The sequence below is a fragment of the Camellia sinensis genome, chromosome 9 (genome assembly GCF_055761805.1).
Source record: "Camellia sinensis isolate YWXY chromosome 9, ASM5576180v1, whole genome shotgun sequence".
Taxonomy (NCBI): Eukaryota; Viridiplantae; Streptophyta; class Magnoliopsida; order Ericales; family Theaceae; genus Camellia; species Camellia sinensis.
In genome coordinates this window covers 70,034,398-70,106,486 of record NC_138969.1, presented here as the reverse complement: position 1 = coordinate 70,106,486, position 72,089 = coordinate 70,034,398, and the positions used below count along the sequence as shown (strand labels likewise).

At 35.4% G+C, this 72,089-nt stretch overlaps 2 protein-coding genes and 1 pseudogene across 14 annotated transcripts; all 3 read right to left on the bottom strand.

The window, feature by feature from the left end:
* Positions 1-27,764: 27,764 nt before the first annotated feature.
* Positions 27,765-32,090, bottom strand: LOC114263980 (O-Glycosyl hydrolases family 17 protein). Of its 2 annotated transcripts, none has more exons than XM_028204569.2 (5): positions 31,678-32,090; positions 30,244-31,524; positions 29,002-29,029; positions 28,106-28,295; positions 27,765-28,025 (listed from the first exon to the last, which is right to left on the bottom strand). In XM_028204569.2, the coding sequence occupies exons 1-4, from the start codon at positions 31,772-31,774 to the stop codon at positions 28,118-28,120; spliced, it is 1,584 nt and encodes a 527-aa protein (XP_028060370.2). In that variant the 5' UTR covers positions 31,775-32,090; the 3' UTR covers positions 27,765-28,025; positions 28,106-28,117. The 2 variants fall into 2 exon arrangements, with proteins under 2 accessions (XP_028060370.2, XP_028060369.2); XM_028204568.2 differs by having other exon boundaries at positions 27,765-27,995.
* An 18,826-nt stretch (positions 32,091-50,916) lies between these two features.
* Positions 50,917-70,379, bottom strand: LOC114322341 (uncharacterized). 12 transcript variants are annotated; one of them, XM_082887050.1, is made up of 11 exons: positions 70,232-70,379; positions 69,270-69,814; positions 60,755-61,308; positions 55,859-55,905; positions 54,255-55,760; positions 53,618-53,647; positions 53,296-53,369; positions 53,146-53,217; positions 52,427-52,498; positions 52,062-52,133; positions 50,917-51,404 (listed from the first exon to the last, which is right to left on the bottom strand). In XM_082887050.1, exons 5-11 carry the CDS (start codon positions 54,277-54,279, stop codon positions 51,081-51,083), a joined length of 669 nt encoding a protein of 222 aa, XP_082743176.1. In that variant the 5' UTR covers positions 54,280-55,760; positions 55,859-55,905; positions 60,755-61,308; positions 69,270-69,814; positions 70,232-70,379; the 3' UTR covers positions 50,917-51,080. The 12 variants fall into 12 exon arrangements, 11 of the variants coding, with proteins under 11 accessions (XP_082743176.1, XP_082743174.1, XP_082743167.1 ...); XM_082887048.1 differs by having other exon boundaries at positions 53,296-53,647; positions 54,255-54,456; positions 54,547-55,760; XM_082887041.1 differs by having other exon boundaries at positions 53,296-53,647; positions 69,270-69,398; positions 69,616-69,814.
* On the bottom strand, positions 57,180-57,366 carry LOC145800096 (small nucleolar RNA U3; annotated as a pseudogene).
* Positions 70,380-72,089: the final 1,710 nt, after the last annotated feature.

The window sequence follows — 72,089 nt, the reverse complement described above, 5'->3', positions numbered from 1 at the left end:
GCATGCTAGATCCTTCACCCGAAAAAGCCACTGCTTTACTGTTGCAAGCCTCTATTTGCACATATGATCATTGAAAATTGTGCCAACTTCCAAAACACCTCTGCTCCACCTCAGGAACACATTGTACAAAAATCACTGATGGCCGACAAGGGGGACAAGGGGCCGGTCGGCTACCATTGGTGGCTAGTGTTTTCTAGCCTAACTTAGCTTGAGTCCAACATGTTTTACACTCTGTTTGACCTGTTTTGCAACTGTTTTGGCTGTTTGGTACTTTTTGAGTCTTGTTTTGCATGCCTCTAGTGTAATAATTGGTGTTTTAAGGCTTTAAGCACCATTTACTTGAGTTGATTGCATGTTTTAGTACTTTTTCTACTTCATTTCAACACTTACAATCTCTACAATCTCCTTTATTTCTTCACTTTTTCATTTACTTTGAGGGTTGTTTCAACCTTAGGGTTGTTTAAGCTTGAGGTTGAGGCTAATGCTTAATGGTTTAATTCTCATTTGAGGTTCATTACCAACGGCATGAAGCTTCTCTGATGCCTTAAAATACCCCTTGGTTGACACTTCTTTCACTTTAAAAGACACTCACCAATGGACTAATTGATTAAGGAATGATTTGGTAATTAAAATGAGTAAACAAAATTGACAAGTGAAAGTGTGCATGATAAGTATTCTTTATGTTGGATTGCGTGTGTTCAAATCGGACGTTAATTTGAACACAAGAAATATGGGACATTTCATACTCAAAGTGATTAAATGTGTCATTTTCCTAGGCCACCATCGCCCTTGATCATGCATGATAGGGTGGTGGTCATTTTGGTCTTATTTGTGCATTTATTGAACTTGTACAAACTTGGTCCCTTAGCCATCATGCATGGAAATTGCTTGATTGATGATTTGAGGGCCAAGAGTTTCTCTCCTTTGAGCTTGTGTAATGATAAGGAGGGTAAACAGTACAGACAACCTGTGAGAATACACTGTTTTGCTCTCTGTTGCAGCATGAAGGTGTGAACCAACAGTGGCCGACAGCCACCATCAATGGCCGACCGGCCACCATTGGTATCCAACCAGCCCCTTGTCCCCCTTGTCAACCATCAGTGATTTTTGTACAATGTGTTCCTGAGGTGGAGCAGAGGTGTTCCGAAAGTTGGCATAATTTTCAGTGATCATATGTGCAAACAGAGGCTTACAACAGCAAATCAGTGGCTTTTTCGGGTGAAGGATCTAGCATGCTTGCATTCCTCATTTTCCGAGATTAGCTAGTTAGTTTAATTAGCGTTAGATCAAGCATATGTTGTATTTAATTAGTTGTAGCTAATTAAGTGTTGTAAATAATTAGTTAGTTTAGCTAGTTATTCGTTTTCGATTTGTAATAATTAATTAGCTAGAAGTAGTTAATTAATTCGGTTTGTAATAATTAGTTAGCTTAATTAGCGTAGCTAGTTGGTTAGCTTATTCATTCGGACCCTCCTTCGTGAGGGCGTAATGTTGTAATAACTGTGCATGCGTGTGTGTATGTCTTCACACCCCACGTCTTTCTCCCTTTTATTTATCCGCTTTTGGTGGTTAAATTCGGGACATATTTCAAGTAGCATATCGCATGCTTGCATCCATTAATTTGTATTGCATGCACTGAGGTTCGGTGCATCATTCAAACTGCATCGTCATTTCAATATCTTCTTTGAATACGTATTTAATCGCATGTTGTTCAAATTGATTCATATGCCATATTAGTAGCCGAGCCTATTAATTGCATTATTGCATGTGTTACATTAGGCATTTTGTATAGTTAGGATCATGCATCTTTCTAACTAATTTCTGTTTTGTCTTAGAGTACTCTGTAAGTTTTTATGCTTTAGCATACTTGCATGAGTGTGATTCCCCTATTGCCATGATCAGTATGCTTGCCATGAGGCTATGTGCTTAAGTTCTAAATTACTTGAATGCCTGTGGATGAAGGCTTGATTGTTTGAATTAGAACGATTCAACGAATGTATGTTTTAAGCCCACTTTGTTGAGTAATAAATCATGTTTTAAGCCCACTTTGTTTAGTAGCAAATCCGCATCTTTAAGCCCACTTGAGATGGCAAATTCAAACCATTTTCACAAACAAACATGAGTTGAATTGTTCCAAATTGAGCAAATTAGTCTATACTTGCTTGCGCACATCACATAGTAAAGCTAGTTTAATAACTAGAATAAGAACACATAATATTTATAAAAGCTCATATCATGATTAGTAGAGGCCGATCTTTTGATCGGGCGAGCGGAGGTGCTCAATTCATGACCTTCCCCTCTCGTACCTTAAGTTCCCGAGCTGAGGCAACTTTGGTGATGACGGACACGTGGCCTTTGGCACAAGCCAGGGTTTCCTAAATTTCTCCAAAAATAAAATATTTAGGTGGCGACTCTGTATTTGGCAAAGCAGTCCAATTTTGGCGTTATTTGATTTAAAATCGATTTTTCAAAAGGTTTACCGGATTTGGACTCTTTGGTGTTTATCAGTTTCACATTGCACATGTGTGACTAGATTCAGAACCGTGGGAGTCCGAACTGTGAGGCCTTTTCTTTTCAAACCTTTTTGAAAGGCGGGGCGTGGGAAAAATCGAGTCCACAGTTTCTAGCGACTCTGCTGGGGATTCAGAGAACTTGACTCGAACTCATGATATGTCATTTTATCTACACTTATGTGTTTCTTTGCATTTGTATTTGCATTGGTGCACCTAAGTCATAGTGTTTGCCATCTGCTATTCCTGAACGGTTTGCCGATGGCTCGCTTGGAAAAGTTTGCCAAAAGGCTGACCGGTTGTGGGCTTTACTACGAAGGGAGCACAATCCTTAGATCTGGACTACCGTTGTACTGTTTGATCCTCCTTTCACTTCTCGGTGTTAGGTGTGAGAGGTATATTAGGTGTTCTTGCTAAGGTACCCTTTTTGACCAATCGACCTAGTTGCATATCAGAAACCATAGAGACTGTTCCAAACTAGGACAGGTTGCTTACCCAAATGCGGGATTGTGTGAAACCATTTGTTGTGCATAATGAAACCCTAGCTCCTGACGAAACTAGGACAGGATAACCTTATCCCACCATAGGGGCATTTTGGCTCTCACTTAACTGGTATGTGCTTTACAGTGAAACTGTACAGGGATATGCATATCAGTTGCCAAGTTGGTATCTGTTTTGGGGCAGAATTTAGTAGAGAGCACAGTCACTCAGCTATGCTCATATCTGTTCTAGCGAAACCAAGTTGAGGTGCTGTCTGTTTTCTCTTTTGCTAGGTAGTCCTGGAACTATAGCTTCAAAAGGCTCTGATATCCCCCAGGTACTCTGGACTAGTGTAAATAGACTTTGTCAAATCAAGAGCAACTAGTGTTTCCTTCATCGGTGGCAAGGCAAAAAAAGGGCCAAACATGGCTCACTAGTTCCGTAGGTCCAACATTCACTAGTTAGATCACCTTTGTTCAAACTCAGCAGATTTGTGATGGCACAGATTCCGAAAAAAGTTATGGCCATGATAACGGCATTAAACTAGGGAATCGCCATGCAGGATGAGACCAATGCTGAAATACAATGCCCATCTGGGGCACCTACTACACATCCAGTCTCGAAACCCCAGCCGAACTTTGACCCACTTCTGCCAGCTAAAGATTCGTATGGTCCGGATCCCCAAGAAGGGTTGGCCCAAGCTCGATTTTTTAAATCCCTGGTGCAGCCTAATGAGAGGCTTTATTCCCTTGATATTAATGATCTCGATCCGACCTCGGTGAAAATTGCAAACCTTGAGAAGCAATTCAAAAAGGCACAGGGAATTAACTCCATTCCCGACATTGAGGATGGATACACCGAGGCTGCCGTAAAACTCTCAGACAGATTCAAAATGCCACACATTGACCGTTTCAACAGGTCTGGAGATCCTATGGTACATATCCGGCTGTTCTTGGACGTCCTAAAACCGATGGGTCTGACTAAGCCTTAGAAACTCTCTCTGTATGGAAGAACCTTGTCAGGCATAGCAGCTACTTGGTACGCCAAGTTGGAGGATACAGTGAAGCAGAACTGAGAAGAATTGGCTGAGGCGTTTGTCAATCAGTACCCTTACAATACCCAACTTGAAATAACCACTCAAGACCTTGAAGCAACCCACTAGAATCCTCCAGAATCTTTTGTGGAATTTGTTGCAAGGTGGAGAGCAAAGGCAGCATAGATGACAAATCACCCTTCTGAGAGGGACCAAATCCGAATAATGGTGCAGAATCTTAAGCCTGATATGTTGCAAAAGTTGATAGTCGCTCCACTATTCACTTTCAAAAGTTTGCATGACTTGGGGGTACAAATTGAGAGTGCGTTCAACAGAGGGATTATTTCCAAAACAAGCGAACTAACAAGAAGGGTGTTTTCAGGGGGCATCAATGCTAGTAATAGCCCTATCCCCAAACCCATTGAAATCAATGTCGTTGCCACTCCCAAAACTACCAACCCTTTTGTTAATACCAACTCACAAACAGCCGGCCCAACCCATGCTCAAGGCAGAACTATCACCCCCTTCTATATGAGCGTAACTAGCGCACTAAAAATCCTGATGGAAAAAAGATATCTCAAAGCCCTTGATCCCCAACCTCTTCCTGACCCACTCCCTGCCAGACATAACCCCACCAAATACTGTGTGTACCATCAACAATGTGGTCATGGACCGATCGTTGCTACCGCATTCGTCATAAGGTCCAGAATCTCATCGACAACCTGACGATAGCTCCACCTCAAGACACCAATGACCAAGTACCTCATCCACACCTTAACCTCATCCATACACTACTTCCTACTTACAACCCTAGCATATACATCACCCCAGCTCATTTACCCAAGCCTGAGGTGTTCATTCCAGAAAGCACGAGCTTGTGCATGATGGATGCACTCGAAACCCAATCATCTCAAACTCATGAACCCATTACTTCTGAGCTGATGAGCATGATTGAAGATCTTCATAGAACAATGGCAGATTTAGCCTTTGGGGTTTTGGCTCCATCATCAACCACATCACATGTCAGAAATTTCACGCCAAAAGGCTTCCCAATCTTGGGGCGAGCTACAATTGAAAATGGCCAACCTAAAGCTATCTCAGGTCTGGGCAATGACATGTCAACAACAACTGGGCTCCGCTCTGATATAGCGACCCAATCCCTTGGCAAAGTGGAGGCAAGTGGTAAGAACAAGGTCAGGGCAAGTATTAGTCCCTATGGGCTGTTGAGGCTTAGATAGCCAAAGGGCTGAACAAATAACAAGTGCTAGCAATTGTTGCAAAGATTGTGGATGACACTTTTGCCACTCAGGATGAGAGCACTCTGAATCAAGGGGCAAGCCGGGAAAAGGGATGTCATACCAAAAACGCCCCTTTCAGCTTCAATCTTATATCCGTAAGAGATCATCAAACCCAGTTAACACCTGCCAAGCCCTCTGTCAAGCCTGTCAGAACTGGTAACCGCATCTTCAATCCCCTTTACATAACCTTGTCCAAAGCTTTCCAAATCTTTATAGGACAAGGCCATCTCAAACCCCTTGACCCTCGGCCTCTCCCGGATCCCCTTCCAGCCAGGCATAATGCTGCCAAGTACTGTGCTTTCCATCAATAAACCGATCATGACATTGACAGTTATTTTTGTCTTCTCCATGAAATACAAGATCTGATTGACAACGAGGTCATCACCACACCAGGTCCTACAAAGTCTATCGGCACCGGATCAATGAACTAAAGGGGATAATGTGACTATGTGTGTCATGACCCGAACCCGCCCCTATGGGTTAAGGACACAACCGGCCAGTAATCTTGAGATTACCTACGGCCTCAACTAAAACAAACGTAACTCAACAGAGTAAAGGGGCCAAACGGAAGCACAAATTTAAAACTTTGTCCACAGAGCCGTGCTTATATGCACATCAAAACAGACCACTTACATATACGTTAATAACCCACATCAAAAGTACAATACCATAAAATTCTTTACAGACAGGATCACTCAAACTGAGTCAACCCATAACAAAATATATACAAATATACCCAAGCCCTCGCCAACATGACAAAATACAATATATACAACAAAATGGCACGGATGGGTCTCATGCATGAGACACAAGGGCTGACTCTCCAAAAACCTTTGTTGTTCCTGACAGACTTCACTGGGGCTGGGTTTGGGCCTCCCTTGGCTCACCTACAAACACATGAATGAGCGTGAGCGATAGCCCAGTGAATAATATCAAATACAGAAGTTACATAACAATATGTAGAACAACATGCTCCAAACGGCCTTGGGCCCAATTCATCTTCTATTTAACAGATATATATAACTATGTGAAATTCAATCAAGTAACTGCGGTTCTAAACATTCTGGCCTTTGGCCCATTCAGGTTTCCATTCATGTCAAAATGGCCTTCGGCCCATTCACTTATGTCGAAACGGCCTTCGGCCCATTCATTTCTATCAAAATGGCCTTCGGCCCATTCGTTTGTGTCAAACGGCCTTCGGCCCACTCGTTCATGTCAAAACAGCCTTTGGCCTACTCATTCATGTCAAAACGGCCTTCGGCCCACTCATTCATGTCAAAACGGCCTTCGGCCCACTCATTCATGTCACAACGACCTTCAGTCCATTCATATATGTCAGAACGACCTTCGGTCCGTTCATTTCTATCAAAACGACCTCTGGTCCATTTATCATTTTCAGAACGACCTTTGGTCCATTTATCATTATCAAAACGACCTTTGGTCCATTTATCATTATCAAAACGACCTTTGGTCCAATTATCGATTCATGTCAGACTTTTGTCCATAATCCCAATTAGCAACTCATAAAGCTTATAAGGGAATACACAATTGGACATTGATAAGCTTTAAAATATCGATATTACTCACAGTGATCGGCTTGTGGATTTGCCTTGGAGCTTGACCCTACACATTCCATGAACACAAAAGGGTCATTAACAATTCAACCCGTTCCTTAATTCACATATTCCTCTTTAGGCTTTATTCTTATCTCATTAACTCATTTACAATGCTTAACACATGCCTAAGAATGCTTACAAGTGAAAGAGAACGGAAAACAAAGCACAGAACGAGCATACAAAATTTCAGAGAACAGGGTCCCCGCTCAAGCGTCTGCTCGAGCGTCAACTTACCTGCTCGAGCGGACCCTTAAGGCCTGCAAAAGTACTGGTTGCATGAAAAATATGCTCGGGCGTGGAATAGAGCACTCGAGCGGAAGACCTGTCTATAAAAACTCCCCGCTCGAGCGTGAGATAGCCCGCTCGAGCGGACATCCAACTCTGCAAAAAGTGCTGGGAGCACGATTTATCCACTCGAGCGGCCCTTCCCCTGCTCAAGCGGAAGTCAAAATTCTGGAAATTCCAAGTTGTGTTCTTGAGCTCCAAATCGATTTTCCAGCTACATTACTTGCATGCAATGGCTCAAATCTCAAATATAATCATACTAACATGGCACCAATGCAAGATTATAACATTATGAAGCTCAATCTCTTGATTTATCTACATACATGTCCCAAAATATGTCAAACCCAACACCAACATAGCAAACTCATGCATTCAAGCTCATTCAAGCTCATATCTTCTCAAATTGTACATGCATGTGATGAATTAGCCACATTCTCAACTTAGATAACACAAATGGTGATCAAAACATGAGTTTCCTTTAACATTTCACATGGATTAGACACATTTGTGTTCAAACATGCAATTTCAAAGTAAGTCTTTACATGCATGCACATATTAAGCTTCAATTCAACAAATCCAACGCAATTTCATTTCAATCTCACTCTTGATCACCAAATTAGCTTGAACACACAAAATTACAAATTATAATTCAAGAATTACTCACCTAAAAGCTTTGATCTGCTAAGCTCTAGTCAATTCTTGAGCTAAATCTTCAAATTCCAAAGATTGGGCCAACAATTACACAATTCTCTCCTCCCCCGTCTCTACAGCCGGCTCTCTCTATGTTTTTGAGTCCCAAGTTCAGTCAAATAAGGTGAATAAGAGAGAGTAGGGAGTATAGAGACTTACAACAAAACCCACTAAGGCCAAATAATATTAATAAAGTAATTGGGCTCTAATTTATCAATTAAATCGACTTAATCTGACCCGAATCAATTTTTCAATTAAATTTCACCGTAGGCTCTAAAAATTACGCTAATCACAATGGCGTAATTAATTTCGGGTTCTGTGGCCGATAAGGCCTTCAATTTAATTTCCAAAGCAGATTATGCAAACAGATATTCCTACGGTGAACAGATAAAACTTCAAAATCACATATATTCATATAATGGCACATAAAATCATGCTAAACACATAATCATACTCAAATTAAGGACCAATTAGCATACTACGGAACAGGGGTATCACAGTCTTCCCTCCTTTAGGAAGTTTGGTCCTCCAAACTTAATTTACCTTCGTCGGGAAACAAATTTAGATAGCGTAGACGCATTTTCTCCTTTTTTTCCCATGTAACATCTGTCCCATAGTGTTCCTTCCATTCCACTTTTACCATCGAGATGGATTTGTTTCTCAATTCTTTCACTTGTCGGTCAACAATTCTTTCCGGCCATTCAACATATTCCATATTTTCATCAATAGCAACCCGGTGATAATCAATCACATGTAACGAGTCTCGGAGGTAACCCCTCAACATTGACACATGAAACACATTATGGATTTGCTTGAATCCCGGTGGCAAAGCAACTCTATAAGCAACTGGACCGAGTCTCTCCAAAATCTGGAACGACCCAATGTAACGGGGCGACAACTTGCCCTTTTTCCTGAATCTGACTTGGCCTTTCATCGGAGAAACACGAATGAACACATGGTCAGCAACCTCATACTCAAGAGGTCTTCTCCGAACGTCTGCATAATTCTTTTGTCGGTCCTGAGCTGTTTTGAACCTTTGACGAATAGTCTTGATTTTTTCAGAAGTGTCTTGTACAATTTCTGGCCCAAGCAAAGCTCTATCCCCGACCTCTGTCCAATAGATAAGTGATCTACACCTCCTACCATACAAAGCCTCGTATGGTGCCATACCGATGCTGGAGTGGAAGCTGTTATTATAAGCAAATTTCGCAAGTGGCAAATAATCTTCCCAACTCCCCTGAAAATCCAAAGCACACATGCGAAGCATATCTTCTAATGTCTGTATCGTTCGTTCTGACTGCCCATCTGTCTGTGGGTGGAATGCAGTAATGAACCTTCGTTCTGTTCTCATAGCTTCCTGCAAACTCTTCCACAATCTAGATACAAATTTCGGATCTCTATCCGACACAATAGACACCGGAACTCCATGTAAACGGACAATTTCATCAACATAAATAATAGCCAATCTATAAGTAGTAAATGTAGTTTTGACAGGCAGAAAGTGTGCAGATTTAGTTAGTCTATCAACTATAACCCAAACAGAATCCATACCTCGAGAAGGCCGAGATAGGCCAACAACGAAATCCATAGTCACATGTTCCCACTTCCATTCAGGAATAGGGAGAGGTTGAAGTAGACCGCCTGGTTTCTGATGTTCAGCCTTAACTTGCTGACACTGAAGGCACTTGGACACATATTTTGCAATCTCTTTCTTTATTTTAGGCCACCAATAGGTTTGTTTCAAATCCCGATACATTTTATTGTTACCCGGATGCATAGCAAATACGAACCTGTGGGCTTCATCTAAAACCCTCTTCTTTAGTTCCAGGATATCTGGGACACATATTCGATTTCGAAATTTTAACATTTCATTCTCAATACTGAATTCTGCTTTCGGGCTTGCCTCGAATTCGTCAATCACTTTCTTGAGGTACTCATCATCTTTCTGTTTCTGTTTGATTTCATCAATGATCGCCGGCTAGGCTGTAATAGCGGCTATCAATCCGCCCTGTTTACACATTACCACTTCAATTTCAGACTTCTCAAAATCTTGTAAGATCTCTCTCTGTTCAGTAAGCAAACAGGCCATACTCCCCGTTTATTTTCTGCTCAAGGCATCAGCAACTGTATTAGCTTTCCCGGGGTGGTACTGAATTTCTAAGTCGTAATCTTTTATCAGTTCCAACCATCTTCTCTGACGCATATTCAACTCTTTCTGCGTGAAGAAGTATTTCAGGCTCTTATGATCCATATAGACTTCACATTTTGCTCCATAGAGGTAATGCCTCCAATTTTCAAGGCAAAAACGACTGCGGCCAATTCTAGGTCATGTGTTGGATAGTTCTTCTCATGTGGCCTCAACTGCCTGCAGGCATAAGCAATAACTTTTCCGTTCTGCATTAACACACAACCCAAACCTTTATAAGATGCATCACTGAAAATCACAAAATTTTCCGTACCTGAAGGTAGTGTCAAAATTGGTGTCGTGGTCAATCTTGTTTTCGATTCATGAAAGGCTGATTCTCTTTCACTATTCCACTCAAATGGTTGCCCTTTACGTGTCAATTGGGTAAGAGGTACTGCTAATTTCAAAAAGTCCTTCACAAACCTCCTATAGTACCTAGCTAAGCCCATGAAACTGCAAACTTCTGTCACATTTGTCGGTGTAGGCCAATTCACAATTGCCTCTATTTTCTGCGGGTCCACTGAAATTCCTTCCTTGTTGATCACATGCCCTAAGAAAACAACTTCATCCAACCAAAACTCATATTTCTTTAATTTAGCAAATAATTTTCTTTCCCGAAGTATTTGTAAAACAGTCCTCAAATGATGTTCATGTTCAAGTCTATCTTTAGAGTATATCAAAATATCATCGATGAAGACTACAACAAACTCATCAAGGTAGGTTTTAAAAATTCTATTCATTAAGTCCATAAATGCTACCGGGGCATTAGTCACTCCAAACGGCATAACAAGAAACTTAAAATGACCATACCTCGTTCTGAATGCGGTTTTCTCAACATCCTCTGCCTTAACTTTCAGCTGATGATACTCGGATCTCAAATCAATCTTAGAAAACACCTGTGATCCCTGCAACTGGTCAAATAAGTCATCAATACGGAGTAAGGGATATTTGTTCTTTATCGTTACCTTGTTCAATTCCCGATAATCAATGCATAGGCGCAAAGTACCATCCTTCTTCTTTACAAATAACACTGGTGCACCCCAAGGCGAAGTGCTAGGCCGGATAAACCCTTTATCAAGAAGGTCTTGCAACTGTTCCTTTAATTCTTTCATTTCGGCAGTAGCCATTCTGTAGGGAGTTTTAGAAATAGGCTGGGTGCCTGGCACAGTTTCAATGGTAAACTCGATCTCCCTGTCTACCAATTCCCCTGGTAATTCATTCGGAAACACATCCGGAAATTCTCTAACAATAGGAATATTATTCAATTCAACATTCTCAGATTGTTCAGACAACACATAGCACAAATAACCTTGGCACCCTTTCCTGATCAGTTTACATGCTTTCATTGCAGATATCAAATAAGGTGGAGGCACTAACCCATTACCCACAAACACAATCTTTTTCTGTTCTGGTGGGTTAAATACAACCCTTTTTGTCACACAGTCTATGGTGGCACAATACTTGGTCAACCAATCTATGCCCAAAATTACATTGAAATGTCTAAAGTTCAAGGGCAACAAATCTACATATAGGGTAGCATCCTTGATATGCATGTCACAAAATCGATATATATAATCACATAACACAGATTCCCCCGATGGAGTAGACACACATAACAAATATGGCAATAACTCTAGGGGTCTATTCAGTCTAGATGCAAATGTATATGTCAGAAATGAGTGCGTTGATCCAGAATCAATTAATACAAAGGCATCCTGATTACATATTGAAATAGTACCTGAGACAACGGCATTGGCATTCCGTGTATCGCCCGGAACAAGTGCAAAAACTCTCTCCTGTCTCACTGTATCCCTAGTAGTAGCAGATTTCAAAGTATTTCCCGGCTTCGGGATCGATGCAGTGGAACTAGCAACTATTTTTCCACCATTCTGATTACAATCTCGGGCTATATGCCCTTGTTTCCCACACTTAAAACAGGCTCCCGATGCACGGTAACAGACTCCACGGTGCCTTTTGCTACAAATGTTGCACATGGGAGCTGTGTCTCGGGAAGAACTCGAAGTAGTTGAGGAGCCCGTGTTTTGCCTTTTCAGAATTTCTTCTTTGAAAAGAAGCCTTGCCTTTTGTTTCCTTTCCATTCTGTTGTTGGCTTGGCTTGTCTAACTATGTTAGTCTCTGATATGATGGCCCTGTCAAGCACCCCAATGTAGGTCTCCAACTTCAGAACATTCACTCTCTCTAGGATGTCACTTCGGAGCCCACCGTCAAAATGTCTTGCCTTCTTATAATCAGTTTCAATTACGTGTGGTGCAAACCTGGCCAACTCAGTAAATTTGGCCTCATACTCAGCTATAGTCATGCTGTTTTGCTTGAGTTCCATGAACTCTGCCACTTTCCTATCCCGGACACATTGCGAAAAGTACTTGTCATAGAAGATTTCTAAAAATTTCACCCAGTCAACATCTTTGTGATTTTCTCGCATCAACATCCACCATCTTCTCGCTTCGTCTTCTAGCATAAAAGTGGCTAGAAGCACTTTCTATGTATCCGAGCACGGAAACACTTCAAACAGTTTTTCGATCCCAAGAATCCAACCTTCAGCTTTCAAAGGATCTAGTCCGCCATGGAACTGTGGTGGTTTCATTTTCTTGAATTCCTTGGTGAGAGCTATAATCTGGTCATCATTCTGATTATCTGGCACGGGTGGTGCCGGAGGTGGAGGTGGTGGGTGTGGTTGCTGCCACTGTTGTTACCACTCCTGTTGCTGTTTCAAAGCCTCTGCCATTTCCTGAATCAGTCTTTCCATTATGTCCAGTCTGGCAGTGGAAGATTCCTCTATCTCATCACCTCTAGTTCTCACCATTTGGTTAAACTTGCATTATATTTCATATAAAAGGTACACAAGTATGCGTATACTAAGAAGCACATATATTCAGATGATTTGCAATGCAAGTAGTTCACAACTTACAACATACAATTGTTCATATCAAAACATTTAAGTATATAATCAATGCTTCCAAATTCGTATCTATCACATGAATGCATCCTAGATCTTATCTAGACACTTATTGCTCTTTTTGGACAAGTGTGTGAGTTATTAACTCGTGTTCTGATACCACTCTGTCATGACCTGAACCCGCCCCTATGGGTTAAGGACACAACCGGCCAGTAATCCTGAGATTACCTACGGCCTCAACTAAAACAAACGTAACTCAACAGAGTAAAGGGGCCAAACGGAAGCACAAATTTAAAACTTTGTCCACAGAACCGTGCTTATATGCACATCAAAACAGACCACTTATATATACGTTAATAACCCACATCAAAAGTACAATACCATAAAATTCTTTACAGACAGGATAACTCAAACTGAGTCAACCCATAACAAAATATATACAAATATACCCAAGCCCTCGCCAACATGACAAAATACAATATATACAGCAAAATGGCAAGGATTGGTCTCATGCGTGAGACACAAGGGCTGACTCTCCAAAAACCTTTGTTGTTCCTGACAGACTTCACTAGGGCTGGGTTTGGTCCTCCCTTGGCTCACCTACAAACACATGAATGAGCATGAGCGATAGCCCAGTAAATAATATCAAATACAGAAGTTACATAACAATATGTAGAACAACATGCTCCAAACAGCCTTGGGCCCAATTCATACTTCTATTTAACAGATATATATAACTATGCGAAATTCAATTAAGTAACTGTGGTTCTAAACATTCTGGCCTTTGGCCCATTCAGGTTTCCATTCATGGCAAAACGGCCTTCGGCCCATTCACTTATGTTGAAACGGCCTTCGGCCCATTCATTTCTGTCAAAATGGCCTTCGGCCCATTCGTTTGTGTCAAACGGCCTTCGGCCTACTCATTCATGTCAAAATGGCCTTCGGCCCACTCATTCATGTCAAAACGACCTTCGGTCCATTCATATATGTCAAAACGACCTTCGGTTCGTTCATTTCTATCAAAACAACCTCTGGTCCATTTATCATTTTCAGAACAACCTTTGGTCCATTTATCATTATCAAAATGACCTTTGGTCCAATTATCCATTCATGTCAGACTTTTGTCCACAATCCCAATTAGCAACTCATAAAGCTTATAAGAGAATACAAAATTGGACATTGATAAGCTTTCAAATATCAATATTACTCATAGTGATCGGCTTGTGGATTCGCCCTGGAGCTTGACCCTACACATTCCATGAACACAAAAGGGTCATTAACAATTCAACCCGGTCCATAATTCACATATTCCTCTTTAGGCTTTATTCTTATCTCATTAACTCATTTACAATGCTTAACACATGCCTAAGAGTGCTTACAAGTGAAAGAGAACGGAAAACAAAACACAGAACGAGCATACAAAATTTAAGAGAGCAGGGTCCCCGCTCGAGCGTCAACTTACCTGCTCGAGCGGACCCTTAAGGCCTGCAAAAGTACTGGTTGCATGAAAAATATGCTCGGGCGTGTAATAGAGTGCTCGAGCGGAAGGCCTGTCTATAAAAATTCCCCGCTCGAGCGGACATCCAACTCTGCAAAAAGTGCTGGGAGCACGATTTATCCGCTCGAGCGGCCCTTTCCCTGCTCGAGCGGAAGTCAAAATTCTGGAAATTCCAAGTTGTGTTCTTGAGCTCCAAATCGATTTTCCAGCTACATTACTTGCATGCAATGGCTCAAATCTCAAATATAATCATACTAACATGGCACCAATGCAAGATTATAACATTATGAAGCTCAATCTCTTGATTTATCTACATGCATGTCCCAAAATATGTCAAACCCAACACCAACATAGCAAACTCATGCATTCAAGCTCATATCTTCTCAAATTATACATGCATGTGATGAATTAGCCACATTCTCAACTTAGATAACACAAATGGTGATCAAAACATGAGTTTCCTTTAACATTTCACATGGATTATACCCATTTGTGTTCAAACATGCAATTTCAAAGTAAGTCTTTACATGCATGCACATATTAAGCTTCAATTCAACAAATCCAATACAATTTCATTTCAATCTCACTCTTGATCACCAAATTAGCTTGAACACACAAAATTACAAACTATAATTCAAGAATTACTCACCTAAAAGCTTTGATCTGCTAAGCTCTAGTCAATTCTTGAGCTAAATCTTCAAATTCCAAAGATTGGGCCAACAATTACACAATTCTCTCCTCCCCCATCTCTACAGCCGGCTCTCTCTATGTTTTTGAGTCCCAAGTTCAGTCAAATGAGGTGAATAAGAGAGAGTATGGAGTATAGAGACTTACAACAAAACCCACTAAGGCCAAATAATATTAATAAAGTAATTGGGCTCTAATTTATCAATTAAATCGACTTAATCTGACCCGAATCAATTTTTCAATTAAATTTCACCGTAGGCTCTAAAAATTACGCTAATCACAATGGCATAATTAATTTCGGGTTCTGTGGCCGATAAGGCCTTCAATTTAATTTCCAAAGCAGATTATTCAAACAGATATTCCTACGGTGAACAGATAAAACTTCAAAATCACATATATTTATATAATGGCACATAAAATCATGCTAAATACATAATCATACTCAAATTAAGGACCAATTAGCATACTATGGAACAGGGGTATCACAATGTGGTCGAGGGATGAACCACTTGCTGACAGAACTCATTTTACTCCAGATGTAGTGGATGGCACGCACTGTTTTGAGCAATTTGAAAATGCTGTTTATTGTACTTTCTGACTTGGGTATTGAGTCAGTTCTGTTGTGTTGTATTGAGTATGTCTTGTTATATCGAGTCAGTCCTGTTGTGTTAGAGTCGGGTGATTTCGAGGGTGTTAACTCGAACATCATGTTCTTGTTTTGTGTTTGTCTTTTACATTCTTTCTTTTGCATCTATTTCAGCCATTGAGCCAGTTGTGCCAGAAGATCTGAATGAAACAACAGAGATTTTCACCTACTTTTTTGTGCTTTGAAATCATTGCATTGGCCTAAGTTTTTCAAAACTTTTCTAGCACTATGATGAAAGCAAAGATAAAGGAATTCCTCGGGATTTGTAAAAATTTGATTAACTGAGAGAAAGAGAGGCATGCTAACCCTTAATGAATGAGATCATGTTTGTTAATGTAAGTACTAAGAAGGATCCTGGCTTAGTCCAGATTGGTTCTACATTGTCTTCAGGAGAACGCGAGCGACTAGTCGCTTTCTTAAAAGATTTCAAAAAATATTTTGTATGGTCCTACGAAGACATGCGTGGAATTGATCTTGAGATTGTGCAACATAGGATCGCTCTCAGCCTCAAGACTCGACCCCTTTGCTTTCAAACCTTGAACCTTGACTTAGAATGTTCAAATGATCAATCACAATATAAGGCTTGTATGGTTAGATTGGAAGCAGCTTTTGAACTAGGGGCAATAAGGTCGAATGTGATCAAAGGAAGCTTGCAAAGTTAGATCATAAGTAGCCCTTGAACTAGGGGCAAAAATATCAGATGTGCTTGAAGATTCAAACATGGGTCATTCCGCAAACCAATGAAGACTGGCGAGAAAGCCAAATCCCATAATCTAAGAGAAGAGAAATTATTACTGAAGGACAATCGAGTTCCTATCTACAACACTAGGGGCAAATTCAAACCCTAATTGGATGAGCTCTTACATCATCAAGGCTATTTAGTCAGAAACAGCAGCCATTCTCCTAGATTCAAATGGCTTAGAGATCCTATGGTCAATCAACATGAACAAGTTAAACTTTTCTATCCTTGAGAGGCTCGTTGGGCTAAAAACCTGGAAGGGCGACCTAGGCAAAAGTTAGAGCAAATGAAAAAGAAAAAAGAAGAAGAAAAGAACAAAAATGAAAAAAATGGAAATGGAGAAAAATGAAAAAGAAGAAAAGAGAAAAAGAAGAACAAAGGAAAATGAAAAAAAAAAAAGAGCTCGTAAGGTTGAAAATCCGGAAGGGCGACCTTGGCAAAAGTTAGAACACAAAAGGAGAGTGGCAACACCCAAGTGAACCTTATACTTGGAACTACGTACGGCTTGATTCCCATCTCTGCGATACGTAGGCAACTTCATCCCGAAGTTCGGCCCCAATCATTTTCAACCTGTTAGTCTCATCCATGTTGATTGGCTTATCCTTGTTCAAATCAGCTATCCTATCCATGTCCAATTGGCTCATCTTCATTCAAAATCGGTTGTCCTATTCCGTTAGAAGATCTAGCTGCAAGACAATTCAAGTTCAAATCTGAGTTACATATCTCAGGAGTCAATTCCCCATTGGTCGGGCAATGGCCATTTGCAAAAACAGTTTTGAAGATTTTTAGTGAGGTTGACTAGTTTTCTAAAAAATATTCCATTTTTCCAAAACTGGACCATTTCTTGGACCCAAAAAAGGAAAATTTTATGTGCTCACAACCTGACTTGCATGATTTCAAATCAGAAAATCGAATAAGCATGTTAATCTAACTCTCATATTGGTCAAATTTTGTTTTAGTAGAAAGCCAAAAAATAAAAAAACAAAAACAAAAAATGGTCTAAGTGATGAACTAGGAGCACAGTTGAGTCAGGTTTTCTGTTTTTTCTCCATTATCAATGTACTAGCCAGAAAGGGCGCAATTGAAGCTAACAGTAGAGGCCAAAAGACTCTATCAGCGAGGTATCAAGCCAAGTGCGAAGCACGAATTGAAAATGGAACTAGATATTCGATTCCCTTATCTGGATGATTACACCCAAATTGGCGTCTAACTCAGAATGGGGACGTAGAAAATGCAATGTGTGGAACTAATCAATTGTATACCTGGCCGGTGGGACATGCTGTAACTCACCTCGGTCAAGTGAAACTAGTGGCGTCGTCAACCGATGTTAGTTGCAAATCCGTTGTACATCCAGTCGCACCACAACCCCTCTGTGGGAAAGTTCACTAGTTGTGAGCCAAAGAAGGAGAATCTAGTAGAATACTAGGGGCAAGAGCCCACAACTTCCTGCTTATCCATCAACCACCCAGGGGAGGGATAAAAAATAAGAGAGATTGAAGAATAGAGAGATATGCACTGAAAGAAAAAGTGAGGAAAGGGCTTTTAAGAGAAAAAGAGATTGAGTGCCAGAGTGATGTGAGAATCACATATGAGAAAGGGTGGGAAGCAATACCTGGAGAAATAGGCTCTTCGTGAACTAAGAGATCTCTCGCCATTGGAACACATTCGAGTGTTAGGTTTGTTGTTTTTGTTGGTCTCGATTCTTGTTTTGAGTCGTTTCGAGTGTCAATAGATATGTTTAGGTTGTTTTACCTTCATTTTCTCTTTGTTGAGTCGTGGTGTATTGTAGTCAGTCGTAAGCTCAATACTTGGTTAAGAACTCATTTCTCAATTTCAATTTCAAAAATAAATCGTTTTGTACTTAGAGTGCTGTGCCATTCTCAACATATGTGCAAAACAGGATTCTTTATTTCATAAAGTGCAGGGTTTAACCCCGATCAAGAGAGCAATAGAACTAGGACTTATTTGAAGCTACATGGGTTCCGAACTGCAAAGCAAAAAGAAAAGAAGGAAAATCGGAGCATCTTAGTGTGTTTCAACTTCGGCAAATTCCGAGACTGCATTCCAGGTGCACCTTCTCAAGCTTCGCCATTTCTCTGGAGTATGAGTGTCCTTCGACCCCGAGTTCAAGCCTGCTTTAAGTTAGAATGGCAATTAAAGCAGCATGCAAATGTTACCCCTCGCCAATATGAACAGGGTGTATTCTTTTTGAGTTGAGCATGTTGTAAAGTCCTCCGAGAGGTAAATCGGAGGCACCAAAGCACATATTCGATTATCTTCTATTGCATAGAATGTGCATTTTTACATATACTTATGTTGCACACGTGCCTTGCATCGTTTATGATTCATGCATAGAATATGCTTTCAATGTTGCATAGAACATGCCTCTAATCATGCATAGAATATGCTCTTGTTTCTTGCATAGAACACACTTTCAGTTAACATCATACATCGGTTGTCAATCTTGCATGGAACATGCGTTGTCCCTGTATTGATTTGTAATCTTGTTCATTTGCTCATTCTATGCATCCACCGCACAATAATCTCACTTTTGTGCATCTATCGCACAATAATCTCACTTCATGCATCGATCGCAGAATCAATCATTCTATGCATCATCGCACAAATCACTGCGCATACCACACCATTTCAACTTATATCGCACTATTTTGTGCATTTCAAATCACTCGCACTATATTGTACATTTCAACTCACTCGCACTATCTTATGCATTTCACTTTGTATCACTCGCACTATTTTGTGCATTTCAAAACACTCGCATTATTTTGTGCATTTCAACCTACATCGCACTGTCTTGTGCACCTGCATCGCATTGTTTTGTGCACTTTGTATCACACTATCCTATTCACTTCGTATCGCACTATATTGTGCACCCTGCATCGCACTATCTTGTGCACCCTGTATCGCACTATCTTATGTACCTACATCGCACTATCTTGTGCATTTCATAGCACTGTCTTGTGCATTTCATTTTACATCGCACTATCTTGTGCATTGCATAGCACTGTCTTGTGCATTTCACCTTTCATCGCACTATCTTGTGCATTTCATTTTGCATAGCACTGTCTTGTGCATTTCATCTTACATCGCACTATCTTGTGCATTGCATTGCACTGTCTTGTGCATTTCACCTTACATCGCACTATTTTGTGTATTGCGTCGCACTATTTTGTGCATTGCATTTTGTATAGCACAATTTTGTGTATTCATTCACCCTCACTCGCACTGTCTTGTGCACATTGTATTTTTGTATCACTCTCATTGTCTTGTGCATTGCAATTCAATTGCGCTGTCTGGCGCATCACACTATCTTGTGCACCTTCTTCGCACTGTCTTGTGCACTCCCTGGTCTAGGAGACCTTAAATCCTCTAAAGGCGCAATTCCTTTGGTGTTTGTCGTGCCCGAACGATTTCTAGTAGTCTGGTATAGCCACCTGCCTGTGCTTGCAATGAGTTCCTAGAAGATCAACTGAGACGGTGAAAACTAGAGTTCGAATGGCCGATGCCTAGAATGCAAAGGTTCGAAATTTCCGAGACTAAAGTCTGGTTTAAATACCTAAGGGTGTATCTTCAGCTTGAAATCTGTATGGCAACCCCATAGGTTGAGGTAGCTTGTATGCGCCTCAATTCTAGATACTGAACCAACCTAGTCTGTCACCCTGTTGCAGAATAAGGAAAGTTACGAACATAGCCAGGGAGGAAAGTAGTACATGTGGTTCAACCAAAAAGAGCGAAAGGTCCCTAACAGCATAAGGTAAGTCATTGCCGATTGCCCTTGTAAGGTACTTTCACTTCTTAGCTACTATATCATATTTAGTATCAACTGCATCACATTTCATTATCTATTACGTCTATTGCATTGCATATGGAATTTATTTCATGCATTTACTACATTGTCCATTTTATCGTCTACATCCTTTCCATGTTAAGCTTAGTTTGGCATGTGCCCATACTTTTCACGTTAAAACATAGCTCTGCATGTGTACATGTCTATTCCGCAGGAATTGTGGTCTGAGGGTTTCGGCAACTTTTCTGTGTTAGACGTGGTCTGTTTTGTGCCCATACTTTTCTAGGTAAAATGTGGTTCGGCTTACGCCTTATTCACTGCATCTATTGCATCATGCTTTGTCTTGTTGCATTCAGCATTTAGGATCACGATCTTTCCGCAACAGATCATTTCTCACTTATATCATCCCAACCAATTACTTATATTCTTTCTGCGAAACACATAGTTCTATATGTGCACACGCCTATTCCGCAAGAATTGTGGTTTGAGGGTTCAGACACCTTTTCTGTGTTAAATGTAGTTTGACTTGCATCGCCAATCCTTTATGATATTTGTGTGTTTTGCATTGCTTATGGTTTGATGATTTTGTCACATTGTATATCATTTGCATGATTTCATTACAATTATGTATCATTTTGCATTATGCCCCTGAACTACGCTGATTTGATTCCTTACAACGGGATACGTAGGCAACCCTCGGGTTCAACCAATTGCATCTACATTTTGTTTGTTTGCCGAAGTCTTACGGCCTTATCAAAATGGATCGTCTTGGGGCTTTGACATTCACTCACGTCATTTCATGACTCTGAGCTCTATCAAAAAAGGGCAGCTATAGACACCCTATTTTTGACCGCCCTTAAGACTAAGGCGCCTCTGATTGATCATTCGATGGTGAAGGCTATGTTGTGCAAAGGCTCAATTTCTTCAGCAAGGAGAGCTCCAAATCCCAACCTTATAACCCCCTTTTGGACCAAAACCTTTTGACCAAAATGATTTTTATACCTTAAAACCCTCTCTTTCAAAATATTTTTGAAAAAGTTTCTACGATGTTCCAAGGCTCATATTTCGTTAAATGCTGCGCTTTTCGATAAACCGAGCAAGAACAAAGTGGAAATAAATGGAAGAGGTGTGAACTCTTTGAAAAATCTTTCAAAACATCTTATTTAGAGGTTTGGATTTGAAAAAAATTAGAGGGGAAATAAGAAAACTAGTTGAGGAGAAGTTAGGCATGAATCCGGTTAGAATCGAAACTGAGCAGCCTTCACTAAAATAGGCATATCTTTTTTCACACCTAAAATTTTGATGTGAGGCTGCCACCATTGGAAAAAAAACTTCTAGGGCTTCAATTTAGACTCAAGAATGACCTGCAAAGGAGTCTGGATAAAAGAGATATGCCCATTTGAAGTTGGACCTAGAGAGTAGATTTTTCTGGCCAGCCACTAGTGGAGTTTGCTAGCCGTAGATGGGCTTTGACGGCCATATGTCCGCCATGAATGGATTTTTTCGGCCATGTGTCGTCCAAGGATGACTTTTGTCGGCCACTGATGTCAAAAGACAGTTTTTGTGCAGATGTTTTCCTCCAGCTGTTTTCACAATGTTCCAGCTGTCCTATATGGATATTTTCGACCTGAGCTCACATATTTCTATATATAGAGGACCTTCTCTACTGTTTTGAAGGTTGGAAAAATTTTGGGAGTCTCTCTCTCTACAATTCTCTCTCTTTAGAATTCTCTCTCTCTCTTAAACTTTTGTGCATACAAGTGTTGATACACTTCAAGTTTGCCTATCAACCCTTAACCAAAGTTGCTTATCTTTGGGCTGAGATTACTTGGGACCCTTTTTAAGCTCTAGAAGGTGGCCTTGGCTTTCTTTGTTGCCTAAATTATGTCTTGCCTTCAAGAGGTATAACTCTTGCTTAGATAGCGTGTTTTACTTACTTGTTTCACCATCTTTTTCTATTGTTTTTGGACTGTTTTTGGCCTGGTTTTGAATTGTAAAAAGCTCTGTTTTTATGACCTAAAAATGGTGGTTTGAAGCCATTTTCAGTTAAGGGGTGGTTCACATTTCTTGTCTCTTTGTTTGTATAGCTTTTGAGTCTTTGTTTATCATCTTTCCAACCAACTTGTCTGGGCCTTTTAACCACTGAATTTCAAAGGTTTTTAAGTGACAAAAAACTTATTTTGAAGTCTAAATTTGGAGGGGTTAACCTCCCCTCATTGTGTCTTGTTTGCATGCCTAGTTAGCTTCACATGTTAGACAAAAGTTCAAAAGCTACACAAGCAAAGAGACAAGAAGGGTGAACCACCCCTTAGCTAAAAATGACCTCAAACCGCCATTTTTAAGTCATAAAAACAGAGCTTTTTACAGTTCAAAACCATGCCAAAAACAGTCCAAAAACAATAGAAAAAGATGATGAAGCAAGTAAGTAAAACAAACTATCTAAGCAAGAGTTATACCTCTTGAAGGCAAGGCACAATTTAGGCAACAAAGGAAGTCAATACCACCTTCTAGAGCTCAAAAAGGGTCCCAAGTAACTTCAGTCCAAAGATAAGCAACTTTGGTTAAGGGTTGATAGGCAATCTTGAAGTGTATCAACATTTGTATGCACAAAAGTTCAAGAGAGAGAGAAAATTCTAGAGAGAGAGACTCCCAAAATTTTTCCAACCTTCAAAACAATAAAGAAGGTCCGCTATATATAGAAATATGTGAGCTCAGGTCAAAAATATCCATATAGGACAGCTAGAACATTGTGAAAACAGCTGAGGGAAAATAGGTACAAAAAAACAGCCATTTGACACCAGTGGCCGATTGGCCACCACTGGTGGTTGACAAAAGTCACCCTTGGACGTCACATGGACGAAAAAAGCCATTCATGGCCGACACATGGCCGTCAAAGCCCATCCATGGCCAGCAAACTCCACCAGTGGTCGGCCAGAAAAATCTACTCTCTAGGTCCAATTTCAAATGGGCATATCTCTTTCATCCGGACTCCTTTGCAAGTCATTCTTGAGTCTAAATTGAAGCCCCGAAAGTATTATTTCCAATGATGGCAGCTTCACATCAAAATTCCAGGTGTGCAAAAAGATATGCCTATTTTAGTGAAGGCAGCTCAGTTTCGATCCTAACCGGATTCATACCTAACTTCTCCTCAACTAGTTTTCTTCTTTCCCCCCTAATTTTCTTCAACTCCAAACCTCTAAATAAGATGTTTTGAAAGATTTTTCGAAGAGTTCACCTCTCTTCCATTTATTTCCACTTTGTCCTTGCTCGATTTACCGAAAAGTGCAACATTTTAACGAAATGTGAGCCTCGAAACATCGTAGAAACTTTTTCAAAAATATTTTGAAAGAGAGGGTTTTAAGGTCTAAAAATCATTTTGGTCAAAAGGTTTTGGTCCAAAAGGGGGTTGTAAGGTTGGGATTTGGAGCTCTCCCTGCTGAAGAAATTGAACATTTGCACAACATAGCCTTCACCGTCGAATGATCAATCAGAGGCGCCCAAGTTTTAAGGACGGTCAAAAATAGGGTGTCTACAGAGGGCATACTAAACAATAGAATAAGATGGGTGAAAGAATTGGAGAAGACAAGGGAGAGATGTATTCTTACCTTGACTCAAGAAAGCACTATTTCTTTCTTTTTCTTTTTTTTTCCCTCTTCTTTTCTACTTCTCTCTAGTCATACCCTCCTTCTCTCACTCTCCCTTGGCTGCTGAAACGTGAGCAAGGAATTGAGGCAATGCTCTCAATTTATCGGCAATGAGTTTGGGTTGAAAAGATCATTTTACCCTCTAGCTTAATGGCCAAGGGAAGTTGTAAATATCTAGATATTTTTTCTCAACCAATTTTCCACAAAATAATATTTATAATACCTAAGTAAATATTCATGTTCAGATAAATAATAAATGAAAGAACAAAAAAAATAAAATGTATGAATTAATTTAGAAACTAGGTGGTAAAATAAATAAAAATCAAGTTTTAGGGTATTCCCAATTATAAAGTGGTGTTCTGGAATTTAATTACGATAATCTACGAAAAAATTTATTTTTTATTGAGCTATTTTACAAACTTTTACGAAATTAGAGATTAAAATACTATTAATCTAAGACTCCAGGTATCAGATGTAATTACTAAAAATTAGAGTCACTACAATTCTCTCTCTCATCAGTCTATCAAGTCTCATCAATTTTTCCAACTCCAAGAGATATGATTGAGCCTACTCCCTATAATAATAATAACATACATGTATACAAGTGTTGGGTGATTGATCACCCACACTGCCACCGAGTTCTGATATTTTATTTATTTATTTATTTATTTTTATTATTATTATTATTATTTGTGTGAATTTTTTAAAATTAATTAATTAAGATTTTTAACTGAGATATTTAGTAAGAATAATTATTATATTGAATCCTTATTAAAATAAATTATAAACAATAAATATTGAATACTCACAAAATTATTATTATTGAATTAATTTAAAATTAACTTATACACTAATATATATTTTAGATGATTCTCAATAAAATCAATTTATTTATTTATTTATTTTCTTCTACGAATAATTAAATGCAGATTCTCACAATAATAGTATATAAATTTTGTGTGAGGTTTTAAAACTCTCATAATATTTCTTCTTAAAAACATTCTTTTGTAAAATATATAAATAATCTCAATGCCACTCTTATTGCTCCTAAATACATAAATTATGAGCTAATTATGATAATTTTAAATTTGTATTTAAAATTTATAAATCATGGGATAGATCATTATACTTTTAAATTTATATATTGCCAATTTTAAATTTAAATTAATAAATTACTTTCCATATTTAGGGACCCTTAGATTTGAATTTTAAAATGGATTAGCAAACTTTTTTTTTTTTTAGATTTGATATACTTTCTATTTGAGAATCATAAATCAAGAGATATTATTTTATTTTTTTTCTGAAATAAGAGTTAGCCAATAGAAAAAAAAAATTAATTTTAAAAATCTAAAAATTATGAAATTTAAATTAAAAACTTAAAACTCCCACAACGGATTAAAAATTTTATTCCCCTTACATAATATATATATATATATATATATATATATTGATAGATGCAGCAAACCTACACATTCCTCTCGTAATTAACAACATTAACTTTTTTGTAGTACAAATACCAAAGAAAAAAGAAAATTGAAAGGATAAATTATATTGAATTCCTCTTGTTAATGAAAATAATCAATTAGTTCAATCTCGCCTTATAATAAGGCAATTGTAATGGCATCCAATAAAATTATTATAGTATCTTTACCTGTTTTATACTCTTCTCTATCTTAAAATATTAGTCTCTTATTTTATTTTTTATTATCTCAAAATATTAATTCCTTTTCAAAAATCAAGCATAAAAATAATAAAAATTTTCCATTTTTCCCTTCTTTTAAATTCATAAGTACAATTATGGTATTGATATTTCCCAAAAAAATATACTATCAAAGGTTAATTTTGAAAATTTAATTTTTTTTAAAATGCAATAATTATACTACTAAAAAAAGTTAGATTCTCCCAAAAAAAAGACCATTATTTAAATATGTATGGATATCAAATAAAATTATTACCCACTCTCTTACCTAATAAATTTATTTAATTACGCTTATTCTCCCAATACTATATATAATTCAAGAAAAATAATTTACAAACTTGATTCTTATATGGAATTTATCATAAGACTAATATGACGATGACATTTTTTAATTTAGAGGTCATTCTAATAGGCCAGTAATTTTAAAATAAGAGGACCTAAATCTGTTACATTATTCTAATTTAAAATTTTGTAAGCATTTTTTTTATTATTCTGAATTAATTTTTTTTATTATTTATTTATTTATTTGGAGTTTGCATAACACCACTCATTTTTCAAACAAGAAACATGAGTGCTTGAATGGAGGTAAACAAATATTTTTTAGTCTAATAAATTATAGTATTATCATTTTTTGTGTATTTGATTAACAGTATAAAGTGAAAAAGTACATTATAGCTTATTTTGAAAAGTTTGTTAAAAATTGACTTCTTAATTTTTTTTAAAATTTTTGGAAAAAAAAAATGTAAAAAAATAAAAATAATAATAATAATATGACTCAAAATAAATTAAAAATTAAAAATTAACTTTTAATCAAGTTTTCAAATTAGGCCTATGTCTTCGTTTGGAATGTAGATTAATTTTTTGACTTTTTAGTTATTTTAACCTAAAACTAAAAAGTCTCATTTGAGAGAAATTTTTTGACATTTTTAACTTTTGTAAAAAAAAAAAAATTAAAATAATTATAATTTAAATGTGATGCGATGTGATGTGATATTTTATTTTCTTGAATTAAAAAAATTATTTTATTTTTTTATAACTATTTTAGTCCAAACCTATGTGCCAAACAAAGCCTGTGTAATTTATCAAGAGTTAAAGAGTATCTCTGGTGTCATCAGAACATTTACCACCAAACATGAGAAGACAAAATAGGGTTGGGTTTCGTTTGGAAAGATGGGTTGGGTTGGGGAGGTGGGTTGGGTCGGATTTGGAATTATTTTAATTACAAAAAAATAATAAATTTTTTTATTTAATAAAACAAAATATCATATCTAACCTATAATAATTACATTTTCTCTCACAAAAAATCAAAAAAATTAAAAAATTCATTTTCAAACTAGACTTTTTAACTCCAAACTAATAATCAAAAAATCAAAAAATCAACTCACTTCCCAAACGAACATAAAATAAGTTATTTTAATTAAATAAAATAAAATATCACATCCAATTCATAATTATTTTATTTTTTCTTCCACAAAAATTAAAAAAAAAAATGTCAAACAAAATTTTTTAATCCCAAATAAAAATAGTCAAAAAAAAAAATGAAAAAGCTAATTCACATTCCAGACGTTTCATATCATAATGACAACGGTCAGATTTTCTCAAATTTTATGCATAAATTCTTAAATTTAAATAAAATTATTTGCACAGTATAATTTCATACTTTACAACCATCCTTATATTTTACCAATACTCTGCCAAACTTTCTTGTTTTTTTTTAACCGAGTTAGGACAAACACAATTGAGTATGGTAATTTTACCATCCCTTCAAACATATCATTAAACCAACTTTTCTCTTTCCAATGGCCCCACAAAGCAATCGAGATTTTACTCTTAAAATGTGGATACTTTATTGTTGGATCCATACCCCATCCCCCACAATAAAACCTATGGAGAAAGATAAAGAAAGGGGAAAAAAATATAAAAAAGTGCATATAAAGATCTAAACATTTGAAAACAAAAGTTCAGTTCTACATCATTGAATCCTACTGAGTCATGACCTTTGAAAAGAAAGAAAGAAAAAAAAAGTAAATAAAGCAAAACTTTGAAAATGATTCAATTCAAATTGCTCCTCTGTTCACATTATTAAAGGTAAAGAATCACCCATTTTCACCTCAATGCTGCAAACTATACCACCAATCAACCCCCATTCCAGAAATGATATATGTATGTTTAATTACAACAATTGTACAAAAAAAGAGCGGGCCTACTGAAGGATCAATCATGTGCTAAAAAATGAAGCATTGCACCGCATCATTTGCCTCTGCATAACACAGAATCATCACCAGGGTCACTATGAAAACAAAAACAATTTCAAAACTTGGTTTCATAAAAAACAAGAAAGTACAAGAAAGTTTAAATTCATTAGTGTACCTTGAGAATGGGTTATGAAATGAATGAATAAAATAGCAGAGAAAAGGTAAATCCAAAGAAAACACGTAAACCCTTGTCCAGTGCACTTGTTTGGGTGCTGGGGAAGCTGATGAAGAATCTTATTGAGTCAGCAGCACTTGCTACAGTTGTTGAGTTCACTACCTCCCTTGTTCTATTGCTTACTTGCTTACTGCAATCGCAAGTATATGTTTCATAAGATAACATTACAAATATGAAAAATGCTATGTTAAATTTCTCTATATCGCTCCAATTTTATGGGATGTAAGTCACCAGTATCAATCCCAAGAAGCACTTTACTTCCCTGGGTATCAGGGCTGTGCCCTGTAATTAACCAATGTGTGAGGGAAGGTGAACTATATGCATCTGAGGACCAGTTAGGCCAAAAGCCTGAATACCCTCGTTACAAAATAAAAAGTTGAATTACCCTGACCTCCCTTGAAATTTAAAGAAAAAACAACCCCATAGTTTTAACCTAATTATACAGACAACCCTTTAGTAAGATTAAATGGACCAAAATTAAGGTATATGGTGTGAAAACAGAATGATAAAAAAGGTAAAGTATAAATTTCAACGTAAAAGATATGACAACATTATTTGTGTATTCATATATGACTAATGAATTACTCATAAAAAGGGAGATAAGTGTTATATGTAAATTAAAACTTTAAAGGGATCCAATATAATTTATACTAAACTTGTGGAACTTATTGTGTATTTTATTCAACCTGCGGAGAGTTTGGTGTAATTTACCCCAAAATAAAACTATTTTTTATGGAGATGCTCCCATTCATGCCATTGCTCACAAAACTTATTGAGAAATGAGAAGGATAAGAAACAAAATAAGGGTAGTAACAAAAGCACAGAAATTTGCTGACCTTCCAGGAAATATACAACTCCCGTGACCTGCAAATATTCCCCCACAGAAAACCACAATCAGATCATATTCCATCTCTATCTATTATTGTATGGTGCACAAAAGACGCAGAAATTGTGGAACCCATTTGGATTAACTACATATCTTTGGCACTACTATATTTTTTTTGCTCAACCACTACACATTGTATGCATTTATAGTATGTGCATGAAAATTGACATGGTTGCGGGGGAAATCTCAAATTTTCAAAATAATACTAAAACATGGCATTTACATTTGAGGCAAAGAAAATGGATTCAACTTTGACAATTTTGAAGAGAAAAGTTGTTCAAAATTCACTATCAACCAGGCTGGATGTCCTGATGCAATGACCTTTTTTCCACCTTCCATTGGAACAAGAACCAATGAGCTACTACTGTCCAAAAAATGGGCAACCATACAACACATGTTGTGTCTGAAAATACAACTCATGAGGGATTGACTACTTTGTGACAACAGTCTACAGTGGCATAGCATTAGCCAAACTCGTTAAGACCCATTAGACCTAAAATGGAATACTACATTCTGTTAAGGTTTTTATGAACGAAACATTTAAATATAAAATTTACTTTATTAAAACATATCAACGTGAAAAACAATGAAATCAGAAAACTAATAATAATAATAATATAGAGAAAACATAACATGTCCCGCAACAAGTTGCTTAAAGTCATATTCACCACTTTTCATGCTAAAATTTTCATGCATATTTTAGCAGACGAAATTTGATTTCAAGATACAATCCAAAATCTCACAGTATTGGAATAATCAAAATATATACGAAAATAAAAAGAAAAAAACTTTTAACGTTTTTCATGTGTTAGATTGTGAAGGGTGATCCTTTACTTGTTGGACTTTTTAAGTGCAGCCAAACAAAGGACATGTCTCTAGCCTTGTGTGTCTTTATATTAAAAGACATAAGCTTTAATTCAAATTTTAAAACTTTTTATTATGTTCCAACATTCTGAACCAAAGGCAGAGGGGTTGAACAAACACTACCCTCTTCCCCTCAAGTCCCTCATAATACCCATCAACCAAATTTAATTTTTAACCAGAAAATTCTAAATTTATATTCATCCAGAAATCCATTATAATCACTGCAATAAGAACTAATTAATGACTAACTACATAGATTTCCCTCAACTTTCTTCAAATCCAAACAGTTTTTTGAGACTAATTTAAGCCATAGTAATTTGGCACTTACTTGGGTCAGTGGTGGTGATCATGGCCACACCCTTGAAGTCACAAGACCCAGCATCCTTCCTTTCCTTCTGATAGTAGCTATCAAAAGCATAAGAAGCATGGTTTTCCACATTATTAGGCTGATAACAATTCTCCCCAGGTTGAATCTCAGTACAATTCGCTCTCCCCGGTCCACAAGCCCAATCCAATGCCGCCTGCAATGTCTTCGCATCCACCCCATCAGCGGCAATACAATACGTCTGGTTCGTCGTGTCATTCGCCAAAAAAGTCCCACTCCCAGAAACATGTAACAAGTACACCGGCGTCGAATTCCCATAAAACAACCCCCAATTCGCCTCCGACACGGGTGGTGCCCTCAAATCCTCATTAAACAACTCATATAAATACACACTTGATGTGATTTCAGGGTGCAAAGGAGTTCCACTCCTGTCAAGAACATGTTTGATCAAATTGGAATTATATGTATCGGCATTGTCAATCGTAGCATATGGTTCTTTTGAATCACCCTTTGAAGGCCACCCAGTTTCAGTAACAAGCACTACAACATCAGTAATATTCAAATTCTTCATAGAAAAGTAAACAGAGTCAATCATAGCATCCAAAACATTCGTGTAGTGAAGCAGAGTATTCGGGTCGACCATTTCTTTCGATGGAGTTAACGGTTTAAAAAGCGAATTATCAAGGGGAACAACCCCTTTGTTCTGCATAAAAACATAGTAAGGGTATAAATTGATCATAAATGGCGATTTAGTTCGGGACAAGAATTGAAGCAATGGTAATACAAACTGGGTCAGGGATTGATTGAAAAAGGCCTGAGAAGGCGGAAAAGGGTCGAGAACTATCGAGGCGGCATGAGGGGAAGAAATTTTGATCTGGGTGTGTAAATTGGCGGCGACGAGGGCTGTGTAGAGGGATTCGATGGCGGTTACGAGGAGGGGGGAGGAGGAGGGGACGGTGGTGAGGACCTCGTCGCCGACGGAGATGGCGGTGATTAGGGTTTCGGGGAAGAAGGCGGCGACGTTGCGGCCGACCCAGGTGGCGGCGGTGGCGTTGGAGGAGCCGATTGCGAGGAGCTGGTTGTTGGGGACGCTGATGATGACCCGGATCTTGGTTTTGGCCAGAGCTTTGAGAATGTCAGGGTCGGCATCGTAGAGTCGGACATGAGTGATCTTCTGCACCTGTAAAAACGCAACGAGGTCCGATGGAGAGAGAAAGTTCGAGATGTCGGTGCCGATGTTGACACCCACATAGGGTTCTTCTTGGTTCTGTTGCTGCTTAATCTCTGCAAAGAAATTGAATTCAAATTAGACGTACAAAGAAAGATATAGTTGAAGTGGGTTTTTAATTATTTTGCTTAATCTCTGCAAAATTTTGAAATACAAAGATAGTTGAAGTAAGTAGATATTATTGTGAAGTGGGTTTTTGATTGTTTTACCTGATATGAGCGTGGAGTTTGTGAAGAAGGGGTTGAAGATGAGAAAGAAGAAGAGGAGGAGGAGAGAGAAGAGGGGGGTGAGATTAGAATTCGCCATTAACGAGAAGGTTGAGGTGTGATTGTTTCATCTTCTGGTTCTGGTTCTGGTTCGGTTAATCCACGCATTGTGTATGGAAATCTTTTGGTGGGTACGGAGGGTTTTGACTCCAGGGATGTAGTACTGTGCTGGTTCGAGTGGTTGAAGAAGAAAGAAGGAAGAAGAAAGGAGAGAGAAACATTGATGGTGAGTATACAAACCCGCGTGTTGTGGAAGTTTTCAGTAGATCTTACTCTCTGTTGTGTGGCTTAATGATGATGCACAGAGAAGGGCCTATTATTACACCAATATTAGGTAGTCCAAAAAAAAAAAAAAAGGGTTCGAGACTTGAAATACTTAAAACGATGTTATTTTGAGTATAAAATGATATTATTTTGATAGGGAAGGATTTTGGTCCAATCCAAGATCGGATTGGATCGTATTATTAGGTCCTTAGAAGCTCATCATGACTCCCGTTTTGATAATTCAAACCGTTCAATATGTAGAACTCATCGAGTATTATATGCCTGTAAAAAATCACGTTGATCGGATTTCGATAGTTATGTGAACAAAACAGTTTTTTATCAACCGTTAATTGTATCACTGTCCATTTTTTTATACAAAACTGATTTGATCACATAGCTATTGATATCCGATTAACGTGATTTTTTATAGGCATATAGTACTCGACGAGTTCTACACATTGAACGGTTTAAATTATCAAAACGGGCCCAAAAAATAGCCCCATGAGCCGAACTGAACAGGTCCAATCTTGATTTCAACTTGAGACATGCTAGACTCATTTTGATATATTTAAATCATTTAAGTTATAAAAATTTGGGCCATTAAATATTTTTCTTATTATTATTATTGACATAATATAAATTGTAAAATTTTAATTTTTAGTTTTATTAAATTATACTACCGACAGCAAAAATGGAAGTACCTCTTGCACTTTCTACCTTCCTTTTTTCGGGATTTAAAAAAAAAAAATTAAAATTTTACTTTTAGAGGTACATCTTTGAATCAAAAATTTTATTAAATTTAAATAAAAATTTGATAATAATTTTAATTTGATATCGTCCACATCAATATTAAAAATTAAAAAGTTCTCCAACATTGTATTATTTTTTAATATTTATTTTTTTAAACTTATTAATGTTTTATTTGACAAAAATAAATATTAAAAAATAATTTTAAAATTCAAAATTGTTTTTTGTGGCTTATAAAAAAATGCCGAGTAAAAATGACTTTCATAAATTATCGTAGTGACATTTTTGTAGCCAAACAAAATATAATTATTTTTTATTTGCTTTAAATTATTAATTTAAATTTTTTTATTAAACATGTTTAATATTAAACCTATTTTAACGGTATCATTTATATATTTTTATTGATATTAATTTTTTAAAAATATATTATAATTTTTTATTTATTTGATTTTTAATTAATTTTAAAGATGTTATTAATATTATTCAAATCATATTAATATTTCAAAAATGAAATTATATAGGAAAAATTACCAATAAATCCCAATTTAAGGAATGTTGATCCATTTAGTCATGTGTTTTTTTCTTATGAACCATTTGGTTTTATTTAATTGGTAAGGAATATTTTCCTTTGATTTGGCATGTATGGAGTTTACATATTTACCCTTTTGTGGGATTTGGTGTGACTTTTTTTTTTTTTTTTTTTTTGATGGTAATGATGTTGAGGGTAATGTTTTACATTTCCATTTGTGCATGTGGGTTGTGTAAAGTGGTCAACGGTGGATTGTTTTACAGTTGTTAATGTTATTTTTCTTGTAACGTGGTAATTATTTTTCTGGATTGTATCACGTCAAACACATTTATTAGTTATATAACCATTGCGATGATGATATGCAATTACACATAATAAGTTTGATAAAAAATGACAATCTACACGAGGTCTACACAAACCACTTGTACTCACATTTGTCAAATGATCACAAACCAGTACATGATGACAATTTCGGTCTACATCGTTACACATAAACAATTACAATCTTATTAGGCTTACTTCAGGTAATGTTATTAATTTTCCTCCAGGTGGGGCAAATTTAACTTAGAAAAAATAGCAGGGATGTACTCCACATTTCCCTAATAATGCAACAGGGGAACACCATAGTACTGTAGACACACTTCAATTTTCACACAATGTAATTCCACATTAAAACAGAATTAACAAACACGGGAAAATATTGCAGCACATGTGTCGGCGTAGCTGTGAAATTAACATGCACGAACATCTATCAACTAAATGAATATCATACCTCCAACCCGGGCATTTTTTCAGTTACAAATCGACAACATAACATCAACATACATGATTCACTCCTAAACTAATAACCATAACTCATACCAACAAAATTCCCATTACTGTGATTTTCAGTTGTTACACACGTCACTGTACCAACAAGAAACAACAGAATACCAAACATAATCTTACACATATAGTGTGACTCCAATGTAACATTGAATCTTCACAACATAATTTTACCCAAATATAGCATTGCACATTACATTAACAACATAGGGCATGTAATGACGAAAGTAACCCATACAACAACAATGTGGAATTCGATGAAACAAATTGGAACAGGCAACCAAGTTGACGATTGACCGCTAAAATATGAACACGATGTTCTCTCATAAGTCTTACGTTTGCACACTATACTACCTGCAATATTGTTACCTTTACATTATTAGGCCATTTGCCGCCATCGAAAAAAAAATAAATTAATTAAAAACAATGAACTACCCATCCTAAATATTACCACGACCATCACACAATATCATCTACTTGCTTAAGTTGTTATCAACGAAATTGTAGCATACAATACACATTACAAATGTAAAAAAAATACAATCACACCTGAAAGCTCAACCACCGGGGCATAACAACTTGAAACACCATCGACATCAGTACCAACAAATAATATACCGCATGGTGATCACTTACAAACACATGCATGCATGTCATTAATCATTAACAAAGCATTGACATATCGCACAATGCAAAACCAAAGTAATTATGGCCATCTTCACCAAAAAAATGACCCCACCATTTAAAAATTGTTCGCTTAGTCAACGTAACTGCCATTGTATTACAAGAACATGTACACCACCCACAACACATTCACAAATTCACAGATGTAATTAGCAGGTCCAAATGAACTGCAACACAACTATATTTGGATGATCCGACTTACGGAAATCATTAAGGTCACTATGAACTTAAATGTCATTCAAAACAATCAATGTATCACTACGTGTAATGTCTACTAACATGCATTCCGCGAACAGGTCACACATTATTACATTTACGTATACAATCGTAACTACAGTAAAAATAGAACCCAACCACTTACTGACACTATGAAAAAAATCCCACTATCCAAACATGGACATTATATGCACTCCACAAAATTGCAACCACATATACAATTGTAAAAATATGGGACGCATTGTGTCAATACAACAACTTAACACTACAATGACACCACCATCAAATTGACAGCAATCTATGATCACACAACACACACATCGCCACAACATCAAACAGAGGTTTTTCCCAAATGTAAAACTACCCAGAATACAACCCAAACATTCCACGACTACACCACTTCGCAAATCCAAACCCACCCAAACATTACAATCAAACAACATCAAAGACAAAGAAAACATCACTAACTACCCATCATATACACGCACATACTTTAACATTAACCACATATACTCAAACACCCTAAAGAGAATAATCCATAATAACTAGTGGAATAAGAAGTCGGATGAAACAGACCTAATACCATCATTTACCAACACAATCAAAGGCGCAGATGATGGGTGGTGGTTAACTTCACGCCGCCGGCTGTCACGACACGAATGGCAACAAAGACAGCAAACTTACACAGCCCCACTCACTTCTAACGATTCAATGTTACAACATATCAAGTGGAGTGTTGTATTTCTAGGGTTTGGGAGGGAAGCCAAATTTTATCTAGGGCAACCACGAATAGCAAGCTAACATTCCCAAATCAATGAACACTACAAGAACATTTACAGAGTAACATTTTCAACTCCAAACATTGCCATCTACATTTCTTTCTGAATGATCGGCTGGAAGGGAAATCCTAAAAACTATACAATAGGCTTTTGTACAAATTTGTAAAATTAGCATCACCAAAACCCTCATTCTACCCCTACGTTTCCGAAAACCATATGGTGGGCCAATGTACAAAAGGGTCTTTTACATTGAAATAAGACTTATTAATCCACAAGGAAAAAAGTAGGACTAAATGGTTTATAAGACATAAATTTGAAATTTATTGATACTTTACCCAATTATAGATACTGTGTTAAAAGTTAAATACATTTTAATAAAAGAAAATCAAAGTATAAAATTTATTTACGTATTTGAGAGAGAGAGAGAGAGAGAGAGAGAGTGAGGTACAGTGTGTGCAAGTGTGTCAGTAAGGGGGAGAGTGATATGAGAATTGAGAGAAGAGTGGGAGAAAAAGATAAAAAAAATTCCCTATAGTTTGGGCGAATTACACTAACAGTCCCTATAGTTTGGGTTGCGTGTCACTTTGGTCATTGACTTTTCAATTGTGACACATTTGACCTTGAATTTTGAATTTTGAATTTTGTTCCAAATAAGGATAATTAAAGACCATTGCTCAATTTCAATGGCAAAGTCGTCAATTTGATATAATATAAACTAATTTGACAAAATAAATGTTAAAAAAAAATATTTTTGAATTTTTTAAAAATTATTTTGACCCACTAAAGATAAAATTATGTAAAATTGATAAATTTTTTACGCATTTATTTATCTATTTATTTTACTAAATTAATTTTCATTATGTGTTTGGATGATGATTATGTAATGGGTGGTTGTTAGGCTTCTAATGTGTAATCAATATATTTAATATATGAAAGCACCATTGAATCCTGGTTTTGAAAATGTTAAACCATTTAGTCCTTTATGTTTTTTTAAAGACAAATAGATCCTATTTCAATGTTAAAGACTTTGCAGCCCATGTTTTTATGAGGTACGTGTCTAAAATTAAGGGTAAATACGGGTTTTTGTTGGTGTTTAATTTACCAAAGTGTCCAACATTGAAATGCATTGTTCCGATGTTGTCCCTCTACTGTGGCTGAATGTGGAAGGTTGTTTCCGAGTTGTCGATTGTGATTTCAACATTGCAGCGGTTCTGTTCGCATGATTCCTGTGATTTTGTTGGTGTTTGGTTTGGTATTGTTGATGTAAATTCAAAATTTCTCATTTGTTTGCCGCCCAAAAACCCTAGGTAGCTCAAACCCTCATTCGTAGAATTACGTTGGAACGTCATCAAGTTGGGTCTCACTGATGTTTTGTCCGTCAGTTGGCGTTGAATCGGGCAGGAAGACATTGTCGGCGTCGGCGATCGTCGTGTGAACACATGGTGTATTCTCACACACATCAACCCAAACATTAATCCCGATCGTTGATTGTTAATAATGTGTGCGAGAATACATTGGGTTGATGTGGTGTTCTGTGTTATACATTGGCGTGTTAACGGCAGGACTTCTATGTTGGGATTAATGTTTGCGGCTATTGTGCCCTTTATTATGATGTAGTTGTGCTGTAATGTAGATTTGTGTCTTTGTTTGAGTGAGCCATTGTCGTGGTTCTGTTGTTTTTGTGATGGTCGATTTGTGTGTGTTGCTTACGTGGGTGAGGAACCACTAGTTTTGGGTGATGTGTTCATGACTGGTAAAAAATGAGGGGGTAGACATTGGAAATGATTTTTTGTTGTTTCTGTGTGGGTTGTGGTCCCCTGTTTTTGTAGGGTATATGAATAAGTTAATAGTTGGAGTGGTGTTGTTAAAATTTCAATGTTCATGCTAAGTTGTGAAGTCCTTAAATTTTAGTGAGGTTTGTACTGATGATTTTGTTATGTCGATATAGTTCCTTGGCTAACGGAGGTCGTATGCATGTGTGTGCTTTTTGGAAACGTTAGTTGAACAGTGTTTTGATTACAAATGTATGAATGTGGTAGTTGCATACGTAGTTGTCGCAGAAACGTTGGGGTAAACGGTTAAATGGTGACTAAAGGATTAAGTAGTGGAAGTTTGTGGTAGGATAGTAGTGTTAGTGTGTATTGTTATTATGGTAATGTTATGTTGTGTTGAATTGTTTTTACACACCCAAAACAACTTAATCAATAAGAACACCAATTGGGAAACAACCTACGCGTTCATTTTAAAAAAATAGAAAATAATTTAATGAAAATTTAAATAATCACCCATTATATGATCATCATTCAAGTACATAATAAAAATTAATTTGGTAAAATAAATAAATGTGTAAAACATTTATCAATTTTATATAATTTTAAAAAATTTAAAAATATTTTTTTGACATTTATTTTTATCAAATTAGTTTATATTTTATCAAATTGACGACTTTGCCCTTAAAATTGAACAATGGTGTCTTCAATTGTCCTTATTTGAAACAAGATTCAAAATTTAGAGTTAAATATGTCATAATTGAAAAGTCAAGAATCAAAATAACACAAGGCCCAAATTATAAAGACCATTAGTATAAGTTGTCCTTTTGTTTTCACACTCCACTGTTAGGGAAATTCTAAAACTTTTCCCATTGATTTGTAATTCTCGGTTTGGCATGTAGATTGGGATGGACTGGGCTAAAATAATTACAAAAATATAAAATAGACTTTTTAGTTTTTGGTTAAAATTATCATATTTAAATTATAATCATTTTATTTTTTCTCTTAAAAAAGTTAAAAAAATCAATCCTAAGCGAAACTTTTGGGTCCCAAATTAAAATAGCAAAAAAAAAAAAACAACTCATATCTCAAACAAAACTTGAGGAATTTTCCTCTGCTTCACGAGACAAGTTTAAGTGGTGCTCCAAATTAATAGTTATTGGTCTAAATAATAAAATCCATCATTTATGTGAATTTTAAGTGACAAAATGTCAATCTATAAATAGAATAGAACAATGTTTGTAGAGTATTGAATAATTTCTCCAGCTCCAATGCCCAACAATTCTCCCTAAAAAATAAATGAATCTAATCATTAAAATATGACAATGAATTGCAGACAATCTAACCCCAATGCAAAAGTTTTCGTTTGGTAAAGAACGTTTTAGCATATTTTTTATTTTTATTTTTATTTTTATTTTTTCACTATTTTAATTTAGTTAAAAAAAATTCCGTTTGCAAAGAATTTTAAATTTTTTTTATAGTTTTATAAGAGAAAAAATAAAATGATTATAATTTAGATATGACGTTTATTTTATTAATTTTTTAATTTATTTTATCTTTTAATGAGTTAAATTAGTCTTAAAGGGTTGTTTGGAATGACCTAAATAAGTGCACTTTTTGTCTTTTTACGAAAAGATGTGCAGAAAAGTAGAGAGGTGATGTGATGAAAAAAAGATAAAAAGATAAAAAGTGCGTACTTATTTTGAGTAGCCAAACTTGGCCTTAATTTACTTTCCAAATGAGGCTTTGGTCTCTTAATCAATACCATAATAGATAAATTATAAATACATCCTCTTGAGATTTACTTAAAATATAAATTGCCCTTGTTATTTGAAAAATTACAAAAATACCTATTTATCAGAACTTTTTTATTTAACAAAATTAATTAAAAAAATAAAAATTTTAACTTTTCTCTTATACAATAATAAAATTATTTGAATTATTAATTTAAATATATTTTTGACATCATTAAAAATTATTAACTAATTTGATGATTTATTAACAAAATAATCTATTTATTATAAAAATTAAAAATCACATAAAGCGATTTATATTTTAAACCAACCTCAAGTTATAAATTACCCATACAAAAAAATAAATAAATAAATAAAAATCGGACCTTACTGTAATTTTGTTGTCTAGTCTAGTTTGGACTGGAGTGGCTTGTAATCAATGAAGAAAATGGTTTTAGATTTTCCACGCTTATTATAACCTAGTTTTAGAGATTAAATATTTTAAACATATAAGAGTTTTAGAGATTAAATATTTTGATATTTAAAAGTAATTTTTTTTTTTGTAAAACATATTTAGAGATCAATTTCTATCGTCATGAGAATAGTCGCTAAAAAATTGTCTCAAAAAATAAAAAACAAGGTTTTTTAGCGACAAAATTTTGAAAATGTTACTAATAAATAGATTTTTAAAGACAAAATAATTTGGTCTCAAAATGATTTATTTTTTGAGACAAAATTTGATCTCAAAAGGATAATAATTCATCACTAATGTCTAATTTTCGTTGCTAAAAATATAATAACGACACTTTTCGCAACAAAAATATTTGGTCATTAAAAAATAATTTTGTCCCTAAATTTTGGTCTATAAAACCTTAATTTTTTTTGTAGTGGCTAAACAATTTGCCTTGTGTAAAGGAATTTACAGATCAGTTTCCTTTTCAAAATAATTACTAACTCATGAAAATATATTATCTTAAATATTAAAATTTATAATTTTTTTTATTAATTTAATTTTTTTTATTATAAATATACACTCAACTGTTAATTCTCCTAAAATAATAGAGCACTCCACTTCAAAAGAATTCTCCGGTGTTGGTTGAGTGTAGTTCCGACTATGAGTAATTGAAGTTGAAAAAATTGCAAAAAGAAAAAGAAATGTGCATGGTTGGAAAACACTGCCAACCGTAAAGGTTCAAAAGAAAGAAAAAAAAAATCAACAATGATTCATCCCCTCTTTTCCCCCACCCCCTTTGACCCCCCCTCTCTCTCATTGGTTATATTTTCCTTTTCTTTTTCTTTTTTTTCCTGCTCCTCCAATCACCACCCGTCACGTGGCAAAGGGGGGTGAGGGGGTGACCCCCAAAAGGGGGTCTCAAGCATTATTCAAAAAAAATTATTCATACAAAAAATTTATAAAAATAATATAATAATGTTATTTTTATAAATAATTTCATTTTTATATGTGTTTTATTTTATAGTAATGCTATGTAACTCGAATCTGCCTTCCCCGAAATCAAAACGACGTCGTTTCGTCGTTTTGATTTTTTTTTTTTTTCTCAGAAGAAGAAAATCAAAAAAGAAGAAGGAAGAAGAAGAAGAAGAAGAAGAAGAAGAAGAGAATGAAGAAGAAGAACTGGAGGGGCCAACATCAACCAGGCTGGGCTGCGACGGCCTCGACCCTCGATCGGCGGAGGTGGAGGCACGGCGATCGGCGATCGACGACGGCCTCGACCCTGTCTTCTCTTTCTCTCTTTCTCTTTCTCTCCCTCTCTCTCTCCCTCTCTGCGTTTCAGACTGGAGGGAAGAAAAAAAAGAAAAAAAGAAAAAAAAAAGGAAGTCAGGGGATTCGGGGAAAAAATCATTTTTCTTTATTTTAAAGTGAGAGTTTTACATTAAGTTGGATAATTTTTATGTCAATTATGGATATAGTTTAACTTGGATTGGGTATTAAATCCTAAGGGACTAGCGAAATAGTAAAAACTTTATAATAAAATTTAAAGTTTCGCATTCATCAGCAACTATTAAAAATTTATCGATCATTAATTTTAATATTTTGAAATTCGTGGATGTAAATAAAAAGTGATCTAAATATCTGATTATTAAAAATAAAAAATAAAAAGAGCCTTGGGTTGGGTACTATACTAGTGTAATCTGCAGTGGGTCACGAGAACACTAGGGAATAATTTCACCACATTCACAAGTGGGGGTTCACCACCACTGTACTCTCACTCTGGAGAGAGAATCCTATGCTCTTCTGACATGTTTTTGAGCAAGATATTGAGCATGTTTGATTTATATCTAAAGATAATGTTTAAGAAAAGGTTTAAAATTTTTGTTTGGTTTAATTTTTTTTATAAAAAAATTGAAATAATTTTCTCTCTCATACACATTAATCAATTATTTTTTTCTCTTATATCTTATCTCTTATCTCTCATTCTCAATCATTTTTTATCTCACACACATTTACTTAATTACAATAAAATATCAAATCATTCCAAACTCTAATGCTGTGTTTGGTTGAGGGATTTGAGGAAGGATTTGGAAAGGAAAATGGAAAGGTAGGTGAAATATGAAAAAAAATATACCTATATGTCACATAGTTTCACACACTTTTTCCCTTTCTCTTTCTAAATCCTTCTCCAAATCCCCCAACCAAACACAGCGTAAAACTATTTTCAAAATATACAATTAAATAAACCAATTTTTTTTTTCTAAACTCTCTCTCCCAAAATTTTGTTTGAAAATTTATCTCAAAACACAAAGTAAACACACCCAATTGAGCGGATTCTTTGCCACATTTCTTTCATGGGAAATTTCAGGTAAGGGTCAAACTTAAAAAATAATTACAAATAAGTAATAAAATTTATAAATATTAATAATTTTTTTCATTAATATATAATATTTTTTTCAAATTTTTATTGATGGGTAATTTCCGGTCTTTCATTGTTTCAAATCTTATTCCTACCAAATGATGAGAATTTAGAGGAATTTATTGTATGAATGTATGGTAGAGATTAGAGAAGGTATTTGACCCGTTTGGCGAGTGAGATAATCAAAAAGTTATTATAAATTATTTATTTTTTATATTTTTTTATAAAAAAAATTAAAAAGTCAATTCCCAAACATGTATATATGACCTGAGCAACAAGATTTCGGCATCTATGCCTCTGTTTGGCAAGTTGATTCTTGGGCTTTTTTGGCTATTTTAGCCACAAAAGACAAAATAGGCTATTTTAGCCATAACAAACAAAACATCACATCTAACCCATAATCATTACATTCTTCTCTGACAAAAAAACTCAAAAAAGTCAAAAAGCCAAAAAGCCCTTCCCAAACCAAGCTTTTAAGCCCAGGCTAAAATAGTCAAAAAAGCCAAAAAGCCAAAAAGCCAACCCACTTCCCAAACGGAGGCTATATATGGTTAAACCAATTAAAATATGACAGCTGTAAACACCAACAGCTCCCATGGCACATTAGGCCAGTACACTTACCATATAACAATTGTGAGACTCACCAAAGTCACTTAGTACTGGCCTAAGACCATCTCCAACGGTGAACCAAACCTGGCATCAAATTTAAAATTTGGTGAAAAAGCCACTTTTTTAAGCTCCAACGTTTTCACCAAATCGATATCAAATCCAGAATTCAGCAAAAATGGTACCAAACTGAGTGCAGGCGAAGCATTTCACCAAAACACTGTTCCTAACCGTTGGGATGAGACGAACGGGTCGACCATCCGGTTGACCAACCGGTTAACCAACCGGTCGCCCCAGAGAAAGTTCAGACAGTTCACAAAAAGGTTGAAACCAGTCAAAAAAAAAAAAAAAAAAAAATTTTTTGCCTAGGTGGTCGACCACCCGGTCGACCGGCCGGTTGACCACCCGGTCGACCACCAAAAGTTGAAAAAGTTCAAAAAAAAAGGTTCAAACCGGTAAAAAAAAAAAAAAAAAAAAAAAAAAAAAAAATTTGCCGTTACCGGTTGACCGGCCGGTCGACCAACCGGTCGCCCAGCACAAATTTGATGAAACGGATTTGATGTTGAACCGTTGGAGCGCGAAGTATCAAATTAAAGAAATGATCCATTTTTGACTCAGATTTGGTGAAACATTTGGTACACCGTTGGAGATGCTCTAACGTGCTCCAAGTGTTCTGCCACATCAAGTTTTGATTTTACTTTTTATAACAACAAATAATGAGTGAGAGAGAAAATCACAATAACTCAGAGCTCGACTTCAGATCCATTACATAAACTACTTTTTTGCTATAAGAGGGGGATTGGCGGATGTGGGGTTGGTGGTGCTGTGAAGCATATGGGGGACGTGTCATGATCTTATTTGAATAATTCGAACATTTCATGTTATAAGATTTGTTAAGTAGATTAATCATGAAAAAAATTAGGCTAATCGGATATTTATAGTCTCATAATAATATTACATTTATTTATTTTTTTAAAAAAATAAACAGTTTATATGGTTTGAATAATTTTTTTTTTTTTCCAAATAATTAGGACTTGGTCATAAGGCTACCTATGTCCAATTAATATAATTTTTTGTTATCGATGATATGGTCAAGAAATCTTAAAATAAAAATGGTTTGAATCATGGAAATAAACTTGGAAGAAACCATCATGGCACTTCATAGTGTCTTTTGGTGGGCTCTATTATGAATTTACTAAGGCCTCGCTTATTTTTAGAGGTAGAATGGAGGAGATTCATAATGAGGGAATTAATAGTGAGGGGATTATTAGTGAGATGATTGATAGTGAGGGAATAAAGTAAAGTTGTATTTGTTTTGATGATAGTTGTTAGTATAGGAATTGTTAAATTATTTTTATATAAAATGATAAAACAAATAAAAAAATACAAAAAATTAAACATTAATGTTCAAAAAAAATTTCCCCATATGTAAAAAATATATATTTTTTAATCCCCTCACTATTTTTCTAATACCACCACCACCTCCACCTCCACCATCTTAATCCACTCCTCCATCTAAATCTCTTCTCCAACTCTACAAATAAACATAACACTAAACCTTAGCTCCATCCTAATCTCATTCCATCCATTACACCCCAAAACAAACGGAGCCTAAGTGCTTGTTTGGGATCATCTATAATAGATAAAAAGTCAAAAAGTTATTAAAAAAGTAAAAAAGTTAACACTATTCACTAATCAAAAAAGTCAGCCTACACAGAGAGGGCAAAAAGACTAAAAAGTCCTTGCTGGCATGCACAGAAATTTAAAATAAAATAAAATAAATAGCGCAACAGCAGCACAGTGCACTGAAGCGACATAGTGCAGGTCAGTGCTCAGAAGGCACTTCGGTAATTTTGCTAGTTGATACAAAATTTTAATATATATTTTTTTATAAAAAGTCAAAAAGTTATTCCAAACATACATCTTTTTTTCCGCTACTTTTTTAGTCAAAAAGTTATAAAAAAAAAAAAACTTATATAGTTCATCCCAAATAACCTCTAAAATGATCAAAATCGTTTATTTTGTAACACACGCCAAACAAATTATTTGTATAATATTTATAGCCACATAATCAAATTATGTTTGTTTTAAAGGCAAACGTAATTTTGATAACAAATCTTATATTTAGGATTAATGTAACTTGACCATGTGGTTATTGCGATAGCGTTTGGTAACGTTTACATTTTTAGTTTATGTTTACAAAAATTTTATAAATTCGTTTTTGTTTATTTTTAGAAAAACATAAATTACAAACGCGTTTGGTTTGAACAAAATGTTTAAAAAAATTTAAAAACATAAACTAAAAAATATGCTTGTTCGGGCCTAAAATATTTATATTTATTTTTATTATTTATGACAATGAGATCACACACATTATAATTGAAAAAAAATAATTGGAAAAAAAATTAATTGAAAAAAAATAATTGGAAAAAAAATTAATTGAAAAAAATGAAAAAAAATTAATTAAAAAATTAATTGAAAAAAAATTTAATTGGGAAAAAAAATTAATTGAAAAAAAATTAATTTAAAATAAATTATTTGAAAAATATAATTAATTGAAAAAAAAATTATTTGAAAAAAAGATTAATTGAAAAAAAAAATATTTGAAAAAAAAATTGAAAATTGAAAACGTAAATTCATTTTTTGAGTTTACATTTTTTTCTCAATTTTATAAACTGAGACAACCAATTATAAATCAAAAAAATTATCAAACAAATTTTTATAACAAATTTTTAATTTTTTATAAATATAAATTAAAACTTAAAAATGAAATAATTACCAAATAAATCTAGCAATGTGATGTACTAAATGAATAATTATTTGACGAGTTTTAGAAAATGTCCTCTTGATTAACTGTGAATGGACGTTACTGAGAAAACGCACAGTAAAGGTCATTAATATGTTGGCGCTCCCAAATCATTAATAAAACAACAATGTTTCATCCCATTAAAAATATCACCACTAATAGCACTAATGTATTAAAAAAGTAAAAAAAAAAAAAAAACACAACTTCAAGACCAAAACATCACATCATTAATGGCGGGACCCACTGCCACCTAATTAGTGGGAGCACTAATTAGTGCTCCCAAGCATTTTTCTTAATAAAATTGAAGGCATTGATTCAGACTCCCTTAAAACTTCTTTCCCCACCACTCCTCAAACACGTGGGGGTTAGGGATTGATAGAGAAGAAAAAAAAAAAAAATTTAACCAATCAAAAGCAAATGGGGTCAAGGAGGTGACCCCCAAAAAGGGGTTTCAATCTTTATTCTAAAATTGAAATAATTAACAATTTTTCAGAATCTTTTTCAGAAGGTGACAACTTTTTTTTTTAATTGATCAATATATCTAGCCTTCTCTCTCAAATTTTTGGAGGGAAATTTGAATTTTGGAGGAAAATTGGACAATTTTGACAACTTTTTAAAATCTTTTTCAGGATGTGACAATTTTTTTTTTAATTGGTCAATGTATCTAGCTCTCTCTCTCAAATTTTGGAGGAAATTTGAAATTACATGGGGCATTTTTTTTTGAAAACCAAACATATATCCATTTTCAAAACAAAATTTTCAAATCACTTTTCTAAAAAATAACTCAAAGAAATTTTCACATTGCAATTTTTTTTTAATTTCCATATCATCTTTGCAAATAAAATTTTATCCTTATTAAGGGTGCTTTGAGATGTTCTAAATAAATATATTTTTTAATTTTTTATAAAAAAAATGTGTAAAAAAGTAGAGAAAATGAGTAAAAAAGTAGAGAAGAGATGTTAATAGACGATGATTAATATGACCCAAAATAAAGTGAGTGTATGCAAAAAAAAAAATATATATATATTTTTTTAGTACATACCAAACACTTACTAAATTGAGACATAATTAACTTATGTTACAAGTTGACATTGAGACTAAAACTTTTTAGAGGGAAAAAAAAAAAAAAAAACCTAATGTTTATTAAATTTTCTTTAAACTTAAGCAACACAAGTTTTTCTTTTAAGTAATTAAGTGCAAAAGTTGTTTGAAATTTCTGAATCATTAATCCTGTCTTTGGTTGGGGGATTTGAAGAGGGATTTGAAAAAAGAAAGGGAAAAGGTGTGTGAAACTAGGTGAAATATGGATAAGGGGTCACTGCTGTGCGTGAAGCACAGCAGTGACTGTGGTGTCTTCATTTGAGGTGTATTATGCCTTTATTTTTATGATCCAAACCGTTTATTTTGTAAGGTTTGTTGAGTACTTCATGCCTACCAAAAATCATATTAATCGGATATCAAAAACTATATGATCGGTAATCAAAAAAATAAATAATAAGTTTTATTTTGAGAAATAACATAAATAATATGCAGTTCGATCATATAGTTGTTGATATCCGATTAATATGATTTTTGGTAGGCATGAAGTACTCAACAAACCCTACAAAATGGACGGTTTGGATCATAAAAATAAGACCATAATACACCCTAAATGGATGCACCACTCACGCACAGCAGTGACCCCTTGTCCGTGAAATATATGTATGTTTTATTCATATTTCACCTACCTTTTCTATTTCTCTTTCTAAATTCCTCCTTAAATCTCCCAATCAAATACAACATAAATGTACCACAGAAGGAAAAAGAAAAACATAGAGCTAATATTTTGTTTCCAGGTCCTGAAATTAACGAACACATAAATCTTACTCTCAACCTTTTACTATTCGGTCAACTATTGAGAAGGTTAATAATTAGAGCTAATATTGTTTTCAACAAAAACAATTTTATAATAAAAACTCAACCTTCTATCTTTGGTTTGATTTTTCACATTTTTTTAAAAAAAATTAAAAATTAATTTAATGAAAGAAATAAAAAAATAAAAAAGACTTATCATTTTTATATCATTTTATATTTCAGAGGCCAGAAATAATTTTTAAAATTATTTTTTGATATTTATTTTTATTAAATTAATTTCTATTTTTTTCAAAAAAATTCTGAATTTTTTTTTTTTTTCTGGAAAACCATCAAACAAGGCCAAAGTTCTCCATCTCCAAAACAAAAATTTTAGCCTTACTTTATCATTAGGCGAACTTAGTCTATCGCCTAAAGTTTTTATAAAATTATAATTTTTTTTATTAACGAAGGTCTTATTTTTTTCAAAAGTCTATTAAAACAAAACTTCAAGCTATTTTGAAAATTAGCTATTTTAGTTGATTTTTTAGTATTTTATAAAAAATATGTGTATAAAAATAGAAAGTATAGTTGACTTTTTGATTTTTAATTTTGGTTATTATTGCTCATTTGAAAAGTGATTATTTTAGTTAATTTTTGAACTTTTTATAAAAAAATATATAAAAAATAAAAAAACATAATAATTTATAAAATATATATATATTTTTTACTTTTTAACTATTAGTCAAATGCGAAACAAAGTTGCCCTTCATTTAAGCTAAGGTGTGACAAATATTTTTTTAAGCCACTACTGTTGGCCGATAGTTGTTGTAGCTCAACAAACAGTATGAGTGCCATGTTGGGCTTCAAAAGGTAACCACATAAAGGGTCAATTTGAAAATATAGTCAAAAAGTTAATTTTGATTTTTAATTTATTTTGAGTTATATTATTTTTTTATTTTTAATACATTTTTTATAAAAAAAATTTAAAAAAAATAAAAAGTTAACTTTTAACTAACTACACAAAACAACCCAAAATATGAGATAAATTATAAATATATTTTTTGAGATTTATTTAAAATATAATATATTTTTTTATAGTTTTAGAATTTACATTTCACCATTTGGAGTTCCTGATTTTATATAAAAAAAATCCCTATTTTATTAATAAATTATCAATTTAATTAATAATTTTTTAATGACATCAGAAATTTATTTTAATTAATAATTTATACAATTTTATCATTGTATAAGAGAGCAGTTAGAAATTTTATTTTTTCAATTAATTTTGTTAAGAGTATTTGTAATTTTTCAAATCACAAAATGCAATCTTATTTTAAACAAAAACTCAAAAGGTGCATTTGTAATTTACCCTAAAATAAAGCGTTTTCTTTAATAAAGATGATCTTTTAGGGTGGGCCCCGGAGTGTTTATGTGATTAGAGAATTTAAATGGTATATTGGGTGCAGAATCTGTATATGGAATTTTAAAAATTCTGTTCAACTGCCGATCTGGTTTGTTCAACTGCACAATCTCGAGCCGAAGAATTACTATACTATATTATAATGGAAAAAGTAATTTAAAATTTTATTATATTATATTAAAAATTTATTTTTTTAATTATTAATACTTATAAAAATTATCATTTATATATAATATATTTTTTAAAAATATGCACTAAATTAAATTTCTCCTATTAAATTTCTCAAGAGGCAAAGGGTAAAATAAAATTTTGCCAAAGCATGTCACGTTTGTATTTTTCCTTCTTTTTTTTTTTTTAAAGGAAATAGTCATTTGCTAAAAATTTAGTGGGTCGGTAAATTTAGTGGGTCTAGTAATTATAATGGTAAAAACTAAAACATTTTTGGCTTTATTATCGATCAAAAAGTCTCGTGTGATAATGACACGGTGAAAATGACTATGTCAACCTTCAAATTAAGACTTATTTTGAGAAGTGAGTTAAAAGTCACCTCCGCTGTTAACCCTTTTCCCTCTCTCACAAAAAGACTAAAAAAAGTCAAAAAATAATTTTTAACTATTTTTTCAAAACACCCCTAGATTTAACACGAGATTTTATTCTGTCATTTTTTGTTAAAGGGCTTAGCTCACCATTGGAGATGGATTCTTAAGATGTCTAGATCAAAAAATTACGAGAAATTTGCGAGAAAAATGAAAAGGGAAAAGTGAAAAAAAGAAATGTTAAAAATGGGTACGCCTAACAAAACATTATATATGTACAAGGGAGAAATATTCGTCGCGTTCGTATTCCTTGCGTCCAAGCTCGTATTGCGTCGAATGATGTCTTGCTTCTTGAAACACAATGAAAGTGAGCTACTAGGCGGATGGTTTGCCAGAAAATTCTTCCAAGGGTCAAGTTAGCACTCTTCAGAGAAGGAGAGTAGAGAGAGTAAATAGTGCAAGTTTGCTTACTCCTTTCTCAGTGAGGACATGCGCCTTATCTAGGCTATTGCCTTGCTTTCCAAGGTTGCAAGCGCACTATCTCCTTTGTTCTTTGCTGGACAAGTGGACGTACTATCATCTCTTTTCTTAATACATATGCGCATCAATCCTGCCAAATAGCATTGGCCAAACTGCCAAATGGTATTGACGCGTATCTCGAGTGGATTCCTCTTCTTCATTGGGCCACGTGGAATGCTTTGATTGAGCTATCACTTCTAAATTAATTCCACTTTAGCTATCTTCAACCGTGCTAATTCTGAATGTTCTTATGTTGACCGAGCCTAGGTTGGCAACTCTAGTCGGTCTTACGGCTTGGCTAAGCCTTTCAAGAGTCTTTGCACTTATTCCGGTCAAAGTCCCCATTTGCTGGTCACCCCCGCAAAATCATAAGGTAGCTCGCCCTAGATAAACTACTTCATTTTTATCTTAGCTCAGTCCATGCTTATGGCCCAAATCAAACCTAGACTGGCCCATCATCAAGCCATGCGCTCAGTTCGACTCACAACCTAACTCGGCCCAACATCCGTAACGACGTGCTAGTCCGCTTGTGCGGTCAACAAAGGTCCATGATTTAGCTCGGTCCATTTGTTCAGTACAAATTCCCCTCTCAATACGTATACACACATTGACATAATTGTTGGGCACACACTGCTGAAAATTAGGTTTTTAGTGGCGTTTAAAAAACGCCGCCATAGATATCAAAAACGTCGCTAATTGTTTTTGTGACATTTAATACCAAACGTCGAAGATGCGGCCGTCGTTGTAGCTTTACGACGCTTTAAAAGCGTCGCTATATTAGTATAGGCGGCGCTTTTGAAAACGCCGCCAAATGTGCTGCATAACTCTACAGTGACGTCACATCACATTTAGCGACGTTTTAAAAACGTCGTGATAGATCTTTTCTATTTAAAAATATAACCATTTGCAAAATTCTATAGCGGCGTTTAAAAACGCCGTTGTAGCTTCATTTTTTTTTTAAAAAAAAAATTGTGCTAATTTTGTGAGATTTAACTAAAAAAAAATACCTGTAATAAAGATGAAAAATATTCAATATATTGACTAAATTTAGGTAAACATAATACTGGATCAATTCATGCTTCTCAATATGCAAAAATATTTCAATTCCAAGATGAAATAAAATTAAACTAGTGCCTAGTGGTAAGTTGAAAGTTATTACAAAACAAATCGGCAGAAAAGATGCAATTCAAACTAATTATACATACAAGTACTATGAAAGACCAATGCCTTTCGGGTTTAATTTTTCCCAAGAGTGTTTGTTTCCTGAGAAATTGTTGGGGAATTGGTTGCCAACAGGGGAGAATGGTTTGATGTCATGAATTGAACTAGGAATAGGACTCATTGTTTCAATTTCAGAGTGACCCATTGCTTGAAACCCATTGAAAAACCTTGGAGAACCAAAGAAAGAAGAAATGGGTATGGTGTGATTTGGGGAGAGAGAAGCTAGAGAGCTCTGGTCCGCCATTAGAGCTTGCTTGGTCGTCACTGCTCTATATCTATTCCTGAGCATAATCACCAAATTAGATAAATTCCACTGCAAATCACAGATTCAGAACTTAAGATAGAGAATCAGAAAAAGTAAATCATCTTAAGAATTAAACTCAATGATGAGAAATGTTACCGAAACTCAAAGAATGGAAAAGTTTCCTAAATTTCTTTAGCTTCCATGGCTGACTTTTTTTTTACTCCTTGATTTGTCTGTGTGTGATCTTGTTCCATCAGCAAGAACAAGAATCGATTGACACTCACATGCAAGCCATGCGATCAACGTTGAGCTGCTCTGCCATTGACATGTGTGTTGTTGATCTATGGACTCTCAAGTTTGTGCATTGAATTTTCTCTGTTCTCTGTTCTCTTAGTGGGTTTTCATTTTCATTGTCATCAATTACTTATATGTTGAGTAGAGAAAAGAGACAAGTTAGAGAGAAAAATGTTCTATGGGCTGGTGGCATGTTAAAGAAGGAAATCTGTTAAATGGGAGTAAAAATTAATGAGTCATGCTAGGATACTAAATAGTTTATTAAATTTTTTATTAAACTTTTTATATGGGTGTGGTTTCATATTTATGTGAATCAGCGAGAGATCTATTATCCAATGGTCACCAACAAGAACAACCTAATAGAGAAATCTATTATCAGAAAAAGAAGCAGATAACAATAGACTAGAAAGTAGCATATAAAGACTTGTTTACCTGCTTCACGCCAAGAACCAAGGGAATAAGACACTCGGGCTCAGTTGCTTGAGTAGATTCATCAATAAGGACCTATAAACAGATTGAAAGCAATCATGTAAACCAGAGCAGAAAAGATTGGCAATCCTTTATGACAGTAAAATGCTCACAAACCAAGATTGGAAAGGATGACTTGGCATGTTTTTCGAAAAGTTAAAAACCACTAAACTGAAAAGTAATCCTGCAAACTCGAATTTTAAAGAAACCTGATAGTGAGAAAAGAGACAAGTTAGAGAGAAAAATGTTCTATGGGCTGGTGGCATTTTAAAGAAGGAAATCTGTTAAATGGGAATAAAAATATTTGACCAATTAACAAGTAAACAAACCTGATAGTGATCAGTTAAATGCTCCACGGGAGAACTTACAGCTTCCCTTGATTTTGCACAGAGCCTAACAACCTGGTTTAATTAAAAAAAATTAAAAATCTCACATCAATGAAAAACAAAAAATCAAATATCTCAAACGGAAAATCAACATTTGTCCTCATGTTAAAAAAATACATGAATAGACTAATGTTGATTGGGAAGATGATTGTCTGAACAATAGACCAAAAGTTATACCACACAAATAAAGCCAAAAGATCAATGGCTCAAGTAAAAATACTTGTAGAAGGAAAGCATTAAAAACCCTTGGAATACAACCCTCTCTTTTTCAGGGGGTGAAGCAAAAGCCAATAAAAAAAAATTTAACAAGGAAAACTCTCAACCAAACACACTGAGGAACAGCAAGTTGTTGTCAACAAAAGAAATGCCATCAAATCAATATTTTGGGTGGTCTTTCTTATTCTTTCCCTTATTTGGAAAAATTCTAAAAAATTTAGAATCTCTTTTTCTCCAAGCCAAAGCAGAGCCCAAATAGCCAGGTACTTGGCTCAGCTCTGCACATTTGCAGCATTGACTTCAGCAAGTGGCCAAACAAATTATTCACACATGCCTGACACAAACTAGATAAATGCATCAAACAATTTAAGTACCATAATAAAATAAAACAACCAAAGCTAGTATTGCTGTAGATATGGTTTTATGATCAACCAAACAATGCATACCTTCAATCCTGTTGCACTGATCTTTTCAGCTAGCTGGTCAACAGCCACATTACTTGGAGCACAAACCAAAACCTGATAGCAACAAATCATCAAAAGGCATGTAATCAAATACAAGATCTTAGTAATTGAAATACATGCTAATGAATTTACCTGGCCCTGGCCTTGTTTGGCCATATGGTATACAATTGTTGCAGAAGTCGTAGTTTTCCCTGTGCCAGGTGGACCTTGAAAAGACATATACAAGATATCACGAACATAAATGTGAAGGAAGAAAGATAGAGAAGTTGCTGAAAACCGGTCGCTACTTCCTTTGTTATGTGGCAACATTTAAATGCCACTTTCTGAAGGGTCTATCGCATATATGATATCAGTACATTTAAAAAGAAAGAAAAAATAGAAATGAAAAGCGGGAAAGTGCCTAGGAGCAATCGAGCAACTTCATTTATTAAGAGAAAAATGCTTCACACTCAACTGTTTGAACCAGAAGAAGCTGAAGATGTTCCTGTGAAAGAGAATCGCAACAAATTTGAGCAAAAAATCATGAAAAGACAATATCAAAAACATTTAACCCATAGCACGTATTAGTTAAACTAAAGTATAAAAACATTGACTTGCAACATTGGTTGATTGAGGTTGTGAAAAACATATAAGTTAAACAAAGAACCTTTATTAGAATATATCCACACACACAGACAAAGAGAAACGTCAATTATGAAAGTAAAATTAGTGACAAATCAAGAATAAAAAAGTAACTAACAAATTTTGTTTTCTTGAAATGAATACATAATGATGATGGCATTGCTACTACCAATATCGAAAAAACAATACCATATGAAAAATCATATGACCAAAAGTACTATATATATTTCGCACAATTTTATTGCTTTAATTTTTTGTTTCCAATATGCTGAAAGTCTTAAACAGATGCCATGTACCTTTTGCAAGTAGATCAAAGAATTGAAATTTAAAAAAAAAAAAAAATCGTCATTTTGAGCAAATGATTTCAGAGAACAAAACAACAAACAAATAAAAAATGGCAAAAAAAAATTTAAATTCAAAGCAAGAAAGAAAGAAAGAAAGAGAGACGACAAAAGGAAACAAATACTAACCTCCATCACCACAAGAACGAGGCATGGTTTCGGTTGTAAAAAAATGGGGGTTACATAGGATTTGTTTGGGATTTTACTGGACTACTAGATAGCATCATCTGAGAATTTAAGATGATACCAACACTGACTTTACACAACACTGAAGTATATAAGTCAGGGAAGAGTAAAGCGAAACCCACCAACATCAACCACCTTCTTGAAACTGTCAACAATCAAAACCCAAACACAAACAACCACTAAATTATCTTTGCATTGCTCAAAATAACCAAAAAAGAAGGAAAGAAGAACAAACTTTCTTGCACTTTCTTTGCAGGAATCAGAAGTCCATAATGCTTCAAATGGGTCAGCCAGGGTTTCCTCCCTTTTTCTTAATCCTGTTTGTCTTGTTCTATTTTTGTTCTCTCTCCTTTTCTCAATCAGAAACTCCATAAAACATTAATTCTTCATCAGCATATAATTCTCCAGTAATAAGCCCAACACCTGGAATTCTGAACGATCTTCCAATCTCTTCGGCACAAGTGCCAGTCATAAAGGAAACTCGATCGCTGGATCGAAGAGCTGTTAAAGCTGTTGTGGCCACAGCTGCAAGTACTCTAGTTTTTGGGATCTTGTTCTTGCTCTTCCACAAATTAGCCTTAGCTCAATAGTATCACAGAGAGAAATTTGATTCAAGTTTTCGTCAAGAAGAAACAGTGGTGGTGAGTCATCAAGAGTTCAGAGAACTAGAAGGAACTCTGAAAGGACTAATTGTTGATGAGAATGGGTTGGATGTTCTTTATTTGAGAAAACTTGAACAAAGACACCTCATGAGTTGTTTCTCTAAAGTTTGGGTAAATCCAATTTCAATGGAAGAAGAAGAAGAAGAAGATGAAGAAGAAAAGAGGATTTATACTAGACGAGATAAACTCAAGAACTCTTAAAGAATTCAGGAAATCCCATTGCTTCATGAGCCATGTAATATGGATGATATTGCCAAAGTGGCAAAACCAGCTCCACTTATTCCTTCACCCATTGTGACACCACCACAACCATTATGCCCCCCTCAACCACCACAACCTCCTCAGCCTCCACCACCACCACCACCACACCACCACCTCCTCCATTACCAACTTCAGCAAAGAGAAATCCTGCACCACTACCTCCACCACCTGGGACTGGTGGTTTGGTTTTATCAATGAAACCCTCTCCTGTACCAAGGGAAAAGACAAGCATCAATAGTAGGGTTGAGGCTCCCAATGGAGAAAGCACAAAAGGGATGAAACTGAAGCCACTGCACTGGGACAAGGTTAAAGCTAATGCTGATCATTCAGTGGTCTGGGATGAGATCAATGATGGATCTTTCCGGTAAATGAGGCCTTGAATTTCCAACAAAACTGGATAATGAACAAAAATGGATGGGCACAAAACTGGATAGTAGATTTCCAGAACTAAGCATAGAACCATCAACGTTGAGCTCAGAGAGAAGACTAGACTATACTGCAAAGGAGTCTTATCTTGATGTAGAACCTGCATGAAAATTCAAGATACTTAAGAAATCCATGAAAATAATCGGCCATAATTCATGAAACTGAAGCGGTGAACTCAAATATACAGTGCCAACCAACCTGCAGTGTCCACACTGTATCTGTTGAGGAAAATATTGTTCCTATTGCTGAATCAAATTGGTAAGAAATAAGGTTGAGCCAAAAAGTTATATGATAAAAGAAATGTTAGTACATTATCATGGCATGTTAAACCAACACCCAAGGAAGGCAAGATGGGTAAGGATCAAACCAAGATAGTCATGGGGAGTCAACCCAACAAACTATTGCTAAGATTAAAGTTTTGATGAGTAAACTAACAAGAAAACTATGGCGAGCAAGCCAAGGATCACTATATAAACTATTGCATGTACCAAACCAAAATTGAAACTATATAATATTTAGACTTTTAAAAATAGTCATTTCCAGCGAATATAACTTACTAAGCTCCTCGAATGACTCAAATAATCGTTTTCAATATTGGGAATTTACATAACCAGTAACCAAACAAGCAGTCCTTTAATACGTGAAATTACTGAACTACCATTATATAAACTATTGATGCACATAATTGTTAAGGACAACTAAAACATTCCTAAAAAAGTTGTATTTGAGAAGTCCCTATCCCCCAAAGCATGATTTCTGAAACTACAAAAAAAAACATGAATAACACAATGACAACCCAATTTGGGAAAGAAAAGTGCACAAAAAAAAAAAAAAAAAAATTTAAAAATCAATATATCTGAAAATCTGACCAGTGAAGTTCATATGCTGTTTGTTAGAATTTACCTACACCTACCACCACCTACTACCACACCTACTACACCTACCACCAATTTACCCTCACCTACTCCTCACCTACTACCCAAACCCTCTCCTATATAATGAGCCACTCTGATTTGTAATATATACAAAAATAACAATCAAGATACATCAATCAATAATACATATATTTTTCACATGGTATCAGAGCCATAAGATTTAGGCCTATACTCATTTCTTTCTGGCAGGCAGCCGGCCGGCAACCTTGCCTTCGCTGCCTGCTGGAGTTTTTTCAACACATACCAGAAACTCTTCTTTTTTGATTCGGCTCCTGAGGATTTCAATAGATCTGCGACTCATCTTCTTCGCAGCAACCAATCCATCATCTCCACCACGCCCGCATCTTCTACGACTTCCAGCGCCGTCGCTTCGCTCTCGCAGTCCTCGGCAAGAACGGTTGCTTCGTCGAAGGCGTACTCCACCTCTCGTCAAGCTCGACTCCCAAGACCTTCTCCAGATCGGCGACACGGAGTTCTACTTTCTCCTCCCTATTCGGAGCATCCTTGGCGGCTCGCTCGGGCCTCGCCACCATGGCGCCGTGGCAGCGGCGCACCACCACCACCATTTGCCCCACCGTTGACCTGGACCGAGACCACCGCACGACCATCCCTGCCAGTCGACACAAGCAGAGCACGATCCTCTACTGCTCTGCAACGTCCGAGACGAACCAACAGGAGCTGTTAATCACGCTCTGCTCATGCGGTCCTGATTCATCGACCAGACTTTGGTTCCTGTCTCCTTCGCACTCAAGGATACAGATGAACTTTGGTTCCTGATTCTCTCTCTCACACAATATGAGAATGAAAATAAAAATTTATTGTTTTGGTTTAAAATCGGCCTCGGTTTGGGTTTCACACCACCGTCCAAAATTGTTTTTTTATTATAAAGCTTCTTGTGCACTCATTGTTCCCACTTTTGTTATTTTATATATATATGTATATATATATATCTTTTTATTATATTATATTAAAAAAAAAACAAAAAAAAAAAAAAAAAACCACCCACGTGGGCTTGTCCTCTTTCACCTCTATTATTTTTATTTATTTTTTTTTCTAAAACTTTTTTTTTTTTTTAATCTTTTTCAAATACCCATTTTTATTTTATTCTATACTCCACATTCTCCTCATTCTTTTCCCCACTCCAATATATTATACTAGCCTTAATTGATTCCACTAATTTCCCCCACTTCATTTTATTTATTATTATTATTATTATTATTATTATTATTATTATTATTATTATTATTATTATTATTATTATTATTATTATTATTATTATTTTATTTAAAAAAAAAAAAAAAAAAAAAACATTCATTCCAATTTAATTTTTCTGCTCCGTCTTGTCCCTTCACGCCATTCGGATTTGCACAATACACTCATTTTATTCATATCGGGATCCACCCCGATCCACATTTTACACACAAAAAAAAAAAAAAAAAAAAACAACAACAACAACAACAACACCACAAAAATACACAAAAACAACCACAGCTTTGTTTTCTTTTCTGCAGACGGCCACCCACCGACCTACTCTGCCGCCGGTCTCTTCTTTTTGCCTCCGTCCTGGGCGGTCCTTGACGGTGCGGCCTCCGTGTTTCCCACGCCGCCGAGCACGTTCACTCCCCCCTGCTCCTCTACTACAGTATATGGCGGCCCTCCAAATCGGAACATCACGGTGGCCTTCCGCTTCAGCTCCTTGTTTTCTGCCTTTAGCACACTGATCTCTGCTCGCGCATCCTTATACATGCGTTGGAGCAGAGCCAGCTGGGAGTTTAAATGCTGCACCTCATTTGTCCTACTCTGCAGCCGGTTCGACAAATTTGTGACCGCCGTCATGCTTTCCACACATGCCTTCAAAGTATACTGATTGGCCTCCACATCCGACTGCACTGCCATTCTTTGCTCCACAGACCGCATCGGAAAGTTCAACGGAGCAAACTCCGGGGCGCTTGGTTGAGGTTCCAGTGCCACCGCACCAGTTCTCTCTCTTGTTGACTCGTTGAGGTCGGGAAAGAGGGTGAGCAGTCCACGGGAAGACGAGGACGAGGCCATTTTCTGGGCAACAGTATGTTACAGACTCTCTCTCTCAACGAAGAGTTTTTCAGCCTCTCTCTCTCAGCACAACGAAGTTTTTTTTCAGAGGTTTTTTCGCAGCTTTTCTCTGCCTCAGCCTCAGCATCAACCTTGGTTAAATAGCCAAGGCAGCCACGCGCATCGCGCGCCTCTTGCCACCAGCCGACAAACGGGCACGCAAGCCAAGGCGCCCACGTGCCTCGCCATCATGTCCGGCACACCTTTTGATGAATTGGGCACGCCTTTTGATGGCACGCCTTTTAATGGATTGGGCACGCCTTTTGAAAATTGGGCGCACCTTTTGAGGATGCGATTTTTTAAGGGGTCCGACAAGACTCTGTAAACTGTCCCGACGTTGATTCCGGTTAGCTTTTACAAGTGTCCGACAAGACTCTGTAAACTGTCCCGACATTGATTCCGGTTAGCTCCTTCATGGGTCCGACAAGACTCTGTAAACTGTCCCGACATTGATTCCGGTTAGCTCATTTAAGGGTCCGACAAGACTCTGTAAACTGTCCCGACATTGATTCCGGTTAGCTCCTTCATGGGTCCGACAAGACTCTGTAAACTGTCTCGACATTGATTTCGGTTAGTTTCTACAAGGGTCCAGCAAGACCCCGTAAACTGTCTGCTACAACGGTCCGACACGACCCCATAAACTGTCTTCTACATCGGTCTGACACGACCACACAGTGTCCTGCTACATCGGTCCGACATGACCCCATAAACTGTCTGCTACAACGGTCCGACATGACCCCATAAACTGTCTTCTACATCGGTCTGACACCGCCATCCAGTGTCCTCTACACCGTTATGACACCACCATACAGTGTCCTCTACAACGTTATGACACCACCATACAGTGTCTTCACCAACGGTCTGACACGACCATACAGTGTCTCGTATCATTTTATTTTTTATTTTTTTTATTTTTTATGTATTTTCTTGTTTTGTTCCTCTCTTCAAACTCAAGTTGGTTAGTTTCTATCCTCCTTGAGTTTGCGGGGGGCTGTTAGAATTTACCTACACCTACCACCACCTACTACCACACCTACTACACCTACCACCAATTTACCCTCACCTACTCCTCACCTACTACCCAAACCCTCTCCTATATAATGAGCCACTCTGATTTGTAATATATACAAAAATAACAATCAAGATACATCAATCAATAATACATATATTTTTCACACTGTTCTACAACTAAAAATAGGGAAATTTTCTCAACTTCCATGATAAAATTGGACAAGCTTTAAGATCCTTAGTAGAGTATCTAAATAAGACAACAAAGTCCAAAAACAAAAACAAAAAAACAAAAAAGTCATACTGATACTGAGTTAATCAAGATCCTAGAGCATCCAAATAAGACAATCAACTAAATTAATTTTTCTGTTTTGGTTGTATATGCACTAAAATTAAAAGCAACAAAATTGAGCATTTTCAATATTTAACACACCATGAAAACTGATAATTGGACCACATGCATATGTTGCAGACAACTACTAAACCATGATGAATTCTTTGTATATAAGCATTCTCTGTATATGTAGGCGAGAACCCAAATTAAATTAAGTTATTTGGCATTTGGTAAGTAGACTAGTAACCCTTATTATTCCTTGGCCAGCTGGACTATATATACCATCTCCATTATTATTATTATTTTCTCTTGACTAAGAACTAACCAACAGAAGAAGAATGAGACAAAAAGCAAAGTAGGTCGTTAATTTCTCTCATTCTCACCACTTGGAAGCAGCTCAATAGTCTATCAATGAGTAAAAAACTATATTTAGATTTACAAATTTCATTATTAATGAATATCACTACAAGTCTAACTAGTCTATCATTGCATCCACGAAACAACACTTTGGTACGAAATCCACACAATTTAAGCAAAATAACAAACAGCTATTCACAAGCAGAGCACAGAAGAAAAATTAAAAATATACCCACTAAATCTTCACAAACCAATGGGAAGAAGATGAGCAAAGAGAGATTCACAAACAACAATTCAAAACAGAGCACAGAAGAAACATCTAAGAAAGAAACAAGTTTCAAATGTTCCTAAAATTTGAGCTCAACTAACCTCTGATCTCACTGATCGAAGAAGACGAAGAGTTCCAAATCCACAAAGACGAACACCACAACTGGAATCACCGAGCTAAAGAAGGTTTTGAAGGATTCGATCTATTTTTCTAAGATTGTAGAAGGTGGTGCTCACAATCGAGAGAAAGAGAACTTCAAAATCAAAATAGCAATCACTCTGAGATGAATCACTAAGAGGAATCACCATGCTAAAGAGGAATCGAGCGAGAGAACTTCGTATTGATTCGATCCTCTGAGACTGAAATTAGGGTTTAGAGAGAGAGAGAGGGAGAGAGAGAGTGAGAGAGAGAGAGAGTTACCTTGGAGTTGTGAGAAGAGATCGACTTTGTGTAGGGTTTGGAAATTGGGGTTTGAAGAGAGATAGGGAGTGGGTTTGGAAATAAGGATTTGGAGGCACTTTCAAACGACCTCTATTCAGAAACGGGACCGTTTTAATTAACACAAAAGGCGACGTTTACAAAACGTCGTTAATTATCAAAAAAGGTGACGTTTAAATAAACGCCGGTAATTAAACGTCGCTAAATCCATGATTTCCTGTAGTGACAATAGAAAACAACTGAGATTAAAAAATAATATATCACACAGTTTATAATAATGGAACAAACAAAGAAAAAATCAAGATGATTGAATGCACATGATTTATGTGGTTTGACAAATATCTTGCCAAGGTAGGCCTAATCTTCAATAAGATTTAGGGGGAAATATAAATAGAAAGTCTTTTATATTTAACTATAAATTTTAATAATATTTATTAATTTCGAGGGTTAATTAACTTGTTTATGACAACCCTGAAATAAAAAACAAAAAAGTGTTATAAATTATTTAACAAATAGAATTGATAGATTCAAAGTAAAGACTATACTAGTGGGGGAAAAGGGAATACTAAACCTGCACAACTTATTTCAGATTAGTAGAGTACTTTTTTTAATGGCCCAAAATAACATACTAAGCTTTTCGAAACATATGAAGTCTTTTTAACGTGAACTTTAAAAAAAGAACTTTTGGCCAAAAATCCTTTATTGGGCTTTTTTTTAGTGTAAAGGATGGTCCAAAATTACTTCCTAAATCCCCTGAGCAACAAGTGTGTCCTCCATGAAGTCCAGACTAATATTTTTTGTTTTTATTCTAGACAATCATGCCCCTGTATATGTTTCAGAGATTTTGAATCAAAGAGAGATCACGATTTCACGTAAGCTGTCATTGTTCAAACAAAGATCATGATCAATTTGTATATAGGCAATCATGATTTCACGATTCAACTTTCTACGGCTGTGCCTTATACCCCCAGTGGGGGTCGCGCCCCTAGTGACGTGGCGCGCCCCTACTGACTGCCAACCGAAAAAAAAAAAAAAACTGTTTTTTTTCACCCAATCATGGGCCTCCACCTCACTGGGGGTCGACCCCCAGTGAGGGTATAAATCATTTTTCAACTTTCTATACGCAATCAATTTGTGGCATAAGTTTCGTTTTTGCGAGTGTTGATTGAGTTTCAGAGATTAATTCCATCACTATCCGAGTTTCAGGTTTGTTGAATTTGTTGCGAGTGTTTCTTCGATTAATTTGTTGATTGTTGATTGTTGTTTGTAGAGCTTCCTAATTTTTTTTTTCCCGGTTTGTTTTCGTTCTATGTTGATTGCATATACTCTATTTTTTGGTTGATGCCTTGTTCAAGAATACAATAAAGTGTTAATCTGGTAGTAATTAACATTTTATTGTTTTTGGCAATAACATTCTACTGTTTTGTAACATTTTTGTTTCAGGATTGTTCTTTAAATGGCCAATTCAAATGAAAATCTTGGACTTGTTATTGATGGAGTTACATAATTGAATGTTACTAGTGGATCCAACTTTATTGATGATCAAATAGATTTACTCCCAATGTTTTGTCGTCATGTTGAAAGGCCTTTGTTGTTTGCTGGATGGGTGAATGGAATTAGGCATACAGGTCAAATAATAGTCTATTTTATACTTTATTGTTGAATTGTTTTGTGCAACACTAAGTTGTAAAGTAGTTTAAGTTGGCCGTTACAATTTCTTTGGAATTGAAATGCATCATTCTATCCCATTATTACAATATTAGCTCAAACAAGTAAAATATTACTATGTAACATAGTAACATTTTACTTTGTAATACAATAACATTTTACTGTTTAGTAAATTATGGGCTGCTATAAGTGTTACAACCAAACATATCCAACCAACTGCACCAAAACTCACAAAAGCATAGCAATGAAGTGTATAATAATTTATCATAAGCATAAACACATTTACTAATAACACAGACACATACTACCAAAATAACAAGTAATCATATTCCATTATATATATCATCCTTTAACATACTTTTCAAAATATCATTAGAACCAAAAAAAAAAAAGTCAAACCAAACCCTGCTTATATTTCTTAAAAAAGTCGAACCCTAGCTATATCTTTTACACCATTTACAACATTCAAGATATTTCTCAACAAGTTATATTATTTTTCTTAAATTCTATTTGTTGTTTCATTGACATCCTCTTTTGCGATGTTATACTTTCTGTAAAACTAAGCATAACACAGTGGCAAAATATTATCAGATCATACCTTCGGTGATAGAACCTGAAGCAAAGAATCGTGTGGGTAAATCATGTGCTTCAAGAATACGAACAACGAACCTAGCAGTGGAGTGATACTACAGTATGAGTATCACCCATACAAGTCACAGTGCAGAGGCTGGATCGTTCTCATATGGGAGAGAGTTAGAGAGAGAGTTTGGGAAAAAAGATTATGGGTAAAAACCACATAATGTCTATGATATCAATATATAACTTAACCATATAATCTGATATAACCATATATATCAATCTATCCATATTAGTTGATATGATAGATATATATATCGCGAGTGGTTATCCAAATAAGTTTTCAATTCAAATTCAAACTTACTTGGATAAGGTTCAAAGGGTTCAAAGGGTCATGCTAGATGAGCGCCCAATTTCTAACATCTCCCACTCGCACATGAGTTGGCATGACACTGCCACATCTCTATCTCAATCTCCCCAAAAATGAACAATCTCATACTAGCCAATGCACCGTGCGACTGCTGAGAAACACCTGCATGTGGAAGCTCTATACTAGAAACTCAAAATGAGCCAGCATAGAGACATCAATCTAAAAAGAATAGAAATAGTGTCTCATATACTCCAGACCCATCTAATTACACCGGTCTAAAAAACATCTCTAATCCCTCAAAAAGAGCATGTTTGACCCTCTCAATTCTTGCAATATATTCACACTCAATCCGCCTCTCATACAGAGCGATGTGAGTTGCCGACAATGAATATACAACAGTGGTGTATACTAGATAATCTTCCCTTTGCCCTCATGCCATTTGGTTTAGGATTGACCGCTTTTCCAATGATGTCCCTTAAAGCCGAATCATACATGACCGCAGGCAACATACCAAAGTAGCAGAACATCAACCCCTTATCTTATGACATAGTCAAAAGTCACAAAAGGGTACATAAATGAAAGTCATATCAATAATGACACGTAAGACTCACACGGTGAGGAAACAGGGATCTATTCTCTTACCTCATTACTCGGTCGCCAAGCACATGTACTATGACCATATGTTACAGTAGAGTAACTCTTTAAAAAAAAGTGACGTCATACCAAATATTAGTCTAGTTGCTTTCTAGCGCCTAACCCGAATTCTCTATTTGCTCGCCTTCCAGGTGCCAAATGAGATCTCGCATCTGGCTAATCATAACAGGCATAACATGAAAAGTGGGTACTAACATCCATGTTTGGTCCTTAACACGACCTCATCTTGGTTATAACCAAGGCGACATATATAGTGGATAATTTAAGCCTCTCTTGGCTCTAAATAAAAAATAAACCACTAGTCTCATCCTTGCTCGCTCCCAAGCACCAAGGGCGATTGCTCATGTGAGTGAGCCAATCTTGCCTGCTGATATCATCATCTGCTAATCATTATGACATAAACCATAATAGTGTCAACATCCCATCATCTCACAACAAATAAGTGATCGAAAAAAAAAAAACACGATCAGAGCTTGCGCAATTCTAGATTCCAAACATAAGCCTTATCAGCACCTCTTGCGATAAGTATATATAACGGAATCCACCATGTGCACCTCACATGAAGTGATTCAAGATCACTACCTCTTGCGCAATAACCTCTCTAAATATATTTTGGTAACCAATTTGCGTTCATTCTAGATGCGCCTAATTAGTGTAGATGCGCCCAACTAGCGCATTGAATCTTACAAGGGGCAAATTTATATACTACTAGTAAAGCATTCTATCCACAGTCTAATGAGCAAGGTCAATGTCTAAACAACTCAGTTGACCATTTACCAAAGATAACACTTATCATGCCGAATATGCCCACATAGCGTACTTTAGGCTCCCATAACAAAAAAAAAAAAAGATCAAGGAATATAGGTCATCTGTTTCTCCCAAAGACAATCTGAGGATTCACTCAATAGCTAAGGCTCTGGCTTTTACCGATAGGTAAGTCAATGGGTTTGCAATTTTGTATTTAGAATTATTCTAGGATATTCCTTATGTAAGTCATCGAAGACAAATTGAGAATTTTCCCAAAACAATCCCTAAGGATCGTACATCCGAGCATATAAATTACATCACTCATGTCCATCATATCTAAAATAAAGGACTGCCCACCCTAGGTGGCGACAACCTTATAAATTCCTGGCTCATAATGACTAAGTAAGGAAAAAGTTCTTTTTGGACCATTGATCATGCCTCAATGGTCTTCATCGATCATCGTCGGCCTATCATGGCTTGACGAAATCTAAGAACCACTATTTGGATAACTGTTTTAGGCTGTAAAAGATTTATTGGAACTAGCAACCTTTTTGCGCTCATAACTTTTCACCATAAAAACAAAAGGTAAATCCCTACGGATCTACTTATCTAATTCTCCAACGAGAAGTTGGGTCACAATGTCCACAAATCAATGTTCCGAACTTATGTCAATCATAGCCTAAGTCGAAACAATCTCACTCCCCAGGAGGAAGTCTTTTCATGGTCTACACTTTTCTCAATGGTGCGACTTTTCGGTATCTAGCGAGCCTTATGCCTCAACAATGACTATCCAAATTGCGCATAACCTCAGAACAGTTTCGCGTCATAATGGAAAGTCAACCAAATTATAGAAATTGTTAATCCTCAAAGACTTTGTCTTAAACTGCGCAACATTGATCCACTTTCTAAAAACAGGGGACTAAAGCCTTTGGCATTATCCTAGGCTCTTTATCATCTTGCGGAGCAATCATGAATGTTTCCTTCTCAATCACCCAGTGATGACGTGAAAATTTTTTACATTCGCTACCACGCAACTAAGAATGTAGAATATTCTTCTCTAATGGTGTAATCCATTAGTAGGGACATCGCTCCCACTGTCCCTAGGATATTGGAAATTTCTTTTCATTCTCAACTAAGTTACATAGAGCGCTATGCTTAGAATTCTCTATCTTATAGTGTTCCAAAAACTCTATTTACGTCACCTTTACTAAGAAAACTTTATGTGACTTAGTTACACTCCCACAAAGCTGCTTACCTATATGCACATGACCCGAAGGGTTTACATGATAGCATACAATAATGCGCCACGTGACCCTATGTGTTTACAAGACAACATACAATAATGCGCCATAAAACTCTAGGTCTTAACTTCGCAACCTTATGAAAAGTAAAAATAAAGATAAGCTGCTTAACGGTTGCAGGTCGCCCATAGATGGCTCTTCACTAACCCATTACTTAAATGGAGTGTAAAATCTGATATGGAGGGCATATAGTTAGGGATATAGGCAACAAACTAAAGTGCAATTCCCAATTGGGAAACATTTTGCGCCATCATCCACCTAACATTAACAATACTTAATTCCTTATCTCTACTACACTATTGTGTTGTTGAGTATTAGGAATAATCAATTTTCTAAGTATTCATTTATCTTCACAGAGTTTTCTAAAATAACTCAAATAGATACTCGTCACCTTGGTCAAAACTAAAAGCACGAAAGCTATTATCTAATTGATCTCAACCTTATATGTGCAATGTCAAAAATCATCTCTAAACTTTTGACTTATGGGAGATCAAATAGTCTTGACTCAGATGCGTATCGTAATCTATAAATGTGTCGAGATTGAGGCTTAGCTATCATACCCTTACACATATCTAGTCACAAATATCATAGTGGATTAAATGTGCCAATACAAATGACCTTCTACGGCTTTCCTACTTACTTGTGCGCAACCATTGCGAACAAAGTTACACATTCATATGAGAGCAGGGTGTCACAAGCGAGTGGGCCCAAGAGGGCCTACTCAAAACATTCATGCATCTTCTCATTAACGTGATTAAGTATAATAAGCCACCGGTTCATGACCAATGTCATAAACTAATTCCAATCATCCTAATGTGTGAGTTCTTGAAGACAAGTTTTAAAGGTTTAGGCCCAACTAGGTAATGACATTATTATAGTAAATGCTAATAGATTTTCCAGCCACTTGGCGCTAATCTTTTCACTTAGTGTTAATAGATTTTGCTGCTACTAAGTGCTAATCTTTTAACTTCAAGTGATACTTCAATGCACACTATTATAGTGTATGAAATTTTACTCCATCCACTCCCAACAGTTGGATAAAGATCAAAACACTGCTCATACTGGCTACTCATTTTACACTTAATGACTAATTCATTTAAGCTCACATTTCTTGGATGACGTGACTCTTGAATGTTATTTCATCTAATGATGCAACATCATTACAAGTCAAATTACAAAGTCAATCCGTGCAGCTCAATAGTCAAGATCATATACAGATCTATTGAGAGCTTACTAATTTCATAACTCCAAAACTCGCCAATCAAAACTACGTAGTGTGCCGCTAACCATAGCGCACACATCAAATTTTGTTGTGCCGAACAAGGCAACAAAACCAGGGCAACTTTGAGTCATGTTTCCTTATTTTGGCTTAATTAAGGTCTGACCTAAAGTCTCCAAGACTTCTGCTCATCTAAAGAATATGATTACATTTTTTATATTTAAACATCTCTACTAAGTCTAGGTCAACCAAATTAACTTCCATAAGCTAAGTCAATTTAGAGAGAAATTCGTATTGGGATTAATTTTGATTAGCATAATTTTGCAAGAAAAATCTAAATTAAATAGTGACAATATTACACGAGTTGCAAGATCGAAAATCCGTTATGCTCATAATCATCTCTTGCGCTACAGGTGACAATTATCCAAAATTAAATTTAATTTATGTGCAAAATATTGGTTTTCGGGAGTAAATCTACAAAGATTTCTCTCAACCGAACAACCTCCCACTGACTATGGCATGTCTAAAAACATGATAAAATATTTTAATTCCATACAATAGCATCATAATGTAGATTCACAATCAACTCATGCCATGTTATAATTAATAATGGAATTTAAACAAATAAAGAACTAAGCATGATTCTCTAATCACAACATATTACAAATCCCCAAAAAAATAATAGGCTATATTTAGTATTCAAATTATGCCATAACAGAATGTACATCATTCTGAAATTTTTTGAAAATTTTCTGAAATTTTCTGGAATTTTAAATAACTAATAAACACACATAAAATTAAAAATAAATATTTCAGAATCTGGTAAAATGCAACAACCATACCAGTACATATTAAACCATTACAGCAGTTTATAATAAAAATTTCAGCTCCAGAAACTTAATTATGCAACACCAGAAGCATTTTAAAGCATAAATAATGAATTATTATTTCAGAAAAAATATTTTTTATTTTCATAAAATTTCTAAAATTTTACAAAAGATAAAAAATTTAATTCCGAGACTAACAGTCCCAACCACGCTTAAAACAAAGCTGTAACGAATTACTTATGACCATTTAACGCAATTCTAGATTTAAAAAAAAAAACAAACAGACCCTTATCCCCAGCCATCAAACTAGCCAAGCCGGCGCGGAAAATGGTGCGGCTCGGCTCGGCGAGCGGCTCAGCGCACGTGGCGCGGCTAACGTGCGTGTGGAAAGGCGCAAGTCGCGCGCATAGACGACGTGACAGCGTGTGGCAAAGCGCGTGACAGCGCGTGCCTGCCCCTAACGGCGTCATCTTGCGCATGTAGCCCACGCGCCGCCTTTCAGGGTGTTTTCTAATCCAATTTCGGTACTGCCGGAGTCCATTTTTCAAAATAAAAATATTTATGGTCTCAAAAATGACATTTAATGAACATAAAAAAAAAAAGAGGTGTATCACACTCTCAATCTAATGAGAGTTGAAGTGCAAAAACCCTACACTTCATCTTTCTCCTTCATTAATTTTTATGCATATAATGTGTATTAATTTATATAAAAATTATACACATGATTTAAAAAATAAACACGAAAATACCCATATATGCTTTGATACCAATGTAAAACTAAGCATAACACAGCGGAAAAATATTATCAGATCATACCTTAGGTGATAGAACCTGAAGTGAAGAATCTCGTGGGTAAATTACGTGCTTCAAGAATGCGAACAACGAACCCAGCAGTGGAGTGATACTACAATATGAGTATCACTCACACAAGTCACAGTGCAGAGGCTGGATCGTTCTCATATGGAAGAGAGTTAGAGAGAGAGAGTTTGGGAAAAAAGGTTATGGGTAAAAACCACATAACGTATATGATATCAATATATAACTTAACCATATAATCTGATATATAACCATATATATCAATCTATCCATATCAATTGATATGATAGATATAAATATCATGAGTGATTATCCAAATAAGTTTTGAATTCAAATTCAAACTTACTTGGATAAGGTTCAAAGGATTCAAAGGGTCATGCCACATACACGCCCAATTTCTAACACTTTCACTTTTACACTCTTGCTTTTGTACTCTTTTTTAGTCCACGATCTTGGATGATCATTTAAGAACGCATGCATCAATATTGCTCGAAAATCATTTATTCTGTTGTCGTCCAACTCTTTTTCAAAATAGCAGACTTATCCTGTCACAGACAATGTGAAAATATACTAATTAAAGGCAATAAGCAATAGAAATTATAAATTTTACTTTGAAAAACAGTAAAATTTTACTATGAAAAATAGTAACAATGTAAAAAAAAAAAAAAAAACACAAACACGGACATAAAACAAGGATTTCATGAACTAAACCCCATTAACTAAACGAAACTCCATATGAAACCCTAGAAATACAAACTAAATCCTAAAATATGAAAAGAATACGAAACTAAACTCTCTTAATGCAACCTACAGAGACAATATAATATGATGAAATTGTTCAATATGCAGATCTGAGAGTTCAATGTATGAATGTTACTACAAAAGAGATGATTTACCTGGTGTTTCCGAAATGGTTGATTCGGAAGTAACAAACTGTGGAAAATAAAGAAATCATTTGTTACCTTCCAAATACACAGCAATGGCGATTCATACTCTCTCATTGTGCTTCAATCTTTGCTTCAATCTAGGTTTTTCGAAGGCGAGTTTTGTTGAAGAAGAGTTTCAAAGTAGGTTTACACATAGAGCAACTGTTCGATTTCAGGAAAACCCATAAAGACCCACAACTTTGTCCATTCCAACTGTCTTTATTGCTTATATATACAGGTGGGCATTTAAGTCCTTTTACCATATTTTTTAATTCTAGAGAGTTTTGACAGCATTAATTTTTTTCATTGTCCTTTTCATTAAAAAGGCCTTGGGTTTCACCAAAAACCCCTTTAAAAAAAATAAAATAAGGAATGTGTATTTAAAAATATAAACCAAATCTATGGAGGCCTTTTTCAAATTTATAAAGTTTGTATTGTGCTCATTGAAAAATGTTTTTTTATTATCTTTTTTTAAATTTTTGTAGAACTTTTGTCATGCACATCGATGGAAGACTTATCCTTTATTTTTTTATTTTTTCTTTTGATTGTGTTAAGGCCTTATTCAAAATGACTATTTTGTACTAAAAAGAATAGAGATATATAATGACTGTTGGTATATTCAAAATATTTGGGGCCTTTTTGAAAATGTGGCCTAAAGCCACTGCTTTATTGGCTTTGCAGATAAGTCAGGCCTTAATTTCGCCTAAATCCATAAGAGGAATCATCTTCACTATGAGAGATAAATAACAAGAATAAACTAGAGTTTGAACATCCAAACTTGAATCATTTGTACACCCACTTTCACAGCCGAAGAACACACTCTCCAATCCAAACTTTTGGTTTTACACTTACACTTATTACACCCCTTGTTTACTCATTTTTAGCTTTTCCACACTCATTAGAAACACCAGAAATGATACATTCCTCTAATTTGAGAACTCTAAAAGAGCACTAATGATGTGAAAAAAAAAAAAAAATCAAAACCAAAACATCACATTACATGACACCCATACACCAATTAAAGTTCTTAATTTAAAACTCTCAAATCTTTTTTCGTAGAAACACCCATTTATATACACACAAAAAGGGTGGGTGAAATGACAAGATACAATAAATGTGAAACAGCTAGGTACATAAACAAGAATAAATGTGCACAATTATCCACTAGTCTCCTTTGGAAACCAAAATCTCATTGGAACATAAAGCACTAGTTAGAATTCAAACTAATTACATTGGAAACTTGAATCATTTCAGTAATTTTTAATTTATACTGTCTTTGATTGATGGATTTAAAAAAAAAAGGACAAGGGGTGCCTGCTGTGCTTAATGCAACACACACCAATAAAAAAGAAAAAACAAAGGAAAAATTATATTTAAAAAAAAAAGAAAAGCAAAACCATGCGTCAAGTAGGCACAGCAGTACCTGCTGTACAGGCACCCTTTTTCCGAAAAAAAAAGATAAAAGAAAAAGGTAAATGAAATGTGATTAAAAAACGTTTCACCTAATTTCAAATACATTTTCTCTTTCTTTTTCAAATTTCTTTCTAAATCCTCCAAAAATTACAATATTAGTGACGCATGAATTACACCAACCCCAAGTATTCATTGTTTCGCAGCTATATATGCAGCTAATCTAAATAATTTTCAGTACAAAAATCGAATAAATTACCTGATTCAAACAACACAACCAATGCACGTCTATAGCCTTCCCGTATCTTGTTAATTCCTAATAACATTTTCCTTGTACATTTCATTTCCAATCTTCCATCGAGTTTTTAGAAATCATTGTTTTGCCAAATAGACGATACAAAGTTTCACACTCATCTCCTTTCATCATGATCCTACAACTTCATGTGACTTCATGACTCTACTTACAGCTACATACTTTTACTCC

Bases quoted from the DNA above. Each gene is read 5' to 3' on its own strand.
- LOC114263980 (XM_028204569.2), bottom strand. From the start codon at position 31,774: ATGGCGAATTCTAATCTCACCCCCCTCTTCTCTCTCCTCCTCCTCTTC. The intron at 31,525-31,677 runs GTAAAACAATCA...ATTTCTTTGCAG, and splicing joins AAACTCCACGCTCATATCAG to AGATTAAGCAGCAACAGAAC. The intron at 29,030-30,243 runs GTAAGTGCCAAA...GAATATTTGCAG, and splicing joins GATCACCACCACTGACCCAA to GTCACGGGAGTTGTATATTT.
- LOC114322341 (XM_082887043.1), bottom strand. From the start codon at position 53,472: ATGTTGCCACATAACAAAGGAAGTAGCGACCGGTTTTCAGCAACTTCT. The intron at 52,134-52,426 runs GTTTGTTTACTT...ATCTGTTTATAG, and splicing joins ATTTAACTGATCACTATCAG to GTCCTTATTGATGAATCTAC. The intron at 51,405-52,061 runs GTAAACAAGTCT...TGTGATTTGCAG, and splicing joins TGGTTCTTGGCGTGAAGCAG to TGGAATTTATCTAATTTGGT.